Genomic DNA, 62635 nt, shown 5'->3' on the forward strand with positions numbered 1-62635 from the left:
TTTTCTCCCCTCTTCTCCTTCCCAACTTGTCGATGCCGGCCGATTACTACGATACTGACCACGCCCAGCGCGAGAGGTCTCGTTCTCCCCGTCGTCGTTCGCGCAGCCCCCGACGTAGCCGTCGCTCCTATTCTCCTCGGAGTCGCTCTCGCAGCCGTGACGATTATCGCCGCAGTGAACGTCGTTCTCGTTCGCCTATGAGTGCTGCACCTGGCCCTTCTGGAGGACATTCTGGTTCTGGTTACGGTGGGCGCAACAGCTACCCGCCTCCTCCCAGATCGTTTGAGGATCGCGCAGTCGCCAAAGAACAAATGATGCAAGCAGTGCGCGAGTCTTCCCAGCAGGACCGTCGGGTCTATGTGGGAAACCTTTCCTACGATGTCAAATGGCATCACTTGAAAGATTTTATGAGACAGGGTGAGCAGGGTCATATTGTGTCGGACGTGTGATGCGCTTCTTTTTTATTTTTATTTTTATTGTTTTTTTTTTGTTGGATTGGAATCCGTGGCTGACTTGGAGGGGGACTATCTTTCCGCGCCGTTTTACAGCTGGTGAGGTTATCTTTGCCGACGTCTTATTACTTCCCAATGGAATGTCGAAGGTGGGCGCCAATGCGTAGTGTGGCTGGTTCCTTTTTTCCCCTTTGTGTTTCTGGCCTTTTTTTCCCCCCATTTCCCCCGTTGGTTTGTTTTGATGGACTGTTTGGGTTGACGGGCTGGGCCTGGCCGTCCGGGATATTGTAGGGATGCGGGTATGTTTCTGCGCAAGTACACGGATTTTCACTTGGAAAGCGTTACTGACTGTCCGGCAGGATTGTGGAATACGCGACCAGGGAGCAAGCGCAGAATGCGGTCAACACGCTTAGCAACCAGAATCTTATGGGACGTCTAGTTTACGTTCGTGAGGTACGTCGGGCCTACTCTCTCATGCCCGCGAGCTCTTCCTTGTATTGACAATTTTCCAGGACCGTGAACCCGAACCTCGTTTCACCGGTGGCCCTTCTCGTGGGGATTTCGGCGGCGGTGCTGGCGGTCGCGGTGGCGGCGGCGGCTTTGGTTACGGCGGTGGAGCTGGTGGAAGACAGCTCTACGTGTCCAATGTTTGTTCCCCCTTCCTCGGATCCTGAATGTAGTGCGATATTGCGTGAGACAGAAACATTAACTCAAGGACGTTTAGCTTCCTTTCAATGTTGGTTGGCAGGACCTGAAAGACCTCTTCCGCCAAGCTGGTAAGTCCGATGCAAAGGCTTTCATCCAACGGCCTTGCCAATTTTCACTCTCCTCCCCATTCAAGAATGGAACCTGTGATTGACCCAACATTACCTCAGCTCAACAAGGCGCCGTCATCCGTGCCGATGTCCATACCGATGCTACTGGACGTCCCAAGGGCTCAGGCATTGTCGCCTTTGAATCTCCCGATGACGCCCGTAATGCTATCCAGCAGTTCAATGGCTACGACTGGCAGGGCCGGGCTTTGGAGGTTCGTGAGGATCGCTTTGCCGGTTCCGGACCGGGCGGCTTCGGTGGCCGCGGTGGTTTCGGTGGTGGATTCGGTGGCCGTGGTGGCTTCGGCGGTCGTGGTGGTTTCGGCGGTGGCCGTGGTGGCTTCGGTCCTGGCTTCGGTGGTCGTGGCGGCTTCGGTGGCTATGGTGGCCCTGGCGGGCCTGGCGGTCCTGGCTTTGAGGGCGCTCCCTCGGTGCCTCCCAACCCATTCACCGATTTTGCTACCTCTGGCGGCGAGAAGAGCCCGGTTATCTATGTCCGAAATGTAAGCCTCGTGCCACGCCCAACTGTTGCTTTGGGATAATGTACTGATTTTTGGGAACCGTAGCTGCCTTGGTCCACCTGCAACGAGGATCTAGTGGATCTGTTCTCGACTATCGGAAAGGTTGACCGCGCGGAGATTCAGTATGAGCCAAATGGACGCTCTCGCGGTACGGGTGTGGTTCAGTTTGATGACGGAGACACAGCCGAAACTGCGATCGGTATACTTTCCAGGTCTCTATTTAGGATGCAAACGCTGACGCTTTCACAGCCAAATTCACCGGATATCAATACGGCGGCCGTCCGCTTGGCATCACCTTTGTCAAGTACACGAACGTGGCGGGTGCTGGTCAGGGAGACGCCATGGAGGGCGCTGAGCCCACCGGCGGAATTACACAGGACCAGATCATGTAACAGTATCGTACTCTTTCCCTTTGCGGTGGACCCCATGTGGTCGAAAAGTTTGCGATGTTGTTACTCCTAGGCTGGATGATTTGCATGACCTCCGCATTCGTGTGAACGCGATGATGCTATTCTACCACTTTTGCGATGTCTTTGTTTTTGTCTTGTTATCTTCTCCGGCGATCTGGTTCATGTGTGGGACAAATCGAACCTCGATTCTACTTGCTTCATGTTTTTCTTTCGGGTGGGTTTGTGATTGACCATGGTCTGGTTTCGATCTGTATCCCACATGCTGGGTGGGGTTTCCACTAGAAAATCTCGGGCTCTGGAGAGGTTCTTTTACTTCGTTTTGATCTGGCTTTGGTAGAAATTGCAATACCCGGTCGTTTAATGTTACACCAATGCCAATATCCCTGCCGTCTGCGGTCTTAGTTCTGGTTACTTATGCTTTTAGTATTCTACCGTCTACTTGTACCATGGCTAACCATCTACCACAAGTTCAAACTTGAGGTACTTTACGTAACAGAGTATATAGACCACCAAGCGATAGAGGAACATGCATCATAAACTGAATTTCATACCAAACGTTGTATATATTTCCATATCATAACTTATTTTTCTTTTTAACTCATAGCCGCTTATTGAACAAAGAGCAAAGATAACGATCTAGATTGATTGATCGTGTCGAAATCAAAAAAACTTCCGAATGTCCATCTCAAGGCAGTCGATAGCAGGGGTAAACATAAAGCGATAAACCGCAAAGGAAAGATCAATACAACGAAACGAAACGCCAGCGAAAGACAACAAAAAAAGAAAGGGAATATAAATATAATTACATACGAAGAGAAATCCGACGAGTGACAAAGGAGAGAAAAACAAAGGAAAAGGACATAACACCCCCAACTAAAACCCTAACCCACAACCTCATGGACAAGTATCCTGTACGCCTGTTCATCTGATCATGAACCTGACCTGTGACTCGAACGCGAGAATATGATATGATGATGATGTTGATAACCCATCCTGTGTTTCTTTGTGGTATCTGAAAACTTACTGGCCGTTAACAACAAAGGAAAGACATCACAAAAACATGATAGAACAAAGGAGTGAAAGAGCATGCATGTCATTTCCGAAGACATGCATGCTGCTGGTCAGTAGAGGTAAAATATATACAGAAGAATGGAAAAGTGACGGGTGAGAGAATGTCACCCGCCAATGGAGCCAGCTTCATTGCTCGTCCAAGCTTCTACGCAGGGACGTTGGCTGGTGGGTAATGGCCCGGGATCTTTAACTCGAGGGTGGATACGCTGTTCTTGGACTGAGCGGATGGACGTTTCATGCCTTCGTTAGACTGGGTGACGCCTGAATTTGGGGCATTGATGGGCACTGCAGTGGTTGATGAAGCGGTATAGGTTGAGGGAGGCCCTTGGCCTTTCTTCCAGGCATCAGTCCTGAGTTCATCGGCATCAGGCGAGAATGATTTTGGGGCTTCGTCTATTGATGTGGGAACGCTGTTGTGAGTGTGATCTGTCACATTTGTGGTGGTGGGTGCAGTCGATGTGCTTTCGCCCCGATACCTCTGCCGCGTCAGAGACTGATCACGAGAGTCTGTCGACTTCATTCCTGCGATCAAATTCGGAGCCGTACTCCCTTTCTCGGATCCAGCGGCCTCCCGAGTATCATAAGAACCGTAACCTTGCTGACGGTTGGCTGGGTTCATCCAGTTGCCATAATAGCTGTCGTGTCTTTCGAAGGACTGACGTTGGGCTTCACTTGAGGGCCGCATCTGTTCCATATCCACATCGCGCTCGGACATGGAGCGACGAGTGCCGTTGAGAGGCGACTTCCCATCCGGCAACGATCCGACTGCAGCTAATAGGTCTCTCTCGCCGGAGCTCTCACCACTTGATGGCGACAGTGGGGCCTGTAAATGGCGGTCTATCTGCACATCACTGGGGAAACGGCCCCCAGGTTCACGCGGTTGAGATGCCGGCCGCTCTTGGTTTAAAATCACTGATCCTGCTGAGTAGGGTGTTCGGTCGGCTTCATCTTCGTCCATAACTCCGTCACTACTGGCAGACGTCCTCCCGGCAGCACTTGCACCACTCACAGTGCGTACGTGTCTCCTGACAAATGCATTCCTTGCTTCACCGGTCTTGGAGATCAGGCTTTCGACATCCTCATACCATGCCTTCATCGTCTCGTGCGACTCCGCTCGGAAGACCCATGAGTGACCACGATGCATCGCCCCCGTTTGCCGCCCTTTCAGCATAAACTTATGAGACGTGGAGTTCGGCTGGGAGTGCGACCCCAGTTTCTGCTCTGGGAGGTACAATGACATCACCGGCGTCTGCCATGCCACTCGATCGGCAGACTTGAACTCGTGAAGATGAGTTGGTGACAAGACATACCTATGTTATGTTAGTATAAGAACAGCGCGGAAAAGAGAAAGATAAGACCCACCAGCCCGGCGTGTAGCTCTTGAGATATTTGCTCTTACGTTCGAGCATTCCCGATCTGACCTCTACAGCGGCCGGATGGTCTTTTCCAGGGTAGGAGATATTCTCCACGTCCCGAAGAGGAACGCGGGGATCAACTAGGTCGTCGGTCTCTGCGATGAACGAGTTCCATTCGTGGTCGTGTGGCATTGAAATCGGACCCGCTCGAAGCTTCTCCGCAGTATCGTACGCCTCGTCGGCTTCACGTGTAAGGATGTTCGCGTACGTTTTGTAAGCTTTTTGGATTTCGCTAACAACGATGGACTCTAACTCGCGGCCGGAGCTTTCCAAGTTCAAAAACGCCTGCGGCACAAATCAGCATTTATATCTCCCAGCTAACCCCGACGGTGGAGTTGCATACCCTGTGTAAATAGTTTTCTTCTTCGATCTGCTTTTCAATCTGCTTGTCGACACCCAGACGGACGATGAACGGATCGCCCTTTCCGGCGGTGGCTGCTGGATCCGTGTCGACTAGGCCGAGGGCTTCGTGTAAATGACGGACTGATTTGCGGGTGGCTTCGACTTCCTTATCCACCGAGTTGCGGAAATCGCCCGAAAGACTCCTGATCTCCTTGGTCTTCTTTTGTAGATCGTTCCGGAGTCCCATTAGTTGAGCCACTAATTCATTTTCCACCTCTGCGGCTTTATTCGCTTCTAGGTACGCCTGTTTGTGGAAGTTCCGCAAGATATCGGTCGCGTCTCCAAGACCGCCGGATTTGAGAAAAGTCGGGGGTATCGTCGAGTTGTTGATGATATTGGACGCTGACATGAATAGCTTGGAGCGAGTTTCGTAGGACTTTTGGAGTTCCTTGAAGAACACAATGAGATCCTTCAGGACCTTGCGCCACGCTGATGCAAGTCAGCAAATCACGAATTCCAGCCGTGGAGGGTACACAGCGCCGCTGTGTTACGAAATGATCTCACCTTGAAAGCGATCCGCTAAAACGTCCGTCGGGTTTCCATTCGTAGGAACAGGGATGTAGAACGCGCTATTCTGATCATCGACTCCGTCGACGCTATACTTCTCCTTATCGCCGAGGACCAGGCTCCTCACGCTTCCTGCGCGCAAGCTCCGCTTGCTCCCGCTACGTCGCATACTGCCTCTCTTGCTGAGGGAGGACTTCTTTTTCAAAGTACCGGATCGGGTAGGGGTCGCGGAACGGGAGTTGGACATCTGCGATGCGGAGCGCTGGACGGCGGCGGATGACGGGCCCTCGAAGACGACGGAGCCACGTTGGCTGGCGGCATCAAATTCCTCATGAAAGCGACCGTTTCGGGCGTAAGAAGGCTCCGCGACGGCACCAGTAGCGAGATTGTAACCAGAGTTGGTGGCTATCAAGGAGTTCGGTCTGGAGGCGGACCGTACGCCATAGCCCTGACCTGAGAATAGGGAGTCGGGAGGCTGTGAGATGGCAGCGTAAGCGTCCTGCAGAGGGGTCTGCGACCGGACCACTGTGGCCATGGTTGATAGGGTAGAGGAGGGGGAGGGGTGGCGGCAATGGCTTTCAACAAGGCGAGCAAATTGGGCGGTGCAAACCAGGCCCGTGATCAAATAGCTAATGTCCGAGGAGGTGTTCGATTGCGGGCCGAGAATTTGGGGGGAGAAGTATAGATGTATGTATGTATGTATATGTAGAAAATCAAGATTCCGGATTTTCCAGAAGATAAAAAGAAAAAGAGGAAAATAGGAGAAGAGACTCAAAAGAGAAAAGAAAAAGAAAAAGTAAAAGAACCTTCTATGAAAACTCAAGTAAATCAAATTGTGAGAAAAAAAAAGGAGAGTGATAATTTAAAAAAGGATCCAGATCGGGTAATGCTCCAAATCCCAAGATAGCCACCAGAAACGGTTTTCTGGAATTGGTTACCCAGCGAACGGTGGAAGCGTGACTCCTGGAACTAAGGAGGGTCTGGAGCGAACTGTTTGCGGGGGGCTAGGAGATGCCTCCTAATCGTCGGCGATAGTGTCGCTGTCGTCGTCCTCTGTCCGGCAGTAGTCACGGCCGATCCCTCATTAGAATGAGCCCCACCGGGTCTACTATTAAAAGGATTTGGCGCTGGGATAGGTTCAATAATCAGAAAAGGCGTCGCTGGACTCGACAACCGATCATGCGATATAGGACTTGGTTTGATGGGAGGACAGGAACTAAGGAAGGTCAAGAGCATCGAGAAGAAAAGGGTACGGTCGTTCGTTCGTAAGTAGAGTGGAGGGGTTAGTTGCTATCTATCTGGTTCTTGCTTTCTTGGACGGTTCCGGATGACGTCTACGCCGGGCGGGAAAAAAAAAAAAACGCTTCAAGGCAGATGCGACGTGATGGCGACCAGGAAACTATGGAACCGAGTGCCCCCGGACCGGTAATTTTTGGACGAACTGGCTTCACAAGTTACTGAGCTGAGACGAGAGAAAGAAGGAAGAGGAAGAAGCATAAAATAGAGAGAGAGAGAGCGCGCGCGCGCGCGGGAGACAGAGAATGAATAGAGAGGGACATGGAAGGTGAATACCGAGGTTGAAAAAGAATTTCCTAACATCCAGTACAGAGGGTAATAGCAGCTGAGTGAGAAACTCTGATTGAAAATAAGAATAAAAATCCCAGTTCAAAATGACCTAATGTATGTAACTGAGTTCCAGGTTACTTACCTACTATAGATGGCGTACATACTGACCTGATACTAACGACTTTGTATAGGTTTTTTTTGGAGAAAAAAAAAAAGGAATTAATGACTCAATCTGATCTTATTGTCTGAACAAAATAAAGAAGAACAGGCACGGAGTACATGCATTTCATCTTCCCTACTCGGGGTTAGTGCAGGGATAGTGTCAGTGATTCCTCCTTTTTCCTTTCGACTCCTACTAGGTAAGAGAATGCTACTCTGGGGATTGATTACCATTACTATTATTAAAAATACTCGTAGAATACCTGTGAGATTAAAAATGCCGTTGCCTATTCGCCAGCGACGAACCAAATCGTTTTTTCCGTTTTCTCTTCTTATTCATGCTATATTTATATTTATATTTTAATTATCTTCCAGGAGGGTGCAGTAGTGTCGAGTCTATATTGATTTAATCAATATCCAACCCGACTCTCAGATCTAGTCTATTATTACGGAGCGCCGTCATCACTCCCAGCTGAAAAGTGGCTGGTTCAGCATTTGTGGCTATGGATGGTTCCCCTTCCATCAATTACACCAATCATGACGCCCCAGTGGATCAGATGCAATCACACGAAATCATCACCGACTTGAATCTTCCTAGCGTCTGCATAATCGTTCTTCATGCCTTGGGTATCCTCCCCCCCTTTTTTTTCCCTTCCTTTCCTGTTCTTCCTCCGACCAGTGGCAATATCTCCACCAATTTGACACACTCCTATAGGCGAAAGGGAAAAGGAGATATTCGGGCCGTGCCCTGGATTTCCTCTTCAGGATGCAATGAGGCAGCAATTGCAATTACATACATCCCCGAGAAAAGTCCAAAAACCTTCTCTATTCGACGTCATGCACGGTTCATCACTTTCCATGTCGATCGAGGCGGAAGGTTTCCAGAATGCTGGTCCGGGCAGACTCTCCCGTTCGAACCCTCAGATAATTACTCCTGAAGTATATCTACAAAAGTACCTCTTCTGCACATACTATGCCTCTTCGCCCCCTTTTTGTAATACCTAGTAATTATAGTTAGAGCACCCTCTCTCCAGTGTCCCCACTCCCTTATTCATATTTCTTCTTATGAGATTCCCTAAAAGGGTCTGAGATGATTATGATGGGCCTTGCAGATGGTCATGATGACTCGCTGTAAAGCCTGCTGGTCTGATTCATGGAGTTACATTTCACATAGTCGTACCACAGAATTCCATTACTGCCTTAGAGTTACGGCTACGAGTTTAAAGGGGATGATATCATATCCCCTGAACTTTCTCCCCTGCATGGATTTCCTTGCATATACCGATGGATAGTACGCTGCCATTTTTATCGATCAGATGGATAGTTAGGAGTTCCAAGATGTTAGTCAGCTGTCTCTTACTAACTTAACTATTTAACATATTTATTATTACCTATTGATGGGATTCCTGAATGTCAAGGCTCCCAAAGTGATTTGATAAGCCGACCATGTGATTGGTCAGTCACGCTCTCGGATTCCCAGATATTCCGCCATGGACACTTAGTATACCACATCCTGCGCCTACAGGAAGAAGTGCAAGGATCGTGGCATGTGCCAATTCGCTGCATGGTAAATATTGCATTGATTCTGTCACAGGGAGGGGCCCTGATGATATGTTGAGTTGATTCGAGCCGCATGTGCTTCCTGTCTCAACGATCCCTCGCGGTTTCACTTCCTCTATGCTGTAGTCCGCATTCAACAACAAACATGGCGTGTCCTGGCATGTCATGTGCTAGCACTGCACAGATTGTCCCTTACTTGACAGTTGTAATTATACTACCCATCCTCTTGTATGTTGGCAAGGCAATTTGAGACATATCAATCTCAACAGAAACAAAAACATTCATCCAGTAAGAAATCTTGCCAAAGTTTGCTAGCTAAACGTGTTCGACATATAAGGGTAATTTTACACAAGGATACTGGGAATCGGCAAACCGAGAAAAAAGAGACTTGGAACCAAACTATATTCATGAAGCAGGAACCTGGGATGTGGGAACCTCAATACCGTATGCTTCTTTGATCCTCTCTGCACGTCTCTCTGCGTAGCCAGGGCCGTAGAGTCCTAGAGTCACGTCAGTCACACGGCGACTTTTATCAAAGGGGTATCATTCGATGGACATACCTCGTCCCTCACCCAATTCGGCAAGAGTCTGCTCGCCCGAAGTTCTATATGCTTTCCTCAATTGCTCCCGACGTTCAAACTCATCAATTTCAGGGTTCTTCTTGTATCCATACAACGTTCCACCGGTGTATTCGAAAGCGCCCATGAAGGTTGCCAGAGCAGCGCCGTATCCGAGAAGGGCGGGGAAGGTCCGGGCTGCACAGTTATCAGAATACCATGCCACGATAGAATATTGAAGAAGAATAGGAACACAAACCTCGTAGACCCAAAATTGCACCGGAGAAGAAACCACCCAATGCGACGTTCCAGTGATCCTCCTTCTCCCGTAGGTTGGCGGACGCAGTCTTCACAAACTCATAAGTACCTCCCATTGCCGCTGGGTAAGAATTGTCAGCAGGACCAAACATAGCATTAACCATCTCCAATTGTATCCATACCGAAGACACCGACTGTGCCGCCGCTTCTCACGAACACACCCCATGGCCCAACGTTCTTCCTGACGAGGGTGTTCTGAACCGCCGAGGCGAAGAGGCCCACTCCACCAGTGAGCATAGTGGTCTTCAATGCCGCCTGAATCGCATCCTTAGGATGGTAGCTGTGATCTTCAGTATGTTGTCCAGCCATGGTGGCGGTTGAGACTGCAATGGACTTCTGCTTGTAGTGGGCGAGACGTCTGGACGGTTCGCTGGGATTTTGGGAAGTCGCAGTTTCTGCCATGAGACACCGCCTTCCCCAGGCTTCCCTGGAGCTTCATGTCTGGTGATGTGACATGGCACGGCTTTGTTCACCATAAGACTTTGTCGATCCCGTGTTATGAGGGATCTATTATCAGATACTACGGTAGCCGCCATTCCTGTCAGAACGATTTCACAAGTGAACCGCGCTGGTGGTGGTGAATCTATCACCAAGCTTGCCGCCCACTTGCTCCAATTGCGGTGGGCTCCCCGCCGGTCCAACTGCCAGTGCTCATTCTAACAGAGTCGAATGATTTCTAGGCTCTTGGATGATCTATCACTGAGAATCTTTCGCCCAGAGTTCTAGTGAGAGATACTGACTTTATGGGAGATTATTCTTTGAACATTTCTAGATCCCCCGGTCTGATCCTGCCAACTGTGAGCTTAAACGAGCGTCCCCATGACGTCCTTTCAACAGTCAGGTATGTAGCTTCGTCCAACGCTGGAGCGCATTACTTGACCATGCACGCAGTACTGACATGAACCCAACCGATGCCCAGGCAAGACTGCCCCCCGTCTTGTACAAGATATATGCGACTATGATCCTGCTCAACTGCCAGCTACCGGCCGCAATCTGCTCGCGGACGTCCCTCCAGTGTTTCCCGAATACTATAATGGACCGCTAGAACACATCTCCACAGCCGCGTGCCGCCACAACTTTGTTTCGAAGCCTGCCCAGAGTTATGTACCTCAGCCGGAGCAAGGCAACACGGGGGCCCCTACCAAGGTCTCAGCCATTTGCTCGAGGTGCCGTTATCACTTGCAGGTTGTTGTGAGCTCTACACCCGGCATTGGCCATCCTAGCTCAAGATTTTCCGACCACGTACACCATCTGGTATATAAGTCCGGAAACTACAGAGGCGGCCCGGCCCCGGAGGAGGTTAGCTCCAAAGGACAGATGCTGGAGACATTCCACTATGAATGTTCATACCTTACTTGCTCCATCGCAGTATCTGTACGGTTTGCCTCACCTCTCCTAAATGAGGACCGAACTCGACTGTTAGTCGACCCCAAACTCCTGCGGGAGCGTGCGGACGAAGCATTTGCAGCCCACCCCGACCGTCTGGAAGGGGTTGCTCGGCCCCAGCCTATTAATGTCTTAATGAACTTGCGTGCATATGTCAGTCATGCCCTTCTTGATAGTCAACAAAGCAAGTCAATCTCGGCAGTTAATAAGAGATTCATGACGTGCTTTGGAGTTGAAGGGGAGCCTTGCAGAGACCTGTTAGAATTCCTAGGATTTAGCACCAAGGTTTGTAAACCTGCTTTCTTATGCGTCCCAATGTTATTAATGCTTTGGCCAGAACGAAGGCTTTTGGGAACCTCCTCGACCGAACCCCTGGGCAGAGTTCCCCTACCGCGACCAACTCAAGATATTTCTCGATGACGTTATGCACGAACTTGCCGCGCTCATAGAACAAAGGCCTGTGATAGAAAAGAAGGGTCACCAGCTAGAATTCAATCGTCAACCAGTGTACAATGATCTCCTATATGCCCTGGAGTCTTTGGACTGTAAGTGTATGCCAGAAATTCCTATTCACGACCCACGGGCTAATGGCAGTCAGACCCGAAAGCCTCACGTTCGAATGATTTCCAGATGGCTCCTGCACCGTTTGTCTCACTTGAGAGCTGAATGTTCGTAGATGATTACTGATTACGCAAACAGTTACTATGAAGACCTGGGTGTCGTCGAAGACATGGCGGCTTCTTCAATCGTAGATGCCTTCAATCGGCAGGTGTCGGTGGATCCTGCCAGGGCGCCCATTTACCTTAAGTGTTTAAAGTCGATCGGAAGCCTCAGAGGTGGAGAAGATGGTGCTCTCATAGAGCAGGCAGTTCAGGTAGCTTATGCGGAGGGAAAATACACCGATGAAGACGTCGTGGATGCCTACAAGTACTTCGGTCTAAGTCACAACGACCAGCGACTCACTGAAGACAGCATCATTGGAAAATTTTATGCTTATCTAGGTGCAACTACTGCTGTTCAGGAGATAGAGACCCGCAGACAACTATGGAGGATAGGGGATAGTAGGCGGAGTGAGCGAATCAAGGCAGCAGCGGAAGAAAGTACGATTAAGTTGGCCCGGCTAGAGGATACTGGCAAAGAGGTTGACTGACAGTAATAGGGGTTTCAACCGTTGACCAGGCCCATGTTTTCCTCGGCGTCAGCGCTGATACTTCTGATGACTTTGTTATGGCGGTTTACACTACCAAGGTATTTCTTTCATACTATGTTTCCAGCTTTGAATCATGGTATGCTGACCTTTACTCAAGGTCGATGACAATCCATCGAGCCGGGATCTTGCTCGCCGTGCAGTTCAGCTGATTGCCGAGGCGCGAAAATCGGAGGCCTTGAAACATTTTCTTAAGACAGGCGAAATGACTGCTGGTGAGATGGATGTTGCTGATGCCTACCGTCTTCTTCAGATACCTGACCGAACCGTGGATGAGGGGGCGATTATGGCCGCATACACGATTTGTGTGGATGAAGCTCCAGCACAGGCTGAAACCTACAACCAGGCGTTACGAATCATTGCAAAAGATAAGAACAGCCCTTTGTTAAGCAATATGGTTTCTGGTTCCGTCACGAAACCTGACCGTGACTTGTCGGAATGGCCAGTCGGATTGCAGAACATTGGCAACACCTGCTACCTCAACAGTCTGTTGCAATTTTATTTTTCCATCCGTCCTTACCGTGACATGGTTTTGGATTTTGAGAACTTCAAGATGGAAATCAACGAGGACACTTTGAGCAACAAACAGGTGGGGTCTCGCAAAGTATCCAAAAAGGAGGTTGAGCGATCTCAACGGTGTAGGTGGCGTCCTTGTTCCTTAAATGCGCGTGTTCGATGAGAGAACTGACCAATCTTTCCTTCAGTCCTTGGACAACTGCGGTCCTTGTTTAACGACATGATCACTGCTACAACAACCTATGTCATTCCTAGTCAAGAGCTGGCGCGATTAACTTTGATTAGCCCTTCTAACGAAGCCGCGATTCGTCGCCGATCGACGATATCTGGAATTAGACCTAGCGCCCTTGGGGACATCAATGGTATGCCAATTATGGGACCACTTGGACCCCCACAGCCGACTCCGGAAAGTGAAAGCAAGGGGCCTATAGCTCTCGAACCTGAGAAACCGCAACGCTCAACGACAAGCGATGTTGATAGCGAGGCAACTCTTGTTTCTGATGGTGCTAAAGTCGATGTCACAGTCCCTCCTAGTGACGACAAAGAAACTGAGCTCGCTCGCACAGATTCTGCGGAGACGGCGATACAGGGCGAATCAACCTCCGAGGTAGATGAGCAGCAGTCATCTGATAAAACAGCTTCTGACCAAAATACGCCATCAACTCAACCCCCTCCGGTGCCTCCACGACCTGGCCCACAACTCAACCCACAAAAGCAACTTTTAGACGAGGTTGAGATCGGGGCCCAGCAGGACGTGACAGAAGTAATCAACAATGTACTTTTCCAAAGTCAATGTGCCATCAAGCCGATCTCGCTTGCTTCGGATGGTGAGCAGCTTGATCAGGTGAAAGAGTGAGTTCTGGTACCTATGTGATGACAAGTTATGGGCTGACATTTGCTGTACTTGAATAGCTTGTTTTACGGTAGAGCCAAGTCCTATATCCAAACGGGAGAAGGAGTGCGGTCAAAGGAAGAATGGTGGTGTGATATCAAGATCGACGTCGCGTCTGGATCGCGCGATATCTATGCTGCAATTGACGGGGCTTTTGATGTCCAGAAAGTCAGCGTAGAAAATTCGGTGGCGGAACAGTTCAGCGCTATCAGCAAACTACCGCCTGTTCTTCAAGTCCAGGTCCAGCGTGTCCAGTTCGATCCTGTCAAGAAGCGGTCCTTCAAGTCTACCCACCACTTAGAATTAAAGGAGACTATCTACCTGGATCGGTATATGGACACCCAGCAACCTGATATTTTGAATCGTCGTCGCCAGTGCTGGGAATGGAAAAATACGCTAAGAACGCTTGAGGCTCGTCGAGCAGAGTTGCAACGCCAAAGGGTATGGTTCAAATAAAAGGATACCTTTCATACAAAATGCAAAACATGTGCTGACTTACCACAGGAGGCTGATGGCCTTGATATACCGAGCTTGTTCGACAGTGCCAGGGAAGTGCTAGAAGACCTGAACTCTATGAAGGATGACCCTGAGACCGCGCCAGATGCGGTTCCTGTTAAGTCGGAGCTTATACCTGAACTCAATCAACTTTCTCAGATAGCGAGGGCAGAGCTGACTTGTAAGTGTTACCGCTTTGTTTCCCTTTTCCATCAACTCCTAATCTCCCTTCCTCGTGAAAGCTTATGAGATTGATATGTTGTAAACAACTATACTGACCTACTATTTAAGACATCGACCAAGAGATCAAGGATATACAGACCATGATCTCCAGCCAGTTTGCTGACTACAAACATCTGGCTTATCGTCTCTACGCCGTCTTCGTTCACCATGGCTCCGTCGAATTTGGACACTACTACATCTACATCTTTGATTTCGAACGAAATGTTTGGCGGAAGTACAACGATAACTACGTTACTGAAGTACACGACCTAGATGAGATATTTATGAAACAGAACCGCCAGAACCCTCCCACCCCATACTTCCTGGTATATGTCAATGACACCTTGAAGGACCGTTTAGTCAGTCCTCTTTGCCGGGAGATACTCGAGTCTGCGCCAGAGGATCAACAGGGCGCAGATGAGGCATGCGTTACGGAAGGGGTTGCTGTGCCGACACCAGCAGAAGATGTGGATATGGGCCCACCGACATATGATGAAATATGGACTGACAAAGGCACATCAGGTACGGAAGACAACCATCACATAGAATATAGAATGCGTGCCGCAGATGTAGAACGCAGCGAGGCTCCTGACAGAGGGCCATCAAGCAAAGACACTGACTTCCATGATGTGCAACGGTAGGCTCTGAAACGACATTACCGACCGGTGTCACTACCCCGAATCCATTGAAACGGAAAGGGCGAGATGACGTAGCTGGTTCAACCAGCTAAGCTGGATGGTCCTCTGGGTAGCGACATTTGATGGCGATCCTATACCTGGCGCGCTCTATTTGATAAATCCTGTGTCATAAAACATTCCTTTTTTGTACAGACGAGGTTTGACGATGTTGACTTTGAAGTGAAGGCAACGGAAATGCCTACTGATCAACAGCACCCAGATGACCTGTTCGCCCGGAAAGTGCTCGATGCCAGTGCGGACTCACCTGGTTCGACCCATTTTTGATACATCGATTTCCAGGGCCCCAGGCCTTCCCTGTGACCATGCAAACCTCGAGAATTAAACCCCTTGAACACGCATTTCCAGGATCTTCATGTCATATTTGTGATGTTAGTCATTGTTATTTGTGCATGGCAGCGGGTCGGTACTCATTATTCCCTGTAAATAGCGGGTGATACCATTAGTTATGACTATGATGTGCAACGTCATTTAAATAAATCGAGTGTCTGCTTTGCTTGTACTTTATCCGCATCGATAAGTGCTTAGTAAATCAGCGGATCTGATGCGGGCCGCGGATCGGAACCGGAAGATTCCCTGCCATCGGCAGTCCATGTCGGTAGTGCAACATGTTGCATCAGTTCCTCAATATTGATTCATTACGGATCATATGATTTAGCATTGAGGCAAGAAGTATAGGATACCTTTCAGTGTAGAGATTGAATGAAAGGCGTGTGAAGCAAGGGACCCAAATAAGAATTTTTGTTGTCCTATCTCCAACAAATGCGGGGAAATTCCGGGGTACTACGCTGCCGTCACTGGTGCCTTTCCGCACCTCCGCAGCAAGCCGCCCTAAATATCCGACGACAGCATATATCTCAGCCTACTCGCCGTCTTTAGTCCGTGGGCGTAACTGGCCATATTCTTTCACTCTCAGTGTCTCTGCAAATTCTCGCAAAGAGACTGATATCCGAGCCCATCTGTTGAACGGGTGATCTCTGCGCAATCCCTTGATCTAACCCCGCTAGGCTCTAAATTCGCCATGCCTTCACAAATAGCTACGTGTTTGCGCCTGGCGCGGCAATTTTCTGCTGATCCAAGCAAGGTAGAGCTCTCAACGTATTGAAGTTCAGGCGGGCAATTACTGACGAGTTCCCCACGATTTTAGCATCAGCGATTCCTGGCACGCGCTTTCTCAAGCAGCATCCGCCGCCCCGAAATCAACAAGGTCGTTTCATCTGCAGATCTAGCAATTAAGGACTTGAAATCGAACTCGACCGTGTTGGCAGGTGGTTTTGGTCTTTGCGGTGTACCTGATACTTTAATCAATGCGGTGCGAGCAAATCCTTCCATCACCGGATTGACGGTAGTCAGCAACAATGCCGGTGTTGATGGAGCAGGCCTTGGCCTGCTTCTCCAATCCAAACAAATTAAAAAGATGATCGCCAGTTACGTGGGCGAAAACAAGACCTTCGAGCGCATGTATCTGACGGGGGAGATTGAGTTGGAGTTGACTCCGCAGGGCACCTTGGCCGAGCGTTGCCGATCTGGTGGTCACGGAATCCCAGCCTTTTATACCCCTGCCGCTTTTGGAACAGTTGTCCAGACAGGTGAGCTGCCTGTAAAGCATAATGCAGATGGCACGGTCGCTCTCCGCAGTGAACCCCGCGATGTCAAGGTCTTTGATGGCAAGAGTTATGTCATGGAAGAGTCCATCAAAGGTGATTATGCCTTTGTTAAGGCTTATAAGGCGGATAAGCTGGGAAACTGCCAGTTCCGCTATGCAGCTCAGAACTTCAACGGTGCCATGGGCCGTAATGCTAAGATGACAATTGTTGAGGCTGAGCATATCGTCGAACCCGGCGAGATTGAGCCTGCCGCTATTCACCTGCCGGGTATCTACGTTAAGCGCGTTATTCAGAGCACGACACCGAAGAATATCGAGAAGTACACCTTTGCCAAGGAGGACGGCGAGGACTCTGCTGCCCTGGGCAAGGGCGATACTGCCGCCAAACGTGAGCGTATCGTCCGTCGTGCAGCTAAGGAGTTCAAAAACGGAATGTACGCGAACCTGGGTATTGGGATGCCCATGTTGGCCCCTAACTTCGTCGACCCTTCTGTGGAAGTTCAGCTCCAGTCTGAAAACGGCATCCTAGGATTGGGCCCCTACCCTAAGAAGGGACAAGAAGACCCGGATCTTATCAACGCTGGAAAAGAGACGGTGACCCTTGCACCTGGTGCGGCTTGCTTCGGCAGTGACGAGTCCTTCGGTATGATCCGTTCAGGAAGAATCGATTTGACTATTCTGGGTGCTATGCAGGTGAGCGCCAGAGGTGATTTGGCCAACTGTAAGTCTTACTACACACGCTTATCTTTCGTAATGTTTCAATACCTGTCTTTACTAACTGTGTCCTAGGGATGTTGCCCGGTAAGATAAAGGGCTTTGGCGGTGCCATGGATCTAGTCTCCAACCCCTCCGCGACGAAGGTGGTTGTGACTATGGAGCACACGGACAAGAAGGGCAACCCTAAGGTCGTCAAGCAGTGCGAGTTCCCCTTGACTGGAAAAACCTGTGTTAGCCGCATCATCACCGAGCTCTGCGTTTTCGATGTTGACTTCACCGACGGGCTGACCCTAGTTGAGCTTGCCGATGGCGTCACTGTTGAGGAAGTAAGGAGCAAGACGGAAGCCCCATTCAAAGTTGCCGATGATGTGAAGCCCATGTTGTAATCAAACCCCATTGACTCTTCATTTGTTTAGCCGTCTGGTTTATTACCAATTTGCGAAAATAATCGGTATTTATGAGCGTATAGTTTATTGAATCATGTCGGGTATGGAAGGTGCTGTATATACCCTTATCTTGAGTTATATTTCAGAAAAAAAAGTTGAACATATTCCATGACTCCTTTTTAAAGAGTAGTTGTACATCGAACTAAAAGTGGAAAACAAAAAAGTCACCGATGAGAGTAATCTTCTGTAATCCATATGCCCATCGCAGTAAGTAATAGTACAAATTGTATACACAAACTCCCCAACCCAACCTCAGTTTCCAATAACGCACGAACCTAGCTGAATCTGAAAAGACCCTTCAATCTCGCGCCCACTCTTCCCCAGAAATCTCGTGACGGAGCCTCCGAGAATTCCTTAATCACATTATCGTAATGGTCCGGATTACTCTTCGGCCGCCGGATGTTAGGTGACAATGGGTACTTTCTAGCATAACGGTCTTCCAGTAGCGATGACAGTGCATTTAGCGAGTTTTCCGACAGAGGCAGAGAGGGTGATTGAGGCGGCTGTCGTTGCGGCTGCTTCGAAGGGTTTTCTGGGGTCTGAGGAAGGTGGGACTGGAGGTATGTATGAACGGAGACGGAGGATGGGCGGACGAGATCAGCGGGCCAGTGTTTGAGGAGATGGTTAATGCGCTTGACATATTGGGTCTAACATAGTTGTCAATATACCGCTGGTTGGTCTTGTTCGGTTTAGAGTAACAAATCATGGCTTACTGGTGGCTTAGACATGATGGTGTAATTGATGTCAAGCAAAAGCGGTCTGCTATAAGATCGAATATACGGTAGAAATAAAGTAACAAACAAAAGCGAATGTATCACAGAGATATGTAGTTGAATCTATGGTTGTGATGCCTTGCCCGCGTATCAAACTGCTATCTAGATTCGTTTGATATGATCTACGCGGGCAAAAAGATCGAGTCACGGGGGGGTGGACTTGATGCCCCAGGCAGCAACAGCGATTCGCTCTCTCCGCTTCGTCATGTAATCGCCTTCATTTCCATCCCATCCTTTACATCTACAGTCGATCCCTTCCCATCCTCATCATCGCTTTCCTCGGACATTCTTTCCCTCCTATCTTCTTTGTCGTTAGTATTCTGAAATCTCTATCATAAACCTATATCTCGTCTCTTTAGAGCGCTTTCCCTCTCTTTCCGGATTTCCTTCCCTCGCTCAGCTCGCCATGAGCTCGCAGCGTTATGAACGGGTAAAAGTCGCCCACCGCCCTGTACTGGTTGCATATTACATAGGAAATGGCCGATAAATTGCGACATATCTGGTACAGGCTGCTAATGTGGTGGAGCAATAGGTGAATGCCCACGACGAAGACGAAGAACCACAATTCCAATCGTCGATCCCTCTTCGGGCAACGCCCAACTCCCCCCCTCCTTCGTTTCGATCACGTTCTACCTCCCCATCGTCAAGACGTCTTCTCCACGAAGATCCCCTACGAAACGATGCAGATCAGACTCTGGCCGACGCATTTGATGATGAGAGTGACTCCGAAGCAGATGAACCAGACGACCGCCAGCGTTTAATGCGGGCTCAGCCGGAATCGCGACCATTGACAGATAGCAGCAGTGTGACCGCTGGCTCTCCATCAGGAGTGATCAATGGACAGCAACAGTCTGAGGAGCCGCGTAATGGGATCCAGAGGAGGCAAACAATCCTTCCAACCTTCGGCACGGGTAGTCGGATGATCAGTTCAACGAATGATGGTGTCTTTGCGAACCTGGCGGCTAAGCCGGAGCGTGGGGAGAAGAACGAAGATCTTCCTCCGGTGTGTATTCTCCTCTGTCATGCGGTGGATGATGCGTATCATATGGAGACCGTGCTAACGTTATGTTTAGTCCTATGAGGAGGCTGCTGCCGACGCCACTCCTCCGTACTGGGAGACCACGATCCTGGCCCCTGGGATATTATCCGACGAAGTGTTTGTGGATGGGTTGCCAGTTGGGTCTGTTTTCTCGTTTGTCTGGAACGCCATGATCTCCATGTCCTTCCAACTGGTCGGTTTCCTCCTGACCTACCTTCTTCATACCACGCATGCAGCGAAGAACGGAAGTCGGGCTGGCCTTGGCCTAACTCTCGTGCAATACGGCTTTTACATGAAAAGTGGAAGTGAGTCCAAACCGGATGATGGGGCAGATCAATACGTGACGCCTCCGGATCCCAATAGCCACAACTTTGACCCCAGCACCGTCTCCGATGGCTCTGGAGGCGATACTAGCAGTGGTGTATCTGGTATTTCAACGAGCGAATGGATTTCTTACGTCCTAATGATCGTTGGTTGGTTTATTTTAATCCGTGCTATCAGTGACTATTTAAGGGCCCGGCGCCATGAGCAGCTTGTGCTGCAAAGCCCAGATCGAGGCCTTCCTGTCCCAATCATTGCGGCGAACGAACGATCTGAGACCGTCGTTTAAGTTTCCGTCGCATTGATTTGCAAAATACCGGATTGGTCGGAGCCTTGGAGCATGGGAGTCCCTCAATTCTTTTTTCGATACGTGACGATCCCTTTCTTTTTGTGTTTTTGTATGGGTAATGGGCGCTTCTTAATTCCCCCAACGGACATTTTTTTTATCCCATGAGACCTCTCATTCTGATTTCGAATTTTATTGAGCATGGGGACACTTGTACCTATTTGATTAGAGATACCAAATCTGAAAGACATAGCACTTGGCGTTGATGCCCTATTAAATCGTACTCGTTTGGCCGCGTGTGCCCATTCGCCAGGCAACCTTTTTTTTTTGGCCTCTGCGCCTCCGTTTTATTCACCTTCCCAACGTCTCTTCTATTTTTAACACTGATTCAGCTTGTGAGTGAATAGCGCTTGCCCTCTACTCTAAGTAGTACTATGGCAATGTACCTTAATCTAGACCAACACGCGATGGAAGAGTGATTTTAAATCCTCAGCTCTTGGCGGATCTCCCGCAACCCGTCCGACTTCTCCGCGTGTGTTTGTTTACCGCAGCTTCGTATCCTTCCTTTCTCTGTTTAAATCGTCACCTTCTCACTTGTCCTTCTTGACTCCTTACGCTTGGAGATCACTTCCTCTTGTCCCCCCCCCCGTAAATGGCTAAGGTCGATGCAGCGGCGGATTCTCCGGCCGCCGCATCGCCGAACCATAGCCTCCCCGCTGGCCCCGTCGAGGCTCGTTCATTATCCTCCATCACCGCAATAGCCTCGAACCCTCCGGCTTACCCACGTAATCCGACGCAGAAGAAACTTGACCCTCTGGTATTGTACATTGTGAGGGTTCCAGGAAGTAAGGGTATGTCGTGGTCCGTTGCTGCAGGTCACTTGAGATACATACCCCGCATGAGCGGTGGGAGATATTGACCGATCATATCACTAAATTAAAGATCGGTGCTGACTCCACGTCTCTCTATTTTGCATTCTAGATGTCTTCCTCTCCCCACTTAAACCACCGACAAAAGCTAGTGTCTCGGCTGAAGCTATCAACGCTTCCCTCTACTACCTGCACGTCTCGACGCCCGAGGACGATGTCTTGCTCCAGGAATATGAGCAAGAGCGCGAGGAAGAGGCGAAATTGCGGAAGGAGATGCTTGGAGAGGAAGCCGATGTTCCGCCTGAGTTCGCGCGATTGAATAATGTTAGACGGAAGCCTGTTCCAGGTGGTAGTGGCAGCGCAAAGGTGGACGCCGATGCACGACCTCCTCTTCCGGCTCGTCCATCGAATTTATCACTGCAAGAGAATGTGTCATCGGCGCCAAACTTTGCGGATCTGCCATCATCCTTGATGCCGGCTCGTCCGGCATTGTCGGGGAGCTGTTCATCGATCGACATCCCTCAGGCTCCATCTCAGATGGCTGCTGACAGTCGCAATGGCTTCCTCGGGTGTATGCCGGGTGATGAGACTGCAGCAAGGCCTCCTTTACCGGCTCGACCACTTCCTCCCGTCCCAAAAGATGAGCTTGCATTCGAGCTAGTGGAGGATAATTGTACGTCAAAGAAACCCAACCGCTGGAGTGCTTTATCCGGGTATATGCCCGGACGAGGCATGGAGAACTGGAAGGAGAAGTATGAAGTTCTATCCTCCGGCCGTCACAGCCTCGACTCTAGGCGACCTCAGGTGCGACCACAGTCGTCGCATGCGAATCCCTCACACACTCGCCTGGGGTCTCCGGTGAGAAGTCCTGGCCAATCCCCAAGTAGGAGGCCGCATGACAGCAGACAACCGGAACAACCTGGCTTCCACATCACACTCATCCGTCGCGATCCTGCTCATGGGAGCCAGTGGAATGTAGCAACAATATCGACATCGAAAATTGACGGTAGTGCCATTGACATTGAAGTATCGACGCCAGGGTACAACCGGTTCGCTGCGAAAAATGAACCGCTCTCCCTGGCGAGTCTTGGACTCAACCTACCGTCCGAAATAGCGAATCGCATCTCACTGTCGTCGTCTTCCAGACCTACCCCGGCCGAGCTGACGGAGAACACCCCAACCCAACCATCGCACCCCCGGAAGTTCCACCGCAAACTATGCGTGTCACGACCATACCAGGAAGAGACGCGAGGCTCATTAGACCTGGGAAACCGGACATCCATCGACATCGGCAGCAACAGTCCAACAATAAAACCAGTCCTCTCCAAGCTCAAAAGCGGCTACTACACCTTCACCTCACCGTGGAACGGAACCTGCACATTCTCCACCAGCGTCAACGGCCGCAGCCTAAAATGCAAGCATATGATCCCGATGCCCCCCACCGGCCCCAACGGCGGCCCCATCGACAATCCCGCCGTCACAGTTGCCGAAATCCGCTTCAACACCCCCTTCCAAGCAGGCCATCTCCACCACCAACCAAACCCCTCCCACATCTCCCCCTTCACTCTCAGCCAAACCCCCGCCTTCAAAGACCCAACCAGCAACCCTAACAGCCACCACGCCTCCAACATGGACCAGACCACCCCATCCCCCCCCACCACCAAACGCAACTCCCTCGCCCACTTCCTCAACCCAAACACCTACAATCGCCCGCGCGCCCGCTCCGGCGCAAGCGCCCACTCCGTATCCTCCACCTCTAACTTCGGTGTCCCAACCCGCAAACCCTCAACAAGCAGTACCAGCAGCGGCGCCGCCGACCTCGACGACCCAAGCGGTCCCCGTCGCCCTCCGCGCCGAGTCCCAAGCGACGACCGCCTGGACCTCTCGCTCGCGCGAGAAAACGCCGGCGGCGGCATGCGCGGGAAGAGCGCCAAACTAGGCAAATTGATCATCGAGGACGAGGGGATTAAGATGCTGGATTTGCTCGTTGCGTCTTGTATGGCGGTTTGGTGGAGAGGTTATTATTACTGATTGGTTGGGCTCTTTTGGGCAAGGGTAGCAAGGGTATGAGATTTGGTATGGTCCGTATATTGATCGGATGGGGTATGGTGTCTATCTATTTCGAACCTTGAAGTGACTCCCTTTTTCCCATTTTATCTTTTCATTTTGGTTCCATGTATGTACGATTTGACGATTGATGAGATAGTTATATATCCTCAGATTTACTGTGCTATTGTCAGTAATAGAATATTGCTACAGAAAAGAGAGAGAAGAAATGTAAATGTCAAATGGGATAAATAAAGGAAAACTATCTCATATATACCATACTGTAATCAACTACTTCATCAGATCTATCCAGTCATGAAACGATCAAACCAGCGCTCAATTGCAATGCAACTGCCGTTTCCTTCATGCATGCTCTCACACAGACCCAGGTCCAATTGCCAGTAGCCAGTAGCATAGGTAAAGTCGGGTACATACACCCATGGGCCAGGAGTGAACCAGTCCTCTCTCCACCTTTTAGTATGTAAATAGAAAAATTATAAGAGATACCGCTAGAAACTGCAGGGAATGAACCAAAATGGGGTGGGGGAAACCGAGAATATATTTATTTCCTTGTCATATAGGCATCCGGAAACGCCTGCGATTTCCAGGGCATATCCACCTGGGTCAATGACATCATACCATACATGCCGTTTATTGCACATCCATTCCACGCTGCAGGGACGATTCCAGATCGTTGGGGACGCCACCGCCTGCGGTAAGCGCTTCTTGAGGCTTAGGCTCCTCTTGCTTCCAGACGCCCTGCTGGTTCTCGGGGATCGGAACATTGTTCTGCTGCGCGATCTGCTGCTGTTGCGCGGCCGCGGCGGCCTGCGCCTGGGACTGCTGCCGGACGACGGCACGGAAGCGCACGACTTCCTCATAGATCATACGACGCATTTCCTGCACGTCGTCCACTACTTCGAAGTGAAAATCAAAAGTTGTGGGGCACGTTGGCTCATCCGATGCGTCGTGCCAGATATGCAGGTATGGGTGCTCGAGGGCCTCTTCGACCGAAATACGCGATGAAGGGTCAAAGGCAAGCATGCGGTCAAGCAAGTCGAGCGCATCGGGGTTGGCATTGGGGAACAAGCGCTGGAAGGGGATCTTGGGCATGAAAGGCAAGTTGCGCACGTACTCCTGAGCCCGAGGCGAGCCGATGCGGCTCAAGGTCTCCTCGTTCGGAGTTCCCAGGTAGTGGAGGATCTGATTGAGCTGGTCGACATAGTCGCGACCCTTGAAGAAGGGACGACCGCCAAGGAGTTCGGCCAGAATGCAACCAACCGACCACACATCAACTGTGGGGTGTCAGCAAGGTAAAACAGGAGAGAGGTCCTACCGGTGGCAAGGAATGAGAGGGGGGGTGGGGGCACATACTAGCTTTGGTGTAACTCTGGAAGCTCAACATAATCTCCGGAGCACGGTACCATCTTGTCGCAACATATTCTGTCATATAGCCTGCGTTCTCCTCTGGGTCGATCGAGAAACCACGTGCCAATCCGAAATCGCAAATCTTGAGTTCACAATCGGCATTAACCAGCAGATTTCCGGGCTTCAAATCTCTATGCAAAACATTGGCTGAGTGGATATACTTCAGACCACACAGAATCTGATAAATAAAAGACTGGAAGTGGGCATCGGTCAAGGGTTGTCCGGAGCGGATGATAGCGGCGAGATCACATTCCATCAATTCTAGGCGAGAAAGCAGTAGTCAGTGGCTGTGAGTGAACGATATATAGGAGGTATATCTACCTTCATACAGGTATGTTTCATTGAAGTTATCCGGGCGTGGAATGTCCATGTCATAGAGACAGGTGATCTGCATTGTTCAGTCAGCTCGGTCAGCCCCGCTGGCATCAAGATAGGATGAACGTACATTACGGTGGCCTCGGAAATGTTGCAGCAACTTAATTTCTCTCAAGGCGCGCTTGGCCAAAATCTTCTTGCTGAAGACATTGGTGACCTTCTTGATAGCGACACCTTCACCGGTTTGGATGTTTGTAGCGGCACTAGATGGAGGAAACGGATATCGTCGTCAGATATGGTAACCGAATCGCGTTGTTTTTTCATGGCATTCTCTTTTGAAAGGCTATGGTCGAGACAAATATGCCAGGAGGCTACGATAATGCATAACGTACCAGACAATACCATATGCACCTTGGCCCAGTTCCTTGGTCACATTGTATCGTTCATCCACAATAAAATCCTGGTTAAAGACCTTGAAAATCTTACGTCCTTGTAGATCAGACATGGTTTCGGAAGGGCGATGAAAAAGGTTTCAAAGCGATCGACTGCTAATCTCGAGGCGGTAAAGCGAATGTTGTTCTGTAGACGCCCGGAAAGAAATGGAGGGGGAGGAAAATGTGCGATCGGACCACCAGAAAGGTAGTGGGGTTTTGGTGATATTATTTCTCGTTTCTTCTCTAGCTTCGACCCTCCTTTTTCAAATCAGAAAAAAAAAAAAAAAAAGAAATCTCGGTCAGGGGGGGAGAGACAGGCAGAAGCTCTGGCGCGGGCGGGCTGGTTGATGAGAGGAAAGCAGCTTCGAATGGACGGATCGGAAGCCCCGCAGTGGGAAAGTCAATCTTCCGCCGTTGCGGCTCCTAAAAAGGAAATAAGGGTTTCAAAAATTAATGGCAATGAGGCGCAGCGAGGAGGGAAAGGAAAAAAGATCCTTCCAGCAACTAGATAGAGGACAGATGTTAGACTGTGAGCGACTTAGCAACGCGCTCAGCTAAAGAGGGGGTTGCATTAACGCAAAAGGATCGATTGGGGCCTTGCAGATGGACAGGCTCCGAACATGCAGCAGTCAAATGTCGACAGAGGGAAGACAAGTGGGGAATTATGAGTAGTACCCCATAGTACAGTAAGTACATACATCGAATCGTTCTATCCAGAATTAATCCTCAATAACTTTTGACGGACGTGTTCCTGATTGACGAAGTAGTGTATTGTTTTGAGCGCAAAGTGTAGGCGTTTATTTATTTATCTATTGCTCCTTCCGAGAAAAGAGGAAGTCACTGGATATTCGACTGCCCATTCCGGTAGTTTGCCGCCCGGGTTTGCCTAAGGCCCAGTTGCGGAGGGGCTCTGGTGGAGAACCTCTTATGGAAGTGTCACACCTGTCACACTGTCACATTCTAGCCTCATTGCTTTTTTTTTTTTTTTTTTTTTTTTTTTTTTTTTGTGGTTCCCTTAATCTGGGTTGAACAGTGGATGGGATTAGGGCATGTCGACAGCAAAGCGAACGGCCTCTGATTGATTTAGGTAACTTTTTAAGTGGTACCGGATCGTTTTGTCGAAACAGAAAGCATCAATGTGCGACTTTCCAAACCACCTCTAGTACTTGAGGTTTCCTGTCAGAAGCAGACTCGTGAACATATATTTGTCGAACCCTATCCGCCTCCTGAATCGCTCCTTTCAATCGGAGAGAGAACTTGTTTTCGTCCTTTTTACGCAATGGACCCAAGCTATATGCGAATGGATCCGGGCCCTTGTATTTACTATTATCCCAGGTCTGCTCCATGGCAATCGGGTCGGACAAGGGCACCGAGTACTTGATCACAGAAAACCCGTTTATCAGATACCAATCATCCTTACCACCTGGCAAGTTCCAGCGTCGAAGTAAACAATCCTCCCCGCAGATGGCAGCGACCTTGCTGAGAGCAACCATATCCGCGTGAAACCAGGACTTCCAATGGTGCAGTGAGAGCGGTAGAGGCCGACCTGATTCGTAGAACCCTGACGCATCGCCACGAAGGTCCAATTGATGAAGGCCCCGCTCCCATGTGAGCTTTGTCGTGGTATGGTCGTAGATACACCGCGCAATCATCCGGTCACCAGAATGCTTAAAATCATAGCAATACTCGAAAACAGCGTCAAGTTGTTGGACCAGGGGGATGGAGAGGAATATCCCAGCACCGCCATACGCCATATGGCTCCCATAGTACATCTGCGATATATCCTCGGTAAGTGCCCCTATATACTGCGGTTCCGTTGGATCGTATGTCGCCAAGCGTTGTACGAGATTTCTCATCGAAGGAAAGAAAGTATCGTCGTCGATCAGGACAATCCATTGGGTAAGCTCGTCCTTTCGCTCAAGGAGGATCCGAATCAGAGAAAAGTACCGATCCAGTAGCTCTTCAGAATTTTGGATCACAGTGAGGCGAATATCTAGCTCCTTCGCCCGTTTCTTAGACTGCTTCGCTGAGCTTTCGTCGTCAACCACAGCCACAATGTGTGCATTCGTTCCCCCCGCCCAGTGTGCGAAGGCATCCAGGGAATCATATAGTCTCTCGACAGATGTTGCAACGCCAAATATCATGTGTGATGCATTGACCCGTGGAGCCGCAACGGGAGCATGGATAGTCACCGACGTTGAGCATCTCTCTTCCGGTAGTGGTTTTGTATGATCCTCCGTATCTAATTGAACGGTCTGGTACGTGGGAACAGGTACGTCGAGTGTATCCGAGAAACCAGTGAAGTTTTCGGTTCGCACAACGGCTATTTCCAATCTAGCATACTCCGCAGAGGAGTTGGATGCGTGCGTTCTCAACAAATCAAGGTCGATATGGCAACTACTACTGTTCGAAGGGGGGAGGCCAGCATTGGGGATGGGATTAATGTCAACATCGCTATGTCGCGAATAGAAGAAGAATGCCGCGTAAATGAACAAAATTGCAGTAGGGATAGCAATTAGTCTCAGCGCAGTGGATTGGCGCCATTGAAGCAAATGGTGATGGGGCATCGCGACTCGGACATAATTAATGTTCGTTCTATATATATGTTCACCTGTACGTACCGGATTTTCTAGAATGCCCTTAGCTTTCCTGTTCTGGACGCCCGCCGCTTGCTTGAAGGTACTCAGGGGCTTGCTCAGTGAGGAGTCACGTGGCTTGCTGAACTGCTGCTCAGCCGCCCTTTATTCGGTGCGAGTAGTTCGACAGCCATGCGATGAACAACAGCCCTCTAAGTCTGCCCAAGTCTGTACCAACACACAAACAAGATGACGCAAGTAGAAAGGTAATGGGGATTAATTCGAGCGGTAGACCTCTAAGGCGAAGCGTAAATACCGAAAGCAACGGTAATTAAATTGAGAGTAGGCTCCGACGAAGCTATAAAGGCTCGTATTCCCCTCTCTTCGAAGGCCATGAATTTATACGATCCTATTATATTCTTGCTTCTTCACTTGGATTCCTATTTTTGCGTCTTAAATTACTTGAGTTGCTTCAATCTCTCTCGTACTTGATTTTCTCTTGTCACAGAGTAAGCTAATGGGTAAAATTTAATTTCTTCAGACTGAAGAGGCAAAGAGGAAGCGTCGGGAGCGTCGCGAAGCAAATGGCTATGTTTCAAGTGTTTATCAAGAGGAAGACGCTAAACGAGGAAAAATACAATCGCACCAACGAAATGAAAAATCTACATCACGAAGATATCTTTCCCGAATAGATCAATATGACACTGAAATGGACGACGCATCGGCGGGAACTTGCCTATTTTGATGAATGCGCGGTTTGAACGTAGAGAAGTATGCCGGGATGTCGGCATAGAGTTTATATGAAGCGGGTACTGAATAACAGGAGATCTTGTCGGCACTGACCCTCTCGGCTGTGGCCTGATAGATCAGCTTAGAGTTAACAGTAGTGTGCGCGCTAAAAATAACAGAATATGCTGATGCTGAAAATAGGCGTCGCCGGTGAAGCATCATGGATACTCATTTTGGCATAATGACAGATGTAAGAACTTTCCCAGCACTATTAACATTTCCATTATACACATGTCCGGTGGATGCTATCTGTTCCATGGAATCTACTTAGTATCTCTGGAAGATTCACCTACCTTCCTTCCGAGTATTACTGGGAAAGGTAAGTTTCTTGTATGTCCAGTAGCCCTCAGATTCTTTCCTTGAAGAACAACTGAAGTGACTGACCAGTAACAGACTCAATTAAACATGCAGCTGTAATGTACAAAAGACTGCAATACTACCAATCAGTGCGGATCTCGGCTGTTATTGTAAGATAAGGTGGTTACGTCTTGATATGAAGGCCTCTGTTCTGTTATTTCGGACTGAACGAGTGTCCTCAACGGGTTTGATGAAGACAACGACCTTTACAGCGTTATTAGAACGTTGCAGCCATTGAAACGTATCTCGACGCAAGTCATGATAGATTTGTGTGAGTCCGACCTCAAAAACGACACGATACCTAGGTTTGGTTGAGCCACCGCTGAGGAATTCCAGTCCAGCATCGGGGTATTTTTTTCTTCCAAGTCCTAGGGTTTGTGTCCAAAATCAAGAAAGCGTCTGTTGGAAAGATATGTTACCTTTATCCCACAGGTTATGTGCTTTCTCTCAGCGACGGTAAGAATAGTATGACAATGCGGCCCAGTTTGATGCGGGGAAAACAGAAGCTGTCCTGCTTATCCGCAAGTGCGGCCGGGAGCTTAAGGACCATATTAAACGAGCGCAAGTGGAAGTAGATGGTCACCGTGCGATCTTCAATCAAGACGCTAACCGATGGCTTGGTGTCTGGCTTGACTCTGGATTAAATCTTAAGGCCCACTATCAGACCCGTACGCGCAAGGCACGGGCCGCAGAAAACAGGGTACAACGCCTATGCCAGAGGCACGGACTCGCCCCTGGCCCGCCTGGTTCAAGTTGCGGCGGTACAGTCAGTAGCCTTATATGGAGTAGAGCTGTGGTGGCAGGGTCAGAAGGATCGACTAGCAGGTATACAGCTAATAACCAATCGACAAGCCCGTGCTATTACCGGCATGCTGAAAACCACCCCTATAGGGCCACTGGTTCGTACGGCAAGCCTGGCGTCGGCAGAGGTCCTACTGGAGGCCCGACAGTTGAGATATACTACCTGGCTGCTTGGCCTACCAGAAGGTCACCCAGCAAAGAAGATCCTCCCAGTAAGCTTTCGAGAGGGGGACCTATACGCCCAGCCTGGGGAGCAGATCCCAGGGAACCGGCAATGGGCGGAGAGCAGCAACCGGGCCCATGGTCCCTGGGAGAACACCTAGCTCGCCAATTAGCCAATATTCTACCAGCAGATCCATCCGAGGGCTTCGAACGCATGATACAGACGACCAGGAACCAGTTCCCAGGCCGAATAGAGGTGCTACCAGACCCAGAGACCCTAGCAGCTGCGCAATCTCTCTCTCCTGGACTGGAAATTTGGTCAGACGGCTCAAGGTTAGAAAAAGGCAGATGTGGAGCAGGAATTGCATGGCAAGAACCAGGAGGAGCCTGGAAGACTAAGGGGATCCCATTGGGCAAAGGGTACGAGGTCTTTGATGCAGAGCTTCGTGGAGTCGTTCAAGAGCTCCAGGTAGCATAGAAAGTGGAAGATCAGAGACCGGTCACTATCCTGCTGGACTCCTAAGCCGCCATTGCGAGGCTGCAGCATACCCAGCCAGGGCCAGGTCATGCATTAGTGATCCAAGCACATGCTATAGCCCAGAGATAACACACCCAACGTCGTCAACCCACCATCCAATAGGTTCCAGGACACGCAGGGGTAGGAGGAAATGAGAAAGCTGACCAGGTAGCAAAGCCGGCAGGCGATAAGCCTCAAGGAAGGAGTCCCAAAGAGATCTCTCTGGCCTTTGCCTGTAGAGCCCGAACAAGAGGCCGTTACAACACAGAAGCAGAGATGGCTCACTAAGAAGCTCAGTCAGCGATCCTAACAAGGTCAACGAATGCACAGGCCGCAGAAGAACTGGTGACTCGACCATACAACTGCACTAGCTTCCAAGCACCTGGAAAGCCGCTATTTTCAACTGAAGCCAGGACATGCAGCCATTGGAGTGTATTTACATCGGATCGATGCTCGGGAAGATGCAACCTGTCAAGGATGTGGTTCTCCAAGGCAGACAATACATCATCTTCTCTTTGGATGCTGGAAATGGTGACACCAAGGAATCAAGCTCTACAGAGATCTAGAGATAGATGAGGTTATGAGACCAACTGCTGCAGAGGAGCACCCGCAAGGACGACTTTTAGGAGGACCCAGAACTACCAGAGCGCTGTTACAATTCCTAGCCAGCGCTAGTATACCTCTGCCCCAGACACACCTACAGCGGACGGCAGAAAGCATCCAGAGGGATGAAGAATGGGGACAGGAAGCGTTGGAGGAGGCAAGTAGAACAGAAGGTTAGCAGGGAGGGTAGCCTAAGTTGAGAGTCAGCTTAGGCTACACCCACCCTGCGCCGAAAATACAAGGAGAGCACTCTGCTCAAAAGCCCTGCGCATACAGGCGGCTTAGAGCGAGGAAAAGGATTAGAAAGACTATAGAAGGGGGTGTTACCTCTGGAACGCATAGGAATAAGAGGCTGAAAGTTAGCTACTAGCCTCAAGTTCATGGAATATGGTCTGTCATAGCCCTAGGGCTCGATATGGACAATAAACTTGATTAAATAATAATAATAAGCAGTCAGCAAAGTCTGGATCATTGGAAAAGGTCCCCGGTCGAAAAGGCGTTGGGGCAGGGGGTTTGGGCTGGAAATATGGTTTTCAGTCTGGATCATACTCATAACCACGCTCTCGGCCTTGGGGAGCTGATACTGGTAGTAAAGTTATCTCAGAGGAGGCTCCATAAAGCCAGATCGGACCCTTGCTTTCAATAAGGATGCTACGAGCAGAGTATATATCTACTTGATCCTGAGAGAGAGCGTCTAGGTCATGGTCGGCTATCCAAGCCCAGACATTCTCCATGTAGGCAGATGCCGACTCAGTGATGTGCAGGAGAAGCGAGGCAGCAATGCATTTCTTATTTGGTGTCGACGCCTGTTTAGGGCAGTCCTTGGCCTGTAGATTAAACCCTAGCGCACCGCAGACCCGGAAATAAGATTCTAGAAATTGTTAGCACTGCATAACACAATTGGGCGGGGTGAAGTATGAGAACCCTTAAGAATATCCTGGATCCCGAGCGTGGAAGGCCCATAGGGAGAATCCAGGCAGATAGGGTAAGCAAGAGGTAAAGAATAGAAGCAGGAGGTCTATTCAAATAAGCAAATATTATATGTACTCTATAGACCCGCGGAGCCTTTTGTAGACTCATGAATATTCCATTCCATCAAGACCGCCCCGGCTGTAGTACCAAACAATGATCATTATATTCTGAATTTCAACAACACCAACATCTCCTGGCTTTCCCACCCAGCCAGCAGGATGAGGGTTCATAGTGTCTTCTAACTTGCCACCGGTCGCCATAATTTGGGGCTAGACTTGACTAACAATGTGGGGGCCTAATGGGATATTCAGGGTATCTTTGATGGCATTTACACCATAGGGGAAGTGGACAATAGATGACATAGCTACAGCGGCTAGAATACTATCCAGTATTGCTGTATATCTGATTTCCCATCTCCCTTGGCTCCCTATACCCGAACATTGAATATTTGAGTTCTAACTAAATTAAGATATTAGGGACAATAGCGAGTAAAGAAGTTCTTTGTGCCATCAGGGTAAGAATTATCCCCAGTAAGGAAAATCTTTTCTTTTCATCACAGGCAGTTATTGCTGTTGTGTAAAGTGGGCATTGTCTTGGTCTATAAATAAACTAAAGCCCCATGAATCAATCATAACTTTATTTCCACTAGGCAGTATCAGCTCCTGGCATGTATCTGCTGTAACAGCCTTTTGGGCATTGGAAAATCCCACATTTTGCAGTAGCAATACTGTGGAAACCGCTCCAAATAAAGATGTTTCAATTCCAGTTAGATTGTTGGCTATGATGGCATCTACGAGAATGTATGACCCTATGCCTTGGCCAGTACTCATCGGGCCTCCGGCCTAATTCAAGAGGCCATATTGGGCAGGGCACCGCGTAGACCGACAACCTACAAATGCAGAATACAGTAGAACATGTATAGGCCGCATCAGTAGTCTACAGAAGAGGCAGATCAGCCATTGCATGCTGGAATTTCCCTCCAAAATATGACCTATCACATCAATTCGTCTCCTTTTGGGACGTCGTTGCTTCATTCATCTTTTTATCGTTGTTCCTTACACCTACCAACACCGTTGCCCACAATGCCCATATGCTCTATAGTGTCTTGGTTATGCGATGCGACGCTTAAATCGTCATACAAAGAAAACGCAAGAAAGGGCTCATAAAATCCACTCTACAAAGAGCTAACCAATCTGCGCTCTTTCCTGAGAGCCCGAAGCTTTGCACGTGCCTCCTCGAGAGGGACCATGACACCTTGTTTCTGAGTAGCAGGGTCGTCACGGTTGCGAATGTTAACAGTGCGAGCCTCCTTCTCTTGAGCGCCAACAACTATTCCGCGTAGTCAGTATAATGGGCAAAATCTATATTCAACGGGACAAGAACATACCGAAAATGAAGTTGTACTGGGCCAACTGTCCAGTGCGAATCTTCTTCTGCATAGTGTTTCCGCTAATGTCAATGTCGACGTTCAGCTTGTCGCCCCGCAAGATTGTCTGCAGCTCCTCCACGTAGTCGTTCACAGCAGGCATGACGGGAACAATCAGAATCTGGCGAGGGCTGATCCAGAAAGGCCACTTGCCACCGAAGTGCTCAATCAGAATTCCCAGGAATCTCTCGAAGCTGCCAATAATAGCTCTGTGGATGACAACAGGACGAGCACGGCCAGGACCAGGGTCGTTAGACTTGCTCTCGCCCTCCTCAGTAGCTGCTTGGCTCTTGTCAGCCTTTTCGTGGCTCATGTACTCAAGCTTGAAATTAATGGGGGCCTGGTAATCAAGCTGAATTGTGGCACACTGGAACTCTCTCTTGAGAGCGTCAGCAATGGTGATGTCGATCTTGGGTCCATAGAAGGCACCGTCACCCTCATCGATGGTCCAGTCATCACCTTTGAACTTGGTCATGGCTGCCTTGAGCTGTTCCTCAGCATAGTTCCAGGTTTCGAGTTCTCCAAGGTACTTCTCTGGGCGGGTGGAAAGCTTCAACTTGAAGGTGAACCCGAAAAGTCCATAAATAGACTGCAAGAAGTCGAAAAGACCCTCAATTTCCGAGGTAATCTAGATAATGTTAGTAGGATAAAGGGAGGAACGGATATATTGACGAGACCTACCTGATCCTGGGTACAGAAGATATGAGTATCATCTTGCTGGAACTTTCGGACACGGGTGAGTCCACTTAATGCTCCAGACGCCTCATTTCTGTGGAGAACACCGAAGTCTGCAATTCTCAGGGGGAGTTCTCTGTAACTTCTCTCACGATGACCGAAAAGGACGAAATGCCCGGGGCAGTTCATAGGCTTGAGCGCCCACTCCCTCTTCTCAACGTCAAGCTTAAACATGTCATCCTTGTAATGGGCCCAGTGTCCGGATGTCTTCCAGATATTCACATCGTACATGTTAGGCGTCTGAACTTCCTGGTAACCACGCTTACGGTATTCGGACCGCAGAAGCGCCTGAAGAGCATTGAAAATCTTGGTACCGTTGGGGAGCAGGAAAGGGCATCCCGGAGAGACTTCGTCAAAGAAGAAGAGCTCCTGCTCCTTGCCAATCTTCAAGTGGTTGCGCTTCTCTGCTTCCTCTAGGAATTTCAGATGTTCTTGCATTTGCTTCTTGTCAGGGAAAGCAACACCACGGATACGCTGCAGGGAGTCGTTGCTTTGGTCACCAAGGAAATAAGCAGACGAGTTCTTGGGAGTGATTAGTCGAGGGTTTCTCTATACCGGCTCTTGAATTTCATACCTGCATAATCTTGAAGGTCTTTATCTTGCCGGTGTTCTGGATGTGGGGTCCCCTGCAAAGGTCGACCAAGGTACCGCACCGATACACAGTGCTCTTTTCTCCGGTCACCAGCTTATCGATATAATGCAGCTTGTACTTGCTGTACGAGAACATCTTTCTCAGGTTCTCTTTTGTGACTTCCAATCTATCAAAGCTCTGCTTTTCCTTGAAGACACGATTTGTCTGCTTATCCAATGCTGGCCAATCGGTTTCTCTAACAACACGACTAGGATGGTGTCAGTCCCCATTTGGGCTCAACTTTTTTTCTCTCTGGAACGCACTTATCGGGCATGGCCATATCATAGAAGAAACCCTGCGGGGTGGGAGGTCCATGGGAAAGGAGACATCCAAATTCGCACTCGCAAGCCTCACCCATGCAGTGAGCACTAGAGTGCCAGAAAACCTCTCTTCCTTCGGGATCCTCAAATCGCACATAAGAGACCGTGCAATTGCCTTCTAACGGGCGGCTCAAGTCCCAGAGTTCCTTACCGTCAATCTTCGCGAGCACAATGGTGGCACTAAGATCCTTAGGCACATTTTTGAGAAGCTGGGCCGGGGTGGTTTCCCAGGCTTTGGCGGAAACCTGTTCCTTGTTGCCGTTGCCGAGTTCAAGAATAACAGTAATTTCGGGGTGGGGCTTGTTCTTGATCTCCTCGATATATTGCTGCCAAAGCTCTTCGAAGAAGTTGTTGCGCTCAACGATAAAATCGGGCAGCGAACCGGCACCTGGTACGATTGACTGGTTAGGAGGGGCATTCGCAATCTTTGGCGGGGGTTTAGAGTGATTCACCTTGGGGGCCCGGAGCGGGCCTGACGGGCAGATCCTTCGAACCTTCTGAAGCCATGACTGTATCACAACGACAAAGGAACGATGAAGGAAAATTTTATAAGGAAAGAGTGGTAGGCCAGCGACGATGACTCTTTCGATGACTCTTTCGATGACTGCGGCATATCGGAATAGATCTTCAACCCAACCAGCAGTGACGGACGGAAGGCGGTGAGGCACGTGACAAAAAACTGCCCTGGAGGCTAGCGACACTTTACCGTTTCGAGCTTCCCACCATTTGAAAACTTCTCCAGGTTCCGTTCTTATAGCCAACCTCAACAACCAAGCCAATATGTCTTTTCGCGGAGGAGGTCGTGGCGGCTTCGCCACCGGTGCTAATCGTGGAGGTTCCTTCGGTGGCCGTGGTGGTGAGTAAATACGACTTTCGGGGCTGGTGATTGAGATGGGCAAGGACTAACGAAAATTTCGTCGGACAGGCCGCGGAGGCTTCCAGCAGCCAATGGGTCCACCAGCACAAGTTCTGGGTACTTGAATACCGAAGTGATTTCTAGAAATGACACTTTACTGATATTATGTTAGAGATGGGATCTGTCATGCACGCTTGTGAAGGCGAGATGGTGTGCGAATCGATCAACCCGAAGATTCCTTATTTCAATGCCCCTATCTATCTGGAGAACAAAGTACGATTCACCACTTATTTTCGCCTGGGAACAGAATGAGGGACTAATCCATTACTTCAGACTCCTATCGGAAAGGTTGACGAGGTTCTTGGCCCCATAAACCAAGTTTACTTCACTGTTAAGCCCCAGGAAGGAATCGTCGCGACTTCTTTCAAGCCTGGCGACAAGGTCTACATTGGTGGAGACAAGCTTCTGCCATTGGAGAAGTATGCATTGTTCCTTGTCTACTTCTTGAGCAATGCTGACCTGATGACCATAGGTTCCTTCCTAAGCCTAAACCGCCACCAGGTATATTGCCAGCGACAACCGAATGTATCTGCCGCATATTGCTGACAACTATGCAGGTGCGAAGCCCAAGAGAGCCGGAGGTGCTGCCCGCGGTGGTAGAGGAGGCCCACGTGGTGGAGCGAGGGGTGGACGTGGTGGGTTTGGCGCCCCCAGAGGACGGGGTGGCCCTAGAGGAGGCGGCTTCCGTGGTGGAAGCGGCGGTTTCTCCAGAGGAGGCGGTGGCTTCTCCAGGGGAGGCGGCAGAGGAGCACCTCGTGGAGGTTTCCGACGTTAGACAGTCTCCGTCTTGCTTAGCACTGTCTTATTACGGCGTTATGGGAAAAAGGGAGCTTTTGCAGGAACTTTTTGTGTCGATATCTCTGTGCATTATAGGTGGCTTTCCTATTCGCAAAGGCTGTAGAATAATTCAGCCATTAAATGAATATTATTATACCAATGAAGTACCTGCTCAAAATAACCTACGCATACTTGTAGTCAGATTCCGTACCGGTCAGTCATTTTAGTATGTGGCTTGTATCTGTGGCGCAGCACGACACCGCCTGGCAATGACGTCTGGGGACACATGCCGAGCCGTAGAAACTGCGGCTTGTCAACATCCTCTCAACTGCAACTGCCAGCAAGTCCCTCACTTCCTCACGAATTTTTTCCCACCGCTGTATACACTAAGTCTTCACACCTCATATTGCGCATAAGCTACGCAACCCTTGAATATCATCTGAATTCGAATTGAGCATGTCTCGTAGGTCATCGGCCATGCCGTTGAATACTTCTACAACCAGCGGTGTCCCGCCTGCTGGCGACGGAGGTAAGCTTTGATCATCGCTATGCTTGTCGGGAATAAGGAAGCTCAGGTTTACCAGGTCAGGAAAAGCAGAAGATGCTTCTTTCCGCGGAAACAGGACACTTCAGCATGGTCAGGTGAGTCTTTTCGCTCGGAAACATACCTCAGAAAATAAATCCAGCCGCTGACTGAACGTTCTTACGTCAGGGCTTTGCATCTTGCAGATTTAGTCACCGAGCTTAATGGTAAGATATTGAATCGTCTCGTAAAATGTTTCTGCCAAAATTTGCTAACCACGCCTCGTAGGATTTTGCGGAGGCAAGCCTATATTTTGATATGTGCGGTTAAGTACTGGCCACAGCTAACCTTTGCGAACAGTTATGTCCGTCCTTTCGTCTATGCGTTACTGTCTCGGAGATCCCCATGACTACAGTGCTATCTGGTCTGCGCTAGGATTTATGCCTTTCGGACTGTTCTTTGACTTCATGGATGGAAAAATTGCAAGGTGGAGGAAGAAGTCGTCGCTCATGGGACAAGAGCTTGATTCGCTGGCAGATCTGGTAAACTGGTCCCCACATAACTGAGTTGACACAGTACTCACGGACATTTTTAGATTTCGTTTGGTATGGCGCCGGCCGCAGCAGCCTTTGCTCTCGGAGTCCGTACAAATGTCGACCACCTTCTCCTCACGTTCTTCGTCCTCTGTGGCCTGACAAGGTTAGCCCGGTTCAATGTGACAGTCGCCGTACTTCCCAAGGACAAGTCTGGGAAGTCAAAGTATTTCGAGGGCACACCAATCCCAACAACGTTATCCATTACCTCACTCATGGCTTACTGGGTTTCTCAGGGGTGGGTTCAGGAAGACCTACCACTGGGCCTTGTTGCGCAGGGCACGTCCTTTGAATTCCATCCAGTGGCCTTGTTGTTTGTTTTGCATGGCTGTCTTATGGTCAGCAAGTCTATACATATTCCCAAGCCTTGAGCACCGAATCTTTGCACAAACAAGTGAAAACAGATTCCTAGATTGGAATTTTTGCTTGATAGAGAAGTGTTCATGCATGAGGATTTAACATATATAAGTAACAAAACTAGAACGAAAGCGGACACGAAGCATTTTCTTCTTGATGAAGTAAAAATTGATTGTGAAAAGCTGCAGATAGTTCATACACGTTAGGACATTGTTTTACCAGGCTGATTTACGTAAACACTACCATTCATCGCATTGCAAGTAGGCATAAAGGTGTCCTAAAGAGGACCCATCTGTCCTTTTCGAGAGCGGGAGGAAGCAGCATGATAAACGCAAAGGACTGGCTCGCGTACTACACAGCCTTCATAAAGAGTTTACCAAGGATGAAACCCGCGCTTTAAATATACTTCTACGTTTCAGCCAAGATAGCTTTCCGTTTTCTCTTCCCCCTTTTCCGCTCCAAAAAAGGCCACCATACGTGTGTCCAGACCAGCTGTGATCGGTATCCTAAATATTCCTTTACAAACTTGACCCTTGAGTCACCGAAAGGATATCGGATCCGCTGTCACCGTTAGCTGCATAGGATAGTACCGATGTCAATAATAATAAACCTGAATCATCGAGTCCTGCTATGAAAATAGTCACAGGCGACTATTGAAGACATGGCACACACATAGCGGTAGTCAGGCACATCGAACAGCTCCATCGACCGGGCCCAAGTAATGCATAACACCCCCCACATCAGACTCGTGCCCATAAAACAAGGTGCACAGTATGGATCAAAGTGGACAAACCACACAGTTCACACCGATAGTCATTCCTAAGTCCCATAACCTGCATGCATCTTTCGATGTATATCCACTTCTAGGGCACCGATATCACATGCACGTGTGAGGGATGAAAAATTTTCCCCTATGGGGATTGTTGCCAGTTGCCAAAGAGTCAGTCAATCCACACAACCTCGAATTGCCACTCACTTCGTGGCCATAATTACATAGAGGTAGCCCGAGTGAGGCTAGTGGTACATAGCGTTACTGTGTTGATAAATATGGAAACGCTGACAGGTACCCGTGGGTCCCTAACACAATCTAGACCTCACGAGGCGTTTGTTTCACGTTGACCGAAAATTTCTCATGAATGGGAGAAGGAGAGTTCTACTGGGTTTACTATTAGGAGTTTGTGAGTTTGAAGGTGCCTTGCTGCTGGAAAGGGTGTCGTGGGTATTCTATCATTGGTGATGTTTCTTTTTCTCTGTCCTTTTTGGGAAAGTTCTTGTATCAACGAGGAGACTCTTCTTGTTTCCGGGGTGCTTCGTTTTATGTGTGTTTGTCGAAGGAAGACCCCAGAAGAATGAACTGGTAGCTAATCTTGTCCGCCCGGTAAAGGTCTAATCTAATATTGTACTGCTCAACTTATAAGTAGAAGGCCTTGTCCACTCTTTTAGGGCATAGCTGAACTCGATGTTTATTGGGTATTGCACATATTGCATTGAAGGTATTCCACAGGAAATGTCTCTTCCATAGAATAGTGGAGCATAGCAATGTTATTCGTAACCGATGCTTGCAGGGCTAGCGCCTTGCGCTGTAGTTATGGGTTGCGGCGCAGGATTCCGGAATCCGTATGACTTCTTCCTTGTGATGGGAGATGAAACAAGACAATAAGCTTAAATTTTGTTCAATGAACGTCGCCTCCAGGCTAAGGCGCCCCGACGGGACGCAGGAACGTTGGCTACGTGTCGCACGCTGATATGATGATGTTCAACGCATGCAAACCATAATTGGAATGCCTGTCGGAAGCAACTTGAAATGCCCGATCGCCTTGAAAGGGAGATATGCCGCCAAATTCAATCTTTGTTGACAAGAAGCCTCGAGTATGCCTTTAGTCCATTATACCCGGTACCATAAAAATTTTTCGTCAATACTATAAGCGATAGGCAATCAGATTACATTTGCGCCTAGTAAGCGCCCTCTGCAGTTCACTCACACAAGTCACATTGCTGCAGATTGCATCTTTGTCAAGTCAATTTGTTAATCTCACTGTGTTTGGATCACAACTGTCAATTGACGTATACATTCCTTGAACTAAATGACTCTTGTGTCCACATCACTGCCATGTACAAGTGTGTGCCAGTGCTTGCGCGTAACGATGGTACAATGAGCCCTACCTTCGGAGGATCCGCATAAAATTCCCAGGGTCAGGATTCCAGGTCCACACCGGGAGTGTCCGCTTGAACCCAAGGAACAGCTCCGTGTCTCTCTTTCGTCTCGGACCAAGTACAACTGAAGAATTTTCGCAAGGCGAGCTCGACGCGCAAATACCAGTCGGTTTAGCCAATACTCTCGCAATTATTTTTGTGGTGCCTTACTTCGCAAACCCATTACCCTGTACACACAAAGCATCCAGTGTACTCCAGTGCCACGATCTGCACGGGTCTATGTATGACGCAGCCCTTTATTGGCGCTGGCTAAACACGGCTCCAAGGTTCCATAATCGACGGACCACTTCCTTCTAATTGGCTCGTGGCCGCATATCAGGATCAAAAAGACCCTAGTGATGTACAAGTTTGGCGGTTGTGTGTCTCGCTTGCCACAACTTCGGCCGTACCAGTAGTAGGCAGTTGAGTTTTTGGGACTGCCAATTTTTTAGCTGTCTGCGTTACAGGAGATTAGAAAGCACACCGTCTATCGTTGACTAATCCTCAAATGGTACAGTTGTCGATTCCGCGTTTTCTTTCGTTTGGAGAGCGCCCGGCTATCCCGGTCACTGTTTATGGGGTTATCCTCCCGCTAGCGAAAGTATGGAGCAAGGAGCTGTGCACTGACGCGGCAAACCCATCTCTGTTGAATAGAGACTATGAACATAGCCAGTGATGGACTCTGTATTCACGTCAATGCCCAACTCCCTACGATACGGCTGATATTTTTTTTTTTCCCTGTGTAACTGAAGCATTGGAAACTACAAAGTATCGTCGCACCTTCTGCTTGATGGTCTAGAGTTAAGAGCGTACTTGAAAATTCATTCGCCATTTCCGAAACACAACGCTGAAATGTGATTATGGCAGATCAACAGGGATTTCTCTATACTAGCTAAGCCCAAGTTGCTACTGACCGGGATGTCCTTGGCCAATAATTGGATTTTTGCTAGATAGCATACTCTGTACCTACTCCAACGCTATCCTCATCTTTCAAAAATCACATATCTGCGGCCGACGGTATTTTTGTTTCAGTGTAGAAAGAACCTATGGGGTAAACATGACTGACCATCGTCCCCTCTTTTCATTCATGCGGTGCCGCCACATAATGAATCACACCCACGACCTTCCCAATCTAGGTATAGCGCGTGCCGATACTCATTCACTGTGCCCGAAACGGAAAAGGATGCGTTGTACCCCTGGATTTCCTTCCCAAATACGCTTATCTAATCACCCGGTGCGCCCTTCTGATTGAACCGATGAGACTTTGGTACGCGGGAGGAAAAATTACCGCCCTGCATATCCAGGGTCACACTCCGTTTGGAAATAACTGAACCCCTAAATCACAACGGTACCATCCATGGATGTAAGCATTCCGTTCCGTATCATTGGAAGCTGATGATGGTGTAGCTTATGATTCGACTTGAATCGCTTCATTGATATCGGGCCGTTGTGCAACAACTTCAATGCCAAATCAAAGCTAAAGGGATAAAATTAAAGATCTAGTAGTCAGTCATCAGGTGTGTGTGCCTTTACTTGCTGGTGCGTCGCTTAATCACCCGGTAAGGTATCAGGCAGTACGGAGGCGTTCTTCCGTTTCTCCCTGCAAGCCCCGGTCAAGTCATTCGTTCACTCTCAGCAGACCCCTACCTACTCCAGTAGTACCCTTCCTTTCCCTTCCCTTCCCCTTCCTTTCCACTCTTTCCTACTTTCGGACAAAAGACACTCGTTTTTCTCTTCTTGTTCTTCACTTGGAGGGGTTTGGCTCCAGTTGTTTTCTTTAAACATCGATTTTCCTTCTATTTTCCATCGTTTACCCCTTGTTAGGTCCGAACCTATTGACGACACATCACTTATTTCCCCCCTCCCCCCACGAAAATTTCCGGAGTCAGTCCTCTTTCGTCGCTGTTGCTGCGAGAGATCTGACCGACCATCCGGTTTTCCTATTCAGGACGTTCATTAAACTCCTCTCGGTAGAAAGGGGCGCTTGAAACGTCCGGTTCTCAGAGTCTTCCCCGCTAGGAAACGGCCTCTTCACAAACAACCCAACATTCTTTTCCATCGCCATCACATTAATCCGACTCCATCAACCATCCTCTCGTTCGCCGACATTCTGTCGTCGCCGATCCTTGATTAGCTTGATCTTTCGTCGACTGCCTCACGTTTCGTAATATCGAATTGTTGACGCGAACCTGACCCCTTAACGGCCACCACGACCGTCTCGACGCCTTGAAGGGAAGTCAGCTGCGACAAAGGATCTCAAATAGCCACAGCGGTCTAAAAGGGTTACGCCGGTCGTCCCTCTTCCGTTGCTTAATCACAACCGTTCACAGGAAACCGATACCCCTTTCAATTGATTCTCGTAACGTTCAAATCGACAACTACAACATGAAGTCATTCACAATGCAGTCGGCTCTTACAGCCTCCGTTCTTCTGATTGCTGCCAACTTGCCAGCAGTGAGCGCACAACAGGCCATAGAGAAGGGCTGCTATAGTGATTCGAAGCCATTATCAGACCAAGGTTCTTACATTTACCAAAGTAATGGATATTGCCAGAAGCTCTGCTTGAAAGATAGTCATACTGTTTTCGCTATGACGAAGGGACAAAATTGTCTTTGCGGCGACCAGTTACCGGCAGAGTCGGCTAAGACGAGTGACAGCGACTGCAATGTTAAGTGTGTAGGGTGGCCCCAGGTTATGTGTATGTTACCTTCCAACTCGGCGGCCTGGTCTAGGTTACTGATCATTTTTATATTCAACAGGTGGTGGTAACAGCGCGTTTTCCGTGTATCTCACCGGTATCACGGATGATGTGGATAGTTACTCCTCATCCTCGTCCTCAAGCTCCTCTTCCAGTAGTGAGAGTGGAACGTCGACAACCACTAATGATGGCGGCCACGCTGTTACTACCTCTGGCGGACAAACGGTATTCAAGACGGCAGATAGTGAGATGACAACGCAAGGCGCCGATGAGAAGAAGAAGGGCTCCGGATCGAATACTGCTGCCATTGCTGCTGGCGTCGTCGTCGGAATCGTTGGCCTCTGTGCCTTGATAGGAGCAATCTTCTTCCTCTGGCGGTTTAGGAACCGCTCGAACATGCCCGATCAATATCGACACAACGATATCGATAACTTTGGTGCCAAGCCCATGTCCCAGAGCTCTCAGTCTGATTCGAGATTCGACGGGGACTTCATGGCACAACGACGCCAAAGCAACGGCAGTATTGATGACGACCAAGACTTTTCGCGTCGGATACTGCAGGTAATATTCTTCTTTGCCCTCGTTCGCATTGTACTATCCGGGATCAGCTTGCTGACGTGATTTAGGTGACCAATCCCGATCGCCGCTAAGCTTGAAAATCCGAAAACCCCCCAACTGGATCATACTCCTCGCGAGTTTTCGAGAGCAACCTAGGTTACTAGTCCGTTTATATTACATAAGAATCGGTGCGCAGTTCGACGCTCGACATCCATTCGCTTTTTCAATTTCATTTCTGATTTCCCCTCTATCGCTTTCTAATTGACGGCGACCATGCGATATTTTGGAACCATATCCTGTAGATAAGTCATGACATTATACCGTCAACCTTTGCCTGCAAAATGTTGGTCGAGTCTGGAACCGCGACGCATTCTTCCATCGCCAATCAACTCTCCGTGACGTGTTCGGGGAGTTGCGGGCAGTATCATTATCGCAACCTGGTCCGCAGAGGAGAATGCTGTGTCTTGTTGGAACGAATCGGTCTGACCTTGCTCATGAATACCCGAATTTTGTTGGTCTCAAGATACCTGGGAGGGTTCGAGCTTTGTGCTGAGTTTGGACTGAGGTATGTCAGCCAGTGGTCTTGTATTCTGAAAAGGCGTTCTGCGGTGAAGTATTCTTTGAGTTTGTGTGATCGGCTTTGTGTTTCTTCATACCTTTCTGTTTGCTGCCACATTGGTTACTTTCTTTTTCCTCTGATGTCTCTATTTACCTGCGATATACTGAACTTCCCTTGGCCATCATCTCCCTAATGTTGTTGGTATGCTCGGGGAACTGTAAGTAGGATGATGGTTGAGCTTGTAGTTAATGCGAGGAATGAATGGATACCACTCTTGTTATTCTATACACATTTCGCCCGGCTCTTCAGATATCCGCTATTTCACAAGTATTAACGCATGAGGTTCATTTGCAAACCATACCAGCTCTACCTTAGTTTATAAGGCAGACATCGACCGACTTTCTTTCAGTCTCAGTGAACCCCATCCTGCCACAATCCTCCTACAATCCACCGAAGTCGCTGTTCATACGATGCCCCAATGAGCATGAGATGGCAGCAGCTTTCACTCTCGACTCATTCATTTTTCCAGGCCAACCATCACCTTCCACCACAGCCCAGCATCCAGGAAATCAAACGACACACCAACCACAAAACCACCAACTAGCTCCAAGGATATTAACAATGGAAAAGCACCCCCGACCACTACCCCCGGGCCAATACCAAGAACAACTGTACTATGCTCCAGCATCCGCTACCCTGACACAAACCCTAGTCAGCATTAATCGTAACCAGTGGCAACCTCTATAGCACAATGGACGCCCTATTGGGGTATCTTCCCCTACCCGCAGCAGAAAGAAATATATACACCGTCCACCGATTTATCACCATTCGCTCATCCCCTCCTCCATGTTCTTATCATCCTTGACCCCCCCCCCCCCCCCAAACCAGGATATCTAGACTCCAACCTATCACCGTTTATGCGCAAAACCCGTCCAGAAGATGTCATAACCGATACCCTTCCCCGATACAACCGACATAAAACCCATACAACCCTCCCAAATATATCTTCCAAGTAGATGTCGAAACCCCGAACGCTACCGCGACACGCGGCTCAGAACCATCGATATCCAAGTCCGATGTACTATATCCAAGGAATCACCTCAATATCTATTTAACCCAGTGCGGTGGTAATTCCTACTGCACGATCTCGTCTGGCGATCACTCCTTGTGTCCATACATGTCTAACGCAAGGATTGCGTTGACCCGGGGGGAAGGTGGGAAGGGGTCGAAAGACGGCATGGATGCTGTGTATTCACAGCGACGCGAGTAGTAGAATAACGGGTGGCTACGGTGAAACTGAAGCAAGTGTATTGGATACCCTTTCGTATGTGTGTGCATAAGATAGGGGGATGTAAGAATAGGCAAAGGCACTTCGTGCAATGGGTTAGGTGATTCGTTGCCACGTGGTGGTATCCGGGTTGAGCTGATTTGGTGTTGAATTCTTGGTGGTGTTACTACCGGTTTGTTCGAATTTTGTGCTGGGGTTGTTGGCGCTGGTACTGGTGCTTTGTGGGTTGGGTTAGATCGGTGGTGGAAGTAGATGGTATCTATGGCAAGATATGGTATATTTACTTCGGATAATGGTTTTCGGTATATGAGATGTATTATTTATACGAGGTAGGATCAGTGTGTTGGTGGAGGGGTGTGAAGGTATTAGAAATCAGTATGTGGATATATACATATATATATACATATATATATCCATCTACAGGTTCATTGCTTGCATGAACGGGTCTTTCTGATTTTTAACAACCTAACAAGATAAAGAAAGACCCGCTGTAATCAAGTGTAGAAACCTGAATACAAACAGTGCTAAGTAATTACTCAAACAATTATCAGAGTAAATGATTGTCAGAATTTTGTGTCGATAACCATGCTTTATTCAAGATATTACCTGCGTGCAGAAGAATATTCTATTCGATCTACCCAACGTTCAAACATAAGACGAGCGTAGCAGGAATGCTAAGGTCCCATCCCTTGAAAGTACATTGGTCGTTGTCTCTCGTATACGGCAACTCGCTTGAAGTCTATCAATTGACCATGTGGTCGGGAGGCATAGTTACACAGCCATTCCTCATCTTGATAGGTTCAGCCACTGCAGAAGAACACGGAGTAATTTTTATATTTATTTTTCTTGTTTTCATCAAAATGCATATTTAAATATAGAACTCGACCCTTCCCCTGACATCAGGATGAGAAAAGATAGACACACCATACATCATATGAAAATGTGCAGGACCTGTTTCAAAGCCATGCAGGAGTGAAGGCGAGTAAACGTGAACGCAGGAAGCCCCGGACCAACCAGGTTCGACATAGGGAAATACCAAGAAATTGACAACGTGTGCCGAGACTTTGTGGTTGCGAGGCACGCGGTGTGCAAGGATCAATAAGAATTAAGCAGAACAGAAAGCAGTTGGTGTGCGGATGGATAGCCTTGCGGTCCGAATGCAGCAGGAATGAAAGGCCCTCCATAGTACGGTGTAGTAAGTGATGTATAAGAGCATACGCAAGGACCCGGGGTTGTGGAAGGGCTCCTCCCTTCCCCCCGCCCCAGGGAAGCCTCCGCGGAGAAGGATCATAGGGTTTTCCTTGGAAGTTTTCTGAAAGTATACCATTACCTTGTACATATGGGGTAGTAGTACTTCTGTATCTATGCACGTATCTTGGCTGCAAGGGGTGCACATGGCTTTTTACCTACTCGTGGATGACGTCGGTGGCAGGTACACGCGCGAATATCCAAAGCCAACGAACGACATTATATTGGGTTGCATTTCGAAGAGGGGGTAGACTACTTCTAGGGAGCATATCAGGGTGGCATCATTTTTTCTACTCTACGTGCATTTCCAGTTGTCCGTTATGAAGATCATCGTCACCATGGATGCAACACCCTGCAAGTTCAGCCAAGGCAATATCGCGTGGTCGCATATTATCCGACAATAGCTAATGGTAATTTAAATGAAGATGAAGGAGGGACGAATCCCAGCGCCTGAGGGATGATCATGACAACGAATTGTTGGGGTTGATTGCCCATCCATGATGCATACCAAGCACCAATCCGATGATGCCCGGGATGTTGGAAGCTTGTTGGTAGGGATTTACCCGTGACAAAACGCAGGGGGTTTTCAGCAAAACTATGCACCATACTACGTTCGGAGCTATGTCGCGAAATATTCTTCAGTTCCGCATGATCATAAGAATTTCGCTGCCTTGTACTCGGGATTTGTTGACGGTCAAATTCCGCGTAGATGATAAATCTCCTTTCCCCCCTATTACTTTTCCCCTAATCTACCTAGTACTTTGTCCCTCTGAGTCAGAGATTACGGATATTAATTTAGTATCTGATGTATCTAATGATTCGGGCGATGATCGAACAGAAGAACACAAAAGCAAAAAAAGATGAGGTATCCAAGCAGTTCCACTAAGAACAGCGCCGCCCCGAGGAAATGCTGCATGATCGCCCCGGGCTGGTAACAGAGGCTCTTGCACACGTGTGGTCGGATGGAACATTCCAATGGACATGGCGGCCGCAAGGATCAGGTTCTGTCAAATGTGTCAATACCGGGGACGGACGAATCATACCGGCGGCAGTTAATAACTTTTGACTTATCAGCCGATTAGTTTGGTGAACGGCGTCTCGGCCAGTCAATCTATGCATCGACTAAACTGCACGTTCGAACGGGGTTCCGAATCCTTCCAGTGTTATTCGGCGTTATTGTTTCTTGATTTCTCCCCTGTGGAACTGGCCGAAATCAACATGAATCTATAATTAATGGTCATTAATACGTTTGCGACACTAGACAACTAGTATCAAGAGTGTTGGGGCGGTGGCCAGTTTTCCTAATCTCAATTAGAGGTCTTGAGCCTTGACACTTAGGTCTAGATGGGCATGATGGACCGACCGTAGTACTGTACTTACTGGGTAGTATTATGATCAACGGGAGGAACTAAATATACAACTTGGTTCAAAGGGGGAGGTTCTCTATCAACTGAGTCTACCACTCCATAATTTCGAGTGCGGTTGGCTCCACCACACAGAGACGTAAATGTCGAAATGACCAACATGACTTGGGCCTAGTTGTGATCATTGAAGATGGTACTAGTGAGATCATGCCACACCTTAGGGAAGGCCACGTTTTCCCCCCTCCTTTACATCCCCCCTGGTCCAACGCATGGCACCCTGGTCTAAGGCTGACTTAATACTTCCGTGCTGCATTAGCAGTTGTATCGCGTATTTCACAAAAGAGGTATGGCTTGAGGAGTAAAGATACACACCCGGAAAAAAAATAATCTTTCTGTCGTAAATGTTAATCAGCACGCACCCCAAAAGAGTATCCAACGTAAACCCCAGTGCTCCGATGTTAAATCCGGACAGCTCCGGACCCAGGTGTAGCAGATACAACCCACCCTTCCCCTCCCCATTGTGAAATTAATTTGCCCCGCCAGTAAGATCGACCTCTTCCGCGTGGGAAGTTCGGCCGATCATTTGCCCCCGGTAAATCAAGGCGATGAAGCCAGCAACATGTTGTCGGGCGCTACGGTATTAGCGAAATTTATCAACTGAACGGGGTAAAAGGAAACTCGAGGCCAATCACTCTCTAAGAAGTTGTTCACAGGCTCCACGAGAGGAACCTCAGAGCCTCAATGTGGTACCGGAAAACGTATTTTCATTTCAGAGTACGTATGGTACTCTGATCGACCTGTCCCAAGATGGTTCGTAGCATGTTTCACCTGACTAACAGGCTTGACTATGCTTATACACGGATAACACATGGCATAGACGGGTGCATCCATGAAGTACCGTCGATCATTGCCCGCAAGAAAAAAGAATAAGACGTAGCTCTGGTTGATGCCCAGAAGCAGCGGAATCGGTATCATCACCGGTTGGCTGGATTTCTACAAATCCTCGGCGCGGCAGAAATCTTCAGTAATCCTTGGGTTGCATTGCCTACTCCAAGATACGACTGGTTTCCCGTAAACAATGCTTGTGAGGAGATTTGGAATTATGTAGGTTGTTTCTTCTTGAGGTTCACGATGAATCATACACATGGTTCTGGACAAAGTTAATTGACTCGCTTGCGTATATAGGATGTATGATCGTCAACACATTTTACTCAAGTAGGAATATCGTGCTTTTGCCTATTACAGCTAGAGCAGGAGAGTATATTGCTGGCTTTAAACGAGTGGGGCCAATCTAGGTTGAGCTGAGCCATGGGAAGAAATGGTGAAAGGAGATCATATGGCAAGAATAGGTTAGGAGTGTACGGTAGGAGCCGCCCCGTAGTTATCCCGTAGCCACTTGAACCACAAGATTGCGATTAAAGCGGTCGAGGCGGGTTAGAAACACCGACTAGAAGCGACGGTCTTTTCTGATATTGGTAATTGCTTATCCGGCAACCCAATCCGCGCCGCCTATGCCCGATCAGGATATGCATATACAAGGAGTTCCACTCGGATGGTAGCACACCATCAATCCACTGCCGGGAGAAGAATCCACTGGGCGAGGTTAGAGTGGTAAGTGTTTTGTTGTAACTAAGTTCACATTATTCCTAGTTGAGCCCATAGCGGAATAGGCGAGGAAGGCGGTAAGTGTCCCATAGGGTATCATTTCCCTCACCACTTAAGGATGTGAAACCAGTGGAGATTTTCACCTCTAGTGGTATATGCTGATACCTACCGATTGGTACGGATCAGAGCCCAGGGTATTCTATTGTGTTGGAGTACCACTCTCGCTGTCTAACGAACTAGGTAATTGCGTTTAGAAACCTAACTCGGCCAATCTTTCCAATCTCCATATATGGGGTGATGTTAACTGTGACATGGGTTAGACAGGTTAATGATTACTGTGGAGTGTAAACATCTCCCTGTGGTCCGCTTCAAAGATTTTCTTCACTTGGACAAGAACCTTTGTTCTTTGTTTTTTTTTCCCCTTTTTTCTTTTCTTTACCTTTTTTTCGTTGCTTATTTCTTTTCTTGTTTCTCGTTTCATTGGTCAATGTTTTGCAGGGTTTTCATTCCGCCAAATACTATCGCTAGTGATCAAGAGCCCGATAATTAACTACCCAGCAATGACTGACTAATGTATTACATAATTAACCACAGCCTCAGGCAAGGCTGACTACCTGTACCTGTAATTTCTCCCAGACAAAAGTATTTCTATATTTACACCACCTTGAACCTTATCTACAGGGCTCAGCACTGCACGATCATCACAGCACTCCAGGATTTATTGGATGAGATGAGAAGTTGGCGATTTCTCCTTTGGACAAGGGTGACGGATGTGGCCGCATGATACTGGCCTATCATTATGATTTGGAATGAGTCAAGTCCATCGGGCCGGAGATAAGGCCGGGGGTGGCAATCCTTTCCCTCATGACGTTGCTCAACAAAGGCAATTGACAAGAAGATCAAGGAATTATCACCGCAACGCAACCAACTGTCAGACGGAAAAACTAATAGGTCATTAGCGCACACGGTCGAGACCTCTCGGATCCGAATCCGGAGACAACCATCTCCGGAGCCATTTGGAATGTCACGTTATTTTCCCACCCGCACCGTACCTTGGGAGTTCGAGGTTTGGTACGCACGGCCGCACCGGGGCAGATTCTGGCTCCGGCGGTGGATCCTGATACCGCTGTGGTCTCCAGTTTCCTGCCGGAGTCCCGATCTAAAAGGTTCTGTACGTGATGTGTCGGGGGTTTTGTTTGCCTGTATGTGTTTACATTTGTATTTGTACTGGATCGGATCTCGAACAATACGAAGTGACGTAGTCAACAGCGCTCCCTACTTAAAACAGGGGCATATGTACATAGTCATACTGGTACATATATAATACATAACTAAAGCGGATGTTTGCATCTTTGGTTATGTCTAGGGTTTGGCTTTCAGGGGTTTGTCCAATCACTACTTTTAGCGGATGTTGGCTGAACTATTCCACTACCGGTTAGAGGTTAATGCCAGTTCCATATATCTGGTGGAGATCATCCAGCACATGACTTTCAACTGCATAAGTACGACCGCTTAGCCAGTCCTTACAAAGTTGACAAGTTCGTTTCTTTGCATAGAATACCGCAGAAGCCACGTTCTTGCTGCCTCATGAAATGTTGAGCCACAAAGCCCCTGTATGAGGACACCGATCTCAGATCTTAACCCCGTTGCGTGTGACATCCCCAAGCTGCAGAATTCTCATTGCCGTACTAAGAGTGTGATGCTACCTTACCTTCACACGAAGGATCATCTTCCGCTGGCATGGGCCCCTTCCTCCACGTGATTGTTCTCGAACCAATTCAGACTGCATGATTTCCTCATGGCTACCCTCAGAGCTGGTTACTAGTCTCTATGTGGCAGTAGATGATAGCAGCACTAACGACTAGTTACATACATTAGTGCCTTTCTAACTGTACCTAGTGTGCTATGACTCTATGAGCCTGTACCTTCCTGAAGCGCACCTCAACTGGCACCTAGCCACCAAACATTCCCCCCAGGATGGGTTAGTGTCTTGACCACTTTTTACTGCTTCAGTAGACAGCTCAGGTGTTTTACAGCTCTTGCGCTTCACGCTTTGTCCACTATGCGGATAATACGGAGATGTCTTTGGATCATCGCGATATTAGATTGGTTAATCGGAATGTAGTTGCGGATGTTGCAGGACTCCATCCGTAACTGACGGCTATCGGTGGTGGTTCGAAGGTCTGTGGAAGAGCCCTGGAAGCCCGACTACGATGGAAGTTGATGATGCGTGCATACCTTGCTTTCCGCCATCCAGGATCATTAGTCATTTCTACTAACTGTCTGGCTTCTGGAAGCTGTTCCTGCCATATACGAGTTTATCTTGTCGCCGACATACCATGAATCCCGAAGTTGATGGAGGAGCTGTTAGTAGTACCGGCGGCTGGGCACAACTGAATCAGGAAGAATCGAGCCGACGGCCTGCGGGCTGTGGTGGTCAAGTCAAATCATGTGGTACCCGCTCATTTAGAGCCAGACATTCCCCAGAAATACTCCGTACACCTTCTCTGATCCCGACACCTCCCTAGCCTACTCCACTCTGGAACCATGTTTGCTTTTCCATTCATTTCCTGAAATTCTGAACTAGTTACCAAGAAGTGGACATTTTTTGAGAGGCAGATATTAAATTAAAACTTACATATACGATCCTCCCCCCTCTTTGGTAACCCGAGATTACCGTGTGCTAGGCAATGATGACTTTGGATCCTTGAAACAAGCTAAACAGCACGTTGTCGGGACTCAGATGGACTGGGGGACATCGTAGACTACATTACCAGATATGGAAGATGCCGACCCACAGGGCTGGGTCAAGTTGAATTTATTATGATAATTTAGGTTTTTTTCTCTTTCTTTCTCTCTTCTTTGTTGTCATTGTTATTTTAATTACTATTATAATTACTATTATTTTCTTGAGTAAACACTCAAGTCTGAACTCTGGGTTCCATCTCCCGGGGACTCTCAATGCTACAGCACATGACCCCGCTGGATCTGAGGGCCTTAGTCTAGTCTGATCCCATGTCCAGAGGGATTAGCCGGTTTACCGGTGTATCCGATTCTTACATCTTATAACTGGTGAATTATTGGTTGGTGCGAGTAAGGTGCTTATTGGGCGTTAGTGAGTGTGATTATTGGGCCATCGATTCTTCCCGATGCTAATTCCTCCTGACAAACGTTGTCGCACGTGGTTTTTTGCATGGGACATACTTCCTTTCCCTCCAACGAAAAGATATGCATGCAGTCTGCCGAATGAGAAGCCTGTCAGCAAATATGTTACTATGTTTCATCACCGCTCAAACTCGGTTAATTTGGAATGTCTGCAAAGCTAGAAAACACGGACAGGTAGAAATCCTCCTTGGCAGGCAGACTGATCAACATGGGGAAGAAGCCTTAGAACGACCGCACGATCTTCGGAAGCTCTGTTTTATTTGGTCTATTTATTTTTACTATTTTTAATTTTCCCAAAATTTATATAATAAAAAAGATTAAGGGCTGTGATAAGGAGGGTAAGGGGAACCAGCATTGCATTTACGACAAGAAGCTAGACTCTTACGGGGTAATAAACTAGGCGTGACACAAACGTGACAATCAACAAAGAGAAAATCCCCAAATCTGCCCTACTTGCAAAAGAAAAATTAAGGAGCCGCCGCCGAGATCGATCGTTGTGCTATGACAATGGACTGGCGACGGAAGTGGAGACCTAAGCATTAGCCGGACGCACCTGTCGGACTACATGAATTACCTCCGACCATGCACCCTACTGCCAAAACGAGAAAAGAACCTCCAGCTATCTTTCGTTTCTCGACCCCTGGGCAAGTGGGGCATACCGTTGGAGGGGCTTTGCTGGGGAGGGTTAACCATGACAAATTTCCATTCGCCAAAAAGTCTATCTGCATTCCGATGCGAGAGAAAAAAAGAAAAAAAGAAAAGAAAAAGAGATTGCTTACCGATACAACATGCAGTTGCTGAGGGGGAAATGGTTATTAATAGCTTTTGAGTTAGTTGCCCTTCTGGCTGTGCGAGTGTTGAAAACAACCTTCCCTGTCCTCTCTCTCCATCCTGCAGACTGGGTAGGGAAAGGCCGTAGTCAGGTCAGAATTCCCACGGGCGAAAAAAGAGTAGATTGGAGATCCGCGGATATCCCGATATGTCTCCTTTGCGTGAGAGTTCGGTATTGAGGGCCGAGGCTACTACTAGTATTAGATAGTACCCTTCGGTGTCAAAATTTGAATTGGCTGAATAATTGCGCTCTACCTAACTCTACACACTACAGTAGTCCTGGATCTTGGCTGGTGGATCGTAGATTTTAGGAGGTCAAATCCATCTCCAGAGTGGACCCTTTTGAGGCTTTAAACCTGAGATTACAAGGTATAGTAATTATCTACCCATGGCATGGTGTATTGTATGGGAAATAAAAAGAAAAAAGAAAAAGTAAAAGAAAAAAGAATGGAAATTTAAGTCTTGAAAAGAAAAAAAAAAAATACACGACAAGGGTAAATGCGAATATACGAAGGGGCCAATCAATTCCTATTCCTAGAACCAACACTTTCCCCGCTAATGCCTCATACATGCAGTTGAATTCCAACTTCCACTGTGATTGATCATTATTATTATCCTAAACGACCGCTATGCTTGTTATATTCTTATCGAACAAACAAATCTTATACTGCATACACCTCAGCATCATCAGATATGTGCTGAATGTCTGATTGTGGTTGTCTGCCGTAGCATACGAGTAATACTACTTACTTGTCAGACCTTTGGGTGTGCTGTGTTGGCCATGACTTATTGTGAACAGGAATGGACCCGTCGAGAGTCTGGCCTTTTCTCCTCTCCTTAATTTTCCTCTTCTCTAACCCTAATAAATTGATTTAATTTGAATTACAGGTTGATATTTCCGGATCACCGTGGCGCTGGGGGGAGTGAAGATCTAGAGACCATACCATGGGCTTTGCTTGTGCTCGCCATGCAGTGGAATCACACCAACTGAAAGCCGTTGAAGTATATTTGGCCTTGATCCCTGTCGCCCTAACCAGTAGTCTGTCCAGTAGTACTGTTCGAACAGACTATTAACCAATGTAGTAAGTGTGTAATAAAAATAATCTGCCTGTCAGGCATACTTTCCCCCAACTTTGCGCCTCAGCCGCACCAGTCAATACGGGTCTTTACTGTTGGTTTTTTTTACCCCCTTGTGGATAATACCTATGCTTGTTTCCCTTCAATCACATCCCTGTTTTCCATATGGTAGATGCGTTAAAAAAAGAGGGAGGAAAAAAGCAAAAAATGAAGATGGACAGAAAAATTAAATAATCTTTAAAATCGAATTGTTTTTTTTTTTTGGTTTCTTTTATTTTGACGTATTGGATATTATTTTATTTTTGATTTTCCTTTCTTTTCTTTTTTTATTTTTTATATAGACATTTTATTTTAAAATTATTATTTTTCTCTCTCTTTTCTCTCCCTTAACTCTTATTAGCCCCATAAGTGGATGCATGCTTTGAGGCTTTCCACTTACATAGCCATCTTGCTCTTTTTTTCTCTTTCTGGCCTTTGGTATGATCATCCTGCAGATTGATCAGCACTGTTCGCTTACTCCATCTAATTGTGGTCTTTGCTATGTTTAATGACAATCCTATTATATTCAGAAGAACCCCCGAGTTTAAATTAATTCATTCGTCTGTTTGGGAAAACCTAATAATAAGAATAATAATAATAATCTATATTTCCCATTTATTTATTCCGGTCACGACCACCCTCTCCTGGTGCAAGGGTCCGCAGCAGATCTCTCGAAACCGCCCGACTCGGTACCTCGCATATCCACTCTGACGGTTCTATATCAGTTCCTCACCCAGCACTCGATTGCCATCATTTTGATTGTTTCAGATTGTCTCTCTCCTGTTTCCCTGTATCTCACTGCATCCGTTTGACTTGCAGATGCGAGGCATTTTTTCTCGTACCGTCTGATCTCATCCATCTCCGCCCTATAAAATTCCCGCTTTATACTATACAGTATACGACCTGCACCACAGCCCACCACCTCCCCCACACGCCCCCATTCCACACCCTCGTCTTTCTGACAGGCTCCTGAGTTGTTGCATCATGGCTAGAGGATCTGCCCCAGGAACCGAAACTATAACTTCCCCCCACTCGCCAATCCATCTGTTGACTGTCCTCAACTCTCCACGCACCTCCTCAAGATCAATGCCTTCCACCTCTCGAGCACAGAACAAGTCTTCATCACTCACTTCCGGTCGAAAGACTTCATCCACAATGCGCCGGACTAGTGCTCAAGCGGAGATCCCTCTCCCCATCACCTACACGCCGACCACTCATCGCATCAGCAAAGCGAAGAAGGGCAAACGAGTGCATGCCTGCGAGTACCCAGGCTGCAACAAGGTTCGTCTACCCTCACGAATCAATGGATCTCACCCACTAACCATCTTTCAGGTCTTCACCAGAGCGGAACATAGACGGCGACATGAACTCAACCATAATCCCGAAGCTTTGTTCCGTTGCACCCACGTTGGTTGCAAAAAGGCATTTCACCGTCCTGACTTACTAGCGCGCCATGTAGAAAGACAGTGAGTCTTGACCTCAGTTCTCAGGATCTATTGAGCACCAGCTAATGACCGATGCTCTAGTGAACTGGAGAACCAGATGAACAATGCACAATGGGGGCGGCAGAGCCACCTTCCAATGGTATCCGAGTCTCCTTATTTGCCCAAGGGCGCGCCTGTTGATCCCAATGCGGGACATTTTTTGGCTGCTACGCATCCAGCGACATCTATGTCAATTGGATCCATTGTAGCACCACATATCCACCCGGACCTAGCTAACGATACTGGCCTGATGTGGATGGGTATGGATATGTCATCAGGGCATCAAACACCCATCTACCCCCACCAGATTCATGAATCTGTGGAGGACAATCAGTTCTACTCGAGCCCAGAGAATTGTCCTTCCCCTTCTTCGGACGGTGCTACATTATCCATCCCGTCCCATCCTCGGTCATCCGTCGCTTCCACTCCAACAGCGATTGCCGAACCATACCCCGAAAACATTGTGGATGCTGATTTAACTTCCTCGCCGATGCCTGTCCACGAGAGTTTGCGGTGCTGGGATCAATCAGAAGGGCCATTGGCTACGCCGAGCTATGCACCGGTCTCACTCAACGAGAGCCTCGCCCAATCTGTAAGCCAATCTCAGCCCGTGACCGGCAATATGACACTGACTGGCGAGCAGCCTTTCCACTGCCAGTACCCGTCACCAACCTGGTCAGCAACACATCACTTTGGCTACGACGATCACCCCCTTCCGACTGGGACTCAATTTCCTCCCCCGATGCCCTGGAAGTCCTTTACGATCTGAAAGTCATCCCTAGCCAGCTACAGGGCTTATGGTGACCACAAAATAATCACATACGCACTACTGAGACATATCGACACAAAACCGGCCAATTTTGTGACTAGGCTGATACGACGTTACGTGCTATGGTACCACTTGTTGAGCCTACCCTACCGCCAATAAGCGAGTAAAATCGGGGAACAAGACGTGCTCGACGAAAGGGAATTTTGGTTTACCACCGTAATGAGGCACTCTAGGCCAAGACTGGATCTTATCGACCTGCTGTTGTACCACAGAAAACAGCCTAGACCCTGAGACGACCAAGGTTACACTAGCCGTTAACATCTCAGGGCGGTCCACCACTGACTGACATTCGAGAGCCGCGAGATTACTCGGTGTTCTAAAAATGGCACGGCAGACATGAGTCGAACTCGGGAGTTTCGATTTCAATCTGCGATATTTCCGTGTTACAGAAACAGAACTATTCTCTTTGAATCTCTTGCGCCGTCCCCTCACGAACAGGCAGGGCACAACTTGAAAAAAAGTAACGTGAACCCTTGCTGAAAAGGGTCTGTTTTGCGTATATTTTTTTTTCTAACGGCCGATTTCCTTTTGTCCTTTTCTTATGTGCTGAGATCTCCTTATGTCATGAATCTATGTATATTTATACCCCCCGATGCTAATCAACATATTAATATTATATGTTGTCAGCCTGCATCTATAACCAAATCTAAACGAAACATTTGGTTCCATCACAACATAGCATGTACGATAGATATAAACAACACCTAAATCTAACAAATACTACCTACCCAAAACCACACTCTCTGTAATCTAATACCTCCCCCAACCAAAACTGTGTAACACCCTAACACGAACAAACTACACCCCACCAGTCCAGTCCCTACAGAACATCCATTCAAACCAAACCTCACACACACACAGAGGAACCCCCCCATACCAAGTAAAAACAAACAAACCCTTACACTCAGAATAGCAACATGATCTCCCCAATCGCGAGAACCCGAACCATAATTCCACGGCCCAATCCTTCAGGCAAACTCTATACCAACCTCAGCCCAGGAACACAGCCACAGAGGATTTCTATTTCTGGGACCGGCCCCGGATCAGATAGGCTGGAAGGATCATTAGCCAGGTTCCGGAAGCTAATGTTAGATTGGGTTTTGAATGGGTGGTGGTTGGATTGGGAATCTGGCTGTTTTATTTCGTTTGATATATTGCTATTTCTGGTGGGTGGTTGTGTGACTTATGATGATGTATGATGTGGTGGTGCAGGGTTGGTGCGGGATGGGAACACGGGGTTTTAGGTTTGAGGGTAGGTATTGTACTAATGGGATGGGTTTGAGGTTTTGATTGTATATACTGTTTGATATTATCGTGTTGGTCTGGATGTGTATGTATGGTAGAGCTTTGTGTGCTAGATAGTACACAATAACAAATCTTATATTGAAAACATGCCCTTGACAAATATATATATACACGATGTATCATAATGCAGGGCTCTAGCGACTAGAGTTCCAGTATAGACTTCTCATAAGAATAATACATCACAGCACAGGAATGGCCATACCATCTCCTCTTTGGTCACTTCCTGCACTATAAACCAGCTGCCCATCATCATAATGACAGCGGATAATCTGTCCCCTGCCAAACATGCCTCTCTCCCAGCCACTCAAGACTTTCACTTCGTGACCAAGACGCTTTAGGCCTTCGATGGCTTCATCGCTGATGCCTTCCTCTACATAGACAGTACGATCTACGGGCTTTCCTAGCTCTGGTGAGCCAGCAGATATGCAGATCCTAGGGGCATCCAATGCGGCCTGTGGGTGATAGTTGAATGCAAGCATATTGAGCAGAACCTGGACATGGCCTTGGGGCTGCATAAAGCCACCCATGACCCCATACACTGAATGTAGAGAACCATCAGAGATGTTGGTGATCATAGCAGGAATAATGGTATGGTAAGGCCGTTTCCGAGGGGCCAAGACATTTGGATGACCCGGACTTAGAGAGAAATTGGCACCGCGGTTTTGCAATGTAAACCCACAGCCCTCGGGAATGATACCGGTACCAAACCCGGCGTAGTTGCTATTGATAAAAGAGATACCATTACCCTCCTTGTCTGTGACCGCAAAATAGACAGTGTCGCAGTGATTGTGAGCTGGGCTCCCGTGATCAATGATATCAGTCGCCCTCTCCGCATTGAACAGTTTTGCCCTCTCAGCCAGGTAAGGTTGGGAGATCAGTTCGCTGGATGGTACCTTCTCCACGTCGGGATCTGTAACCCACCAAGACGCATCAGCGAACGCTATGCGTAGGCTTTCGATGATTGCATGGAGGTATACGGCGGAGTTGTGCTGGGCCTCCGTGAATTTAGGAATCTTGCCCAATTTTTCAAGTTCTTCGAGGATTCCCAACGCCATGAGAGCGACGATCCCTTGTCCATTCGGCGGATGCTCCCAGATCTCCACCCCTTGGTTGACTTCACTATCCGTACCCTCAGCCTGCTTCTCGGCAATGCTCTGTCCGCTGAACTTGAGGGAGATCGCCTCCGTTTCCTGAGTTCCGGTCTCTGCGTGGTACTTGAGGTCATCCAGAGTCAGGTAGCCTCCCAAATCTTGGACAACCTTCACTATCTCCTCTGCAACTCGCCCTTCATAGAATCCCTTCTTGCCATTTGCCGCAAGTGATCGGAAGGTTTGAGCCAGTGTAGGGTTCTTCAAGATCTCACCGGGGAGAGGAGCTCTGAATCCATCTCTAGCTTTCTGGTCAGGTTTGAGCATCTCACGTGCATTTGGGGATGCTTGTCGAACGAGATCTTCACCCTCTCGCCACTGTTATTTGCTGACCGTCAGTTTACGCTCGAAGGGTGACACGGTATACTATGTCTGGTGAGAGATGCTGACTTACAAAAAAGGACGATAATTCGGATACAGGAAACCCTTTCTCGCCAAGTTCAATGGCTGGAAGTAGGATCTGCTCCAAGGAGAGCCTGCCACTACCAAAATTTTCCACCGTGTCAACCCACCCCGCAGCTGCGCCGGGCGTTGTTACCGCAAGGACACTCTTCATAGGAATGGTTCCTGTGTCGTTCGGGCCGACGTTCAAATCACTTCGAACTTGTTCTAGAGAAGCATTTGCAGGGTATCTTCCGGATCCATTGAGGGAATGGACCTTCTTTGTTTTGGCATCGTAGAAAAGACAGAACATATCTCCTCCGATACCCGTCGACGACGGCTCGGTGATGTTCAGTGCGGCAGCTATCAATCATATCAAGTCAATTTCCCTTTATACCATGGTAGATATTGACACTACATACCCACAGCTACAGCAGCATCCTTCGAACAAAATTAACATAAAAAACAATGAATAGTTTTTGGATAGGGACATACGGCAGCATTTCCTCCCTCTGTCAGAATTCTTTGGCCCGCCGCCGCCGCCAAAGGCTGGGTACAGGTCACGATGCCATTGGTGCTATGCACGGTACTTCTCCGACTCGTGAATGGAACAAAGTCGGGATTCAATCTCGAGTAAATAGCCTTTGAGTTGAGAGGCATTTTGGAATATACTGCTTGCTAAACAGCAGGTAGTATTGGAACCACTTCTTCCCAAAATAATGATTGCGCAGAACGAAGGGGGGGGGGGGGGGGAGGGAAATAAATCACGACCCCCTCGGTACAGTGGAGGGACCAAGTAGATATAGGCTTCCCCATAGTTTCCCTTACCCCGCCGAGTTGTCCTCGGAAGGCACCCAGCAGTTGGAGACATCGTATCTTATCGGTTACATGCTCGGTTAGAGCATTTGATAGATTTAGAATAGACGAGACCAACCACAGATGACAAGATCATAGAGTAGAGGATCATACTTCCAAGTTGAAAATGGTAAGATATATATATATATATATATTGAATAACACAGAACCACCTCTGAGCAAGTGTTTGAATGAACGAACGAATGAATGAGTGACCCCTTAGGACGAAGTCCGATGCCGTTATCTTCCTAATAGGGAAGGTGGAGTACAGTTCTCCAATTCCAGGAAAGCGTTATCCCGTGACTCCAACAGCACGTGCGATTCCTGAAGATCAATTACTACATATGAAGTCAGTGATCGATAAGATACCTGAAATTTAAGCTGTTGAGCTTATTCTTTGTCCCCATCGACTTTCGTCCAGGAACAGTCCAAAATAGGTAGGATAGGCGCTGAGAAGACGCATCAGACCCAATTCTTCCATCATCGGCATCTTGATCACCGAGACGAACCACCTCTCTGTCGCTGTGTCCCCGCCTCGAAGACGGGAGGCAGTTCCCAACCACTCAGTACTCCAATTCCCCCCGTCTCCAGTAGAAAGTGCAGATTCAATTGTTCTCTCACACTTTTCTCTTGCTTTTTGCTTTTTTTTTCTCACTTTTTTTTCGCATTTCTCTCTCTCCCATTCGTTTTGACCCTGCCTGTGTGCATCTACTAGCTCCCTAGCACCTATCAGCCGTGTGGATTCTATCTATATCTTTTCTACTACTTTCTCATTACAACACAATGGTAGTATTCGTGGACCTAGACCATGATACAGACCTAGACCATGATATACTCAGCAAGCATCAGTTCCCGCCGGGTCCCGATGCCTTGCCTCATCTGTTCACAGAACCTGGGAAGTCGATATTGTCCAAACTGATGACTGTCGAGTCTCCGCAGTCCCAAACCGACGCACCATGCAACACTTCGCAGGATAATTTGGAAGCGAAGATCGCAAATCAAAATGCCTTCTCAGCCGCTCTGGCCTGTTATCCGTACGCAACACTAGTGAACCAGGCTGCTCTGTGTCTGGTTCGAAATGGTGGTGCTGACTAGAAGATTCAGGATCGCTAAAGAGATCGCCCGATCAGTGGATCTAAACACCCTGCACGCCTTATCGCTGACGTGCCGCCAATTCCATGAAAATCTAGCCGAGAATCGCTCTCAACTCATCAAGCAAACCTTACGCTGCGAGAATGAGTACATTGAGACACTATCAGACTTGCTACGCAGCGGTACCCCAATCCCCAACAAGGTCAAGTCCGTGATGCGGCTTGTGAACCACCAGGGCCGAAGCTCTGGGCGCTTAACTTCTGGCAAGGTTGCAAAATGTGCCCGAGACATGGTCGCGGAATGCCGCCGATGCTCTAAGGTGGTTTGTCGAGTAGGTTGGTCAACTATTGGAAAGTAAGGCAATACTGACAACTATCCTTTCTAGAATTGCACAGCCAAGCCTCTCAATAGCAGTATG

General features: G+C 48.4%; 20 protein-coding genes across 20 annotated transcripts in view; 12 read left to right on the forward strand and 8 right to left on the reverse strand.

Moving 5' to 3' along the window:
• BDW43DRAFT_248078 (RNP domain protein) lies at positions 1 to 2739 on the forward strand. Its single transcript, XM_032039765.1, has 9 exons — positions 1 to 417; positions 549 to 601; positions 744 to 751; positions 812 to 905; positions 965 to 1099; positions 1177 to 1228; positions 1328 to 1767; positions 1831 to 1984; positions 2035 to 2739. The coding sequence occupies exons 1-9, from the start codon at positions 33 to 35 to the stop codon at positions 2175 to 2177; spliced, it is 1464 nt and encodes a 487-aa protein (XP_031902949.1). The 5' UTR covers positions 1 to 32; the 3' UTR covers positions 2178 to 2739.
• Positions 2740 to 3411: 672 nt separating this feature from the next.
• BDW43DRAFT_308382 (SLM1 family PH domain-containing protein) lies at positions 3412 to 6125 on the reverse strand (the record flags this gene model as incomplete). The annotated part of the gene is made up of 4 exons (XM_032046496.1): positions 3412 to 4576; positions 4629 to 4966; positions 5025 to 5512; positions 5588 to 6125. 4 exons carry the CDS (start codon positions 6123 to 6125, stop codon positions 3412 to 3414), a joined length of 2529 nt encoding a protein of 842 aa, XP_031902950.1.
• Positions 6126 to 8716: 2591 nt separating this feature from the next.
• BDW43DRAFT_267505 (uncharacterized protein) lies at positions 8717 to 10080 on the reverse strand. The gene is made up of 4 exons (XM_032041005.1): positions 9873 to 10080; positions 9692 to 9811; positions 9436 to 9630; positions 8717 to 9375 (listed from the first exon to the last, which is right to left on the reverse strand). The coding sequence occupies exons 1-4, from the start codon at positions 10057 to 10059 to the stop codon at positions 9281 to 9283; spliced, it is 597 nt and encodes a 198-aa protein (XP_031902951.1). The 5' UTR covers positions 10060 to 10080; the 3' UTR covers positions 8717 to 9280.
• A 136-nt stretch (positions 10081 to 10216) lies between these two features.
• On the forward strand, positions 10217 to 15833 carry BDW43DRAFT_267520 (ubiquitin-specific protease UBP2). The gene is made up of 13 exons (XM_032041006.1): positions 10217 to 10370; positions 10431 to 10591; positions 10670 to 11421; positions 11474 to 11681; positions 11735 to 11780; positions 11836 to 12236; positions 12296 to 12384; positions 12444 to 12981; positions 13048 to 13711; positions 13772 to 14192; positions 14256 to 14427; positions 14538 to 15520; positions 15610 to 15833. The coding sequence occupies exons 2-12, from the start codon at positions 10570 to 10572 to the stop codon at positions 15107 to 15109; spliced, it is 3885 nt and encodes a 1294-aa protein (XP_031902952.1). The 5' UTR covers positions 10217 to 10370; positions 10431 to 10569; the 3' UTR covers positions 15110 to 15520; positions 15610 to 15833.
• A 107-nt stretch (positions 15834 to 15940) lies between these two features.
• On the forward strand, positions 15941 to 18048 carry BDW43DRAFT_267529 (3-oxoacid CoA-transferase). Its single transcript, XM_032041007.1, has 3 exons — positions 15941 to 16247; positions 16311 to 17490; positions 17559 to 18048. The coding sequence occupies exons 1-3, from the start codon at positions 16185 to 16187 to the stop codon at positions 17870 to 17872; spliced, it is 1557 nt and encodes a 518-aa protein (XP_031902953.1). The 5' UTR covers positions 15941 to 16184; the 3' UTR covers positions 17873 to 18048.
• On the reverse strand, positions 18049 to 18945 carry BDW43DRAFT_267532 (ubiquinol-cytochrome c reductase complex assembly factor 2). Its single transcript, XM_032041008.1, has 2 exons — positions 18646 to 18945; positions 18049 to 18579 (listed from the first exon to the last, which is right to left on the reverse strand). Exons 1-2 carry the CDS (start codon positions 18658 to 18660, stop codon positions 18208 to 18210), a joined length of 387 nt encoding a protein of 128 aa, XP_031902954.1. The 5' UTR covers positions 18661 to 18945; the 3' UTR covers positions 18049 to 18207.
• On the forward strand, positions 18940 to 20385 carry BDW43DRAFT_248296 (metal homeostatis BSD2 family protein). The gene is made up of 3 exons (XM_032039768.1): positions 18940 to 19135; positions 19238 to 19708; positions 19779 to 20385. Exons 1-3 carry the CDS (start codon positions 19112 to 19114, stop codon positions 20352 to 20354), a joined length of 1071 nt encoding a protein of 356 aa, XP_031902955.1. The 5' UTR covers positions 18940 to 19111; the 3' UTR covers positions 20355 to 20385.
• Positions 20386 to 20674: 289 nt separating this feature from the next.
• On the forward strand, positions 20675 to 23485 carry BDW43DRAFT_248314 (uncharacterized protein). Its single transcript, XM_032039769.1, has 2 exons — positions 20675 to 21202; positions 21333 to 23485. The coding sequence occupies exons 1-2, from the start codon at positions 21004 to 21006 to the stop codon at positions 23249 to 23251; spliced, it is 2118 nt and encodes a 705-aa protein (XP_031902956.1). The 5' UTR covers positions 20675 to 21003; the 3' UTR covers positions 23252 to 23485.
• Positions 23486 to 23490: 5 nt separating this feature from the next.
• Positions 23491 to 25731, reverse strand: mpkA (mitogen-activated serine/threonine-protein kinase SLT2). Its single transcript, XM_032041009.1, has 5 exons — positions 25402 to 25731; positions 25140 to 25272; positions 25016 to 25082; positions 24641 to 24955; positions 23491 to 24561 (listed from the first exon to the last, which is right to left on the reverse strand). Exons 1-5 carry the CDS (start codon positions 25512 to 25514, stop codon positions 23918 to 23920), a joined length of 1272 nt encoding a protein of 423 aa, XP_031902957.1. The 5' UTR covers positions 25515 to 25731; the 3' UTR covers positions 23491 to 23917.
• Positions 25732 to 26445: 714 nt separating this feature from the next.
• On the reverse strand, positions 26446 to 28361 carry BDW43DRAFT_248375 (glycosyltransferase family 31 protein). Its single transcript, XM_032039770.1, has one exon. It carries the CDS (start codon positions 28008 to 28010, stop codon positions 26577 to 26579), a length of 1434 nt encoding a protein of 477 aa, XP_031902958.1. The 5' UTR covers positions 28011 to 28361; the 3' UTR covers positions 26446 to 26576.
• Positions 28362 to 31781: 3420 nt separating this feature from the next.
• On the reverse strand, positions 31782 to 32480 carry BDW43DRAFT_308392 (uncharacterized protein; the record flags this gene model as incomplete). Its single annotated transcript, XM_032046497.1, has 3 exons — positions 31782 to 32119; positions 32173 to 32266; positions 32373 to 32480. The coding sequence occupies 3 exons, from the start codon at positions 32478 to 32480 to the stop codon at positions 31782 to 31784; spliced, it is 540 nt and encodes a 179-aa protein (XP_031902959.1).
• Positions 32481 to 33222: 742 nt separating this feature from the next.
• BDW43DRAFT_248395 (threonine--tRNA ligase THS1) lies at positions 33223 to 36022 on the reverse strand. Its single transcript, XM_032039771.1, has 6 exons — positions 35785 to 36022; positions 35276 to 35720; positions 34956 to 35220; positions 34328 to 34903; positions 33608 to 34274; positions 33223 to 33549 (listed from the first exon to the last, which is right to left on the reverse strand). Exons 1-6 carry the CDS (start codon positions 35837 to 35839, stop codon positions 33395 to 33397), a joined length of 2163 nt encoding a protein of 720 aa, XP_031902960.1. The 5' UTR covers positions 35840 to 36022; the 3' UTR covers positions 33223 to 33394.
• A 60-nt stretch (positions 36023 to 36082) lies between these two features.
• BDW43DRAFT_267550 (H/ACA ribonucleoprotein complex subunit GAR1/NAF1) lies at positions 36083 to 37189 on the forward strand. Its single transcript, XM_032041010.1, has 3 exons — positions 36083 to 36305; positions 36361 to 36461; positions 36522 to 37189. The coding sequence occupies exons 1-3, from the start codon at positions 36281 to 36283 to the stop codon at positions 36792 to 36794; spliced, it is 399 nt and encodes a 132-aa protein (XP_031902961.1). The 5' UTR covers positions 36083 to 36280; the 3' UTR covers positions 36795 to 37189.
• Positions 37190 to 37345: 156 nt separating this feature from the next.
• Positions 37346 to 38737, forward strand: BDW43DRAFT_267567 (CDP-diacylglycerol-serine O-phosphatidyltransferase). Its single transcript, XM_032041011.1, has 6 exons — positions 37346 to 37554; positions 37610 to 37667; positions 37738 to 37775; positions 37837 to 37848; positions 37909 to 38090; positions 38144 to 38737. The coding sequence occupies exons 1-6, from the start codon at positions 37482 to 37484 to the stop codon at positions 38510 to 38512; spliced, it is 732 nt and encodes a 243-aa protein (XP_031902962.1). The 5' UTR covers positions 37346 to 37481; the 3' UTR covers positions 38513 to 38737.
• Positions 38738 to 43091: 4354 nt separating this feature from the next.
• BDW43DRAFT_308396 (WSC-domain-containing protein) lies at positions 43092 to 44039 on the forward strand (the record flags this gene model as incomplete). The annotated part of the gene is made up of 3 exons (XM_032046498.1): positions 43092 to 43389; positions 43451 to 43950; positions 44016 to 44039. 3 exons carry the CDS (start codon positions 43092 to 43094, stop codon positions 44037 to 44039), a joined length of 822 nt encoding a protein of 273 aa, XP_031902963.1.
• An 8921-nt stretch (positions 44040 to 52960) lies between these two features.
• BDW43DRAFT_267576 (uncharacterized protein) lies at positions 52961 to 53633 on the forward strand. Its single transcript, XM_032041012.1, has 2 exons — positions 52961 to 53514; positions 53577 to 53633. The coding sequence occupies exon 1, from the start codon at positions 53240 to 53242 to the stop codon at positions 53462 to 53464; it is 225 nt and encodes a 74-aa protein (XP_031902964.1). The 5' UTR covers positions 52961 to 53239; the 3' UTR covers positions 53465 to 53514; positions 53577 to 53633.
• Positions 53555 to 54235, forward strand: BDW43DRAFT_267578 (uncharacterized protein). Its single transcript, XM_032041013.1, has 2 exons — positions 53555 to 53851; positions 53956 to 54235. Exons 1-2 carry the CDS (start codon positions 53759 to 53761, stop codon positions 54184 to 54186), a joined length of 324 nt encoding a protein of 107 aa, XP_031902965.1. The 5' UTR covers positions 53555 to 53758; the 3' UTR covers positions 54187 to 54235.
• A 1736-nt stretch (positions 54236 to 55971) lies between these two features.
• BDW43DRAFT_248646 (uncharacterized protein) lies at positions 55972 to 57691 on the forward strand. The gene is made up of 3 exons (XM_032039772.1): positions 55972 to 56404; positions 56456 to 56589; positions 56650 to 57691. Exons 1-3 carry the CDS (start codon positions 56108 to 56110, stop codon positions 57374 to 57376), a joined length of 1158 nt encoding a protein of 385 aa, XP_031902966.1. The 5' UTR covers positions 55972 to 56107; the 3' UTR covers positions 57377 to 57691.
• Positions 57692 to 58773: 1082 nt separating this feature from the next.
• On the reverse strand, positions 58774 to 61045 carry BDW43DRAFT_267584 (gamma-glutamyltransferase family protein). Its single transcript, XM_032041014.1, has 4 exons — positions 60766 to 61045; positions 60693 to 60711; positions 60284 to 60633; positions 58774 to 60207 (listed from the first exon to the last, which is right to left on the reverse strand). Exons 1-4 carry the CDS (start codon positions 60928 to 60930, stop codon positions 58921 to 58923), a joined length of 1821 nt encoding a protein of 606 aa, XP_031902967.1. The 5' UTR covers positions 60931 to 61045; the 3' UTR covers positions 58774 to 58920.
• A 717-nt stretch (positions 61046 to 61762) lies between these two features.
• BDW43DRAFT_248879 (uncharacterized protein) overlaps positions 61763 to 62635 on the forward strand; it is a 1955-nt gene continuing 1082 nt past the window's right edge. Inside the window, exons 1-3 of the mRNA XM_032039777.1 lie at positions 61763 to 62159; positions 62230 to 62548; positions 62603 to 62635. The exon at positions 62603 to 62635 is cut by the window's right edge and continues 1082 nt beyond it. Of these exons, the coding sequence (XP_031902968.1) occupies positions 61909 to 62159; positions 62230 to 62548; positions 62603 to 62635 (603 nt within the window). The 5' untranslated portion in view covers positions 61763 to 61908. The remainder of the gene's footprint in view (positions 62160 to 62229; positions 62549 to 62602) is intronic.

This window comes from Aspergillus alliaceus (genome assembly GCF_009176365.1).
Source record: "Aspergillus alliaceus strain CBS 536.65 unplaced genomic scaffold BDW43scaffold_9, whole genome shotgun sequence".
In the NCBI taxonomy this organism is placed as follows: Eukaryota; Fungi; Ascomycota; class Eurotiomycetes; order Eurotiales; family Aspergillaceae; genus Aspergillus; species Aspergillus alliaceus.

Excerpts from the sequence above, each read along its gene's own strand:
- BDW43DRAFT_267550 (XM_032041010.1), top strand. The coding sequence starts at position 36,281 with ATGGGTCCACCAGCACAAGTTCTGG. Across the intron at positions 36,306-36,360 it reads TCCACCAGCACAAGTTCTGG|AGATGGGATCTGTCATGCAC; the intron begins GTACTTGAATAC and ends ATATTATGTTAG. Across the intron at positions 36,462-36,521 it reads CTATCTATCTGGAGAACAAA|ACTCCTATCGGAAAGGTTGA; the intron begins GTACGATTCACC and ends CCATTACTTCAG.
- BDW43DRAFT_267584 (XM_032041014.1), bottom strand. The coding sequence starts at position 60,930 with ATGCCTCTCAACTCAAAGGCTATTTACTCGAGATTGAATCCCGACTTT. Across the intron at positions 60,208-60,283 it reads CCGAATTATCGTCCTTTTTT|TGGCGAGAGGGTGAAGATCT; the intron begins GTAAGTCAGCAT and ends AGCAAATAACAG.
- BDW43DRAFT_248395 (XM_032039771.1), bottom strand. The coding sequence starts at position 35,839 with ATGGCTTCAGAAGGTTCGAAGGATCTGCCCGTCAGGCCCGCTCCGGGC. Across the intron at positions 35,221-35,275 it reads GATATGGCCATGCCCGATAA|TCGTGTTGTTAGAGAAACCG; the intron begins GTGCGTTCCAGA and ends ACACCATCCTAG. Across the intron at positions 34,904-34,955 it reads AGACCTTCAAGATTATGCAG|AACTCGTCTGCTTATTTCCT; the intron begins GTATGAAATTCA and ends ATCACTCCCAAG.
- BDW43DRAFT_267576 (XM_032041012.1), top strand. The coding sequence starts at position 53,240 with ATGCATGCAGTCTGCCGAATGAGAAGCCTGTCAGCAAATATGTTACTA.
- BDW43DRAFT_267567 (XM_032041011.1), top strand. The coding sequence starts at position 37,482 with ATGTCTCGTAGGTCATCGGCCATGCCGTTGAATACTTCTACAACCAGC. Across the intron at positions 37,555-37,609 it reads CCCGCCTGCTGGCGACGGAG|GTCAGGAAAAGCAGAAGATG; the intron begins GTAAGCTTTGAT and ends CAGGTTTACCAG. Across the intron at positions 38,091-38,143 it reads TTGATTCGCTGGCAGATCTG|ATTTCGTTTGGTATGGCGCC; the intron begins GTAAACTGGTCC and ends GGACATTTTTAG.
- BDW43DRAFT_248314 (XM_032039769.1), top strand. The coding sequence starts at position 21,004 with ATGGCTAAGGTCGATGCAGCGGCGGATTCTCCGGCCGCCGCATCGCCG. Across the intron at positions 21,203-21,332 it reads GAGGGTTCCAGGAAGTAAGG|ATGTCTTCCTCTCCCCACTT; the intron begins GTATGTCGTGGT and ends TTTGCATTCTAG.
- BDW43DRAFT_248646 (XM_032039772.1), top strand. The coding sequence starts at position 56,108 with ATGGCTAGAGGATCTGCCCCAGGAACCGAAACTATAACTTCCCCCCAC. Across the intron at positions 56,405-56,455 it reads AGTACCCAGGCTGCAACAAG|GTCTTCACCAGAGCGGAACA; the intron begins GTTCGTCTACCC and ends ACCATCTTTCAG. Across the intron at positions 56,590-56,649 it reads GCGCGCCATGTAGAAAGACA|TGAACTGGAGAACCAGATGA; the intron begins GTGAGTCTTGAC and ends CCGATGCTCTAG.
- BDW43DRAFT_248375 (XM_032039770.1), bottom strand. The coding sequence starts at position 28,010 with ATGCCCCATCACCATTTGCTTCAATGGCGCCAATCCACTGCGCTGAGA.
- BDW43DRAFT_267505 (XM_032041005.1), bottom strand. The coding sequence starts at position 10,059 with ATGGCTGGACAACATACTGAAGATCACAGCTACCATCCTAAGGATGCG. Across the intron at positions 9,812-9,872 it reads CGGCACAGTCGGTGTCTTCG|CGGCAATGGGAGGTACTTAT; the intron begins GTATGGATACAA and ends ATTCTTACCCAG. Across the intron at positions 9,376-9,435 it reads CGAATTGGGTGAGGGACGAG|GACTCTACGGCCCTGGCTAC; the intron begins GTATGTCCATCG and ends ACGTGACTCTAG.
- BDW43DRAFT_267578 (XM_032041013.1), top strand. The coding sequence starts at position 53,759 with ATGCACCCTACTGCCAAAACGAGAAAAGAACCTCCAGCTATCTTTCGT. Across the intron at positions 53,852-53,955 it reads ATACCGTTGGAGGGGCTTTG|CGATACAACATGCAGTTGCT; the intron begins CTGGGGAGGGTT and ends GAGATTGCTTAC.
- BDW43DRAFT_267529 (XM_032041007.1), top strand. The coding sequence starts at position 16,185 with ATGCCTTCACAAATAGCTACGTGTTTGCGCCTGGCGCGGCAATTTTCT. Across the intron at positions 16,248-16,310 it reads TTTCTGCTGATCCAAGCAAG|CATCAGCGATTCCTGGCACG; the intron begins GTAGAGCTCTCA and ends CCACGATTTTAG. Across the intron at positions 17,491-17,558 it reads CAGAGGTGATTTGGCCAACT|GGATGTTGCCCGGTAAGATA; the intron begins GTAAGTCTTACT and ends ACTGTGTCCTAG.
- BDW43DRAFT_248078 (XM_032039765.1), top strand. The coding sequence starts at position 33 with ATGCCGGCCGATTACTACGATACTGACCACGCCCAGCGCGAGAGGTCT. Across the intron at positions 1,100-1,176 it reads GACAGCTCTACGTGTCCAAT|CTTCCTTTCAATGTTGGTTG; the intron begins GTTTGTTCCCCC and ends AAGGACGTTTAG. Across the intron at positions 1,985-2,034 it reads CACAGCCGAAACTGCGATCG|CCAAATTCACCGGATATCAA; the intron begins GTATACTTTCCA and ends ACGCTTTCACAG.
- BDW43DRAFT_248296 (XM_032039768.1), top strand. The coding sequence starts at position 19,112 with ATGAGCTCGCAGCGTTATGAACGG. Across the intron at positions 19,136-19,237 it reads GCTCGCAGCGTTATGAACGG|GTGAATGCCCACGACGAAGA; the intron begins GTAAAAGTCGCC and ends GTGGAGCAATAG. Across the intron at positions 19,709-19,778 it reads AGAACGAAGATCTTCCTCCG|TCCTATGAGGAGGCTGCTGC; the intron begins GTGTGTATTCTC and ends CGTTATGTTTAG.
- BDW43DRAFT_267520 (XM_032041006.1), top strand. The coding sequence starts at position 10,570 with ATGACGTCCTTTCAACAGTCAG. Across the intron at positions 12,982-13,047 it reads GGTTGAGCGATCTCAACGGT|TCCTTGGACAACTGCGGTCC; the intron begins GTAGGTGGCGTC and ends TCTTTCCTTCAG. Across the intron at positions 14,428-14,537 it reads AGCGAGGGCAGAGCTGACTT|ACATCGACCAAGAGATCAAG; the intron begins GTAAGTGTTACC and ends CTACTATTTAAG.
- mpkA (XM_032041009.1), bottom strand. The coding sequence starts at position 25,514 with ATGTCTGATCTACAAGGACGTAAGATTTTCAAGGTCTTTAACCAGGAT. Across the intron at positions 24,956-25,015 it reads TGAAACATACCTGTATGAAG|AATTGATGGAATGTGATCTC; the intron begins GTAGATATACCT and ends TTTCTCGCCTAG. Across the intron at positions 24,562-24,640 it reads CCAGAGTTACACCAAAGCTA|TTGATGTGTGGTCGGTTGGT; the intron begins GTATGTGCCCCC and ends GACACCCCACAG.